This window comes from Mangifera indica, chromosome 14 (genome assembly GCF_011075055.1).
Source record: "Mangifera indica cultivar Alphonso chromosome 14, CATAS_Mindica_2.1, whole genome shotgun sequence".
Taxonomy (NCBI): Eukaryota; Viridiplantae; Streptophyta; class Magnoliopsida; order Sapindales; family Anacardiaceae; genus Mangifera; species Mangifera indica.
The window spans coordinates 13,806,341-13,878,429 of NC_058150.1; the positions used below are offsets into that span (position 1 = coordinate 13,806,341).

General features: G+C 31.3%; 6 protein-coding genes and 1 pseudogene across 8 annotated transcripts; 3 read left to right on the top strand and 4 right to left on the bottom strand.

The window, feature by feature from the left end:
- The first annotated feature begins 15,676 nt into the window (after positions 1–15,676).
- Positions 15,677–20,071, top strand: LOC123197074. Its single transcript, XM_044611258.1, has 8 exons — positions 15,677–16,394; positions 16,863–17,386; positions 17,979–18,029; positions 18,108–18,215; positions 19,060–19,155; positions 19,282–19,380; positions 19,641–19,700; positions 19,793–20,071. Exons 1-8 carry the CDS (start codon positions 15,791–15,793, stop codon positions 19,856–19,858), a joined length of 1,608 nt encoding a protein of 535 aa, XP_044467193.1. The 5' UTR covers positions 15,677–15,790; the 3' UTR covers positions 19,859–20,071.
- Positions 20,072–22,204: 2,133 nt separating this feature from the next.
- LOC123195957 lies at positions 22,205–23,025 on the bottom strand. Its single transcript, XM_044609834.1, has one exon. It carries the CDS (start codon positions 22,922–22,924, stop codon positions 22,388–22,390), a length of 537 nt encoding a protein of 178 aa, XP_044465769.1. The 5' UTR covers positions 22,925–23,025; the 3' UTR covers positions 22,205–22,387.
- Positions 23,026–24,529: 1,504 nt separating this feature from the next.
- On the bottom strand, positions 24,530–27,559 carry LOC123196933 (beta-hexosaminidase 2-like). 2 transcript variants are annotated; one of them, XM_044611082.1, is made up of 3 exons: positions 27,179–27,559; positions 26,137–26,629; positions 24,530–25,634 (listed from the first exon to the last, which is right to left on the bottom strand). In XM_044611082.1, exons 1-3 carry the CDS (start codon positions 27,479–27,481, stop codon positions 24,685–24,687), a joined length of 1,746 nt encoding a protein of 581 aa, XP_044467017.1. In that variant the 5' UTR covers positions 27,482–27,559; the 3' UTR covers positions 24,530–24,684. The 2 variants fall into 2 exon arrangements, with proteins under 2 accessions (XP_044467017.1, XP_044467019.1); XM_044611084.1 differs by having other exon boundaries at positions 26,137–26,648; positions 27,179–27,512.
- Positions 27,560–30,240: 2,681 nt separating this feature from the next.
- On the bottom strand, positions 30,241–35,343 carry LOC123196978 (annotated as a pseudogene).
- An 11,928-nt stretch (positions 35,344–47,271) lies between these two features.
- Positions 47,272–50,239, top strand: LOC123195411 (60S ribosomal protein L5-like). Its single transcript, XM_044609092.1, has 9 exons — positions 47,272–47,425; positions 47,943–48,012; positions 48,350–48,441; positions 48,599–48,725; positions 48,828–48,907; positions 49,018–49,134; positions 49,398–49,532; positions 49,622–49,791; positions 49,922–50,239. Exons 1-9 carry the CDS (start codon positions 47,423–47,425, stop codon positions 50,019–50,021), a joined length of 894 nt encoding a protein of 297 aa, XP_044465027.1. The 5' UTR covers positions 47,272–47,422; the 3' UTR covers positions 50,022–50,239.
- A 7,039-nt stretch (positions 50,240–57,278) lies between these two features.
- Positions 57,279–61,767, top strand: LOC123196905 (mitogen-activated protein kinase homolog NTF4-like). Its single transcript, XM_044611052.1, has 6 exons — positions 57,279–57,610; positions 58,261–58,390; positions 59,801–59,938; positions 60,073–60,405; positions 60,985–61,165; positions 61,301–61,767. The coding sequence occupies exons 1-6, from the start codon at positions 57,369–57,371 to the stop codon at positions 61,471–61,473; spliced, it is 1,197 nt and encodes a 398-aa protein (XP_044466987.1). The 5' UTR covers positions 57,279–57,368; the 3' UTR covers positions 61,474–61,767.
- A 1,096-nt stretch (positions 61,768–62,863) lies between these two features.
- On the bottom strand, positions 62,864–67,007 carry LOC123195568 (arginine/serine-rich coiled-coil protein 2-like). 2 transcript variants are annotated; one of them, XM_044609354.1, is made up of 5 exons: positions 66,757–67,007; positions 65,465–65,566; positions 64,805–64,925; positions 64,639–64,685; positions 62,864–63,324 (listed from the first exon to the last, which is right to left on the bottom strand). In XM_044609354.1, exons 1-5 carry the CDS (start codon positions 66,841–66,843, stop codon positions 63,106–63,108), a joined length of 576 nt encoding a protein of 191 aa, XP_044465289.1. In that variant the 5' UTR covers positions 66,844–67,007; the 3' UTR covers positions 62,864–63,105. The 2 variants fall into 2 exon arrangements, with proteins under 2 accessions (XP_044465289.1, XP_044465288.1); XM_044609353.1 differs by having other exon boundaries at positions 64,784–64,925; positions 66,757–67,005.
- Between the last annotated feature and the right edge of the window lie 5,082 nt (positions 67,008–72,089).

The window sequence follows — 72,089 nt, forward strand, 5'->3', positions numbered from 1 at the left end:
TATATATGATTAGGGTGTGCACGGTTGTGTGAAGACGTCATACTCTCATATGTGTATTGGCAAGGGCAAAATGATCTTTTCAATAATGTGCATGAAAAATGGCTAAGTTTGGATAAGATGCACACCTGTATGTGATGGATACATGCCCATGCATGGTCAACAAGTTTAAATTTCTAATCAATAGTTTTGCAGTGATTTCGCAAAACTTGTATTAATGGGTAACGACATGCACTCCCTTATATAGAGGACACATGGTCATTTATCGTGCGTAACTACTAAAAATAAAATGAGTTGCAGAAGTGTTTGGCTCATTTTTCATAGGGATTTTCAATATCAATAGAGAAAGTTGAGATAGATTTTTAGATTTTAAAGAGCTAAGAGGACCAAGGATCATAGAAGGATCATCAAAGCCACGAAAAGATTGTGCATTTGCTAGAAGTGAGGTAAGCATGGTGACCCTTACCTTTATTGAATTGTTTTATGAATTGTATTGAATTTGATACTATTTTTTTTATGTTCTAGATTGATTATGATGTTATCTATGATTATATGCAATTGATTGTCATAGTTAGTTAAAGCCAAGGGTTGATATGTTTTAATGTTAATGCTAAGTTGTGATAATTGACAACTAGAATCTGGAAATTTGGTATTAGTAAGTGGGTATCCATTATTTGATTTCAGACATATAATAATCGATATATCTTGGTTGATTGATTGAAGAATATGAAATCCTTGATATGGTTACATTAACATGTAAAACTTGCTTGTTGGTGTAATTGAGAGTTGAATCTATTTAGTTGATTGTAAATTCGATGTTTATTGATGTCGAGAAATCATACTGACGTGTTTAAGGATGCGTTTAGGTTGATTACTTTTGGTTAGAGTGCATGAAGATCGGCAGAAACATTAGAATTCAACATAGGTGATATTTTGTGAAAAGGATGTTATACGTTTATGTATGGTGGTATACACGGTCGTGTATATTGGGAATAAATAATTCTCATGTAAAAGAATTCATAGATATGTTGTTTTAGGAACAGTTACACGTCCGTGCAATATAAAACACACGATCGTGTATCTTACCCCGGGTTACATGCCCGTGTGTGTGGTTTGCATGTTCGTGTAGGTTCAACAATACACCCTTATGTATAAAGGATATACTCCTGTGTATATTTGAAAAAATTTGGAAATAAACATGCATGAAGTTAGCAATGTTTGTATAAAGTTGCAATACTCATATGTGGTTATAAAAAGAACTATTTTACCCCTGTGAGAGTGAATATAGGGAATGAGAATGATAAAGCCCTAATGAAGGCGAATCTAATCAATAAGGTCTAATGAAGGCGAATATGAACAATAAAGCCCTAACAATGGCGAATGTGAATAATAAGCCCTTAACAAAGGCATATAAGAATACACTGGCCCTAATGAAGGCATTATGAGATGGGAATTATTTGAGAGTGTCTGACAATGTATATGACAACACAAAGGTGAAAATTATATTGAAAATGTCTAACTGTATATTTGATGACATGATGGGGAGATTTAGGGGTGTTTAACTATATGGATGATAACACAGATCCCAACTAAAGCAATTTCAAATCAAAATTAGGAACGATGTATCATCTTACTTTGACTACCAAGTTATGTACAGTGTGATTATGAAGACATCATAGCTAGTTTGTGTGACCTTTATGCTTATTTGATTATTATGCATTGGTGTTTGATGTCTTAGCATCTAGGATACTCGTGCATACACTAAAGTTAGGTGTCTTATTATCTGCGATACTTGTGCTATATTGGGAAAGGCTTGGGGTCTTACTCCTCTTATGATCTGGTATCCAGAGCTCAAAGTATGGTTAACAAGTGTATTGGGTGTACTTTATCATTGACATATGAGACATCTCTTGTTTTTACCAAGTATCTAAGATATAGATATACATTGTTTGACACTAGTCATCTAGGATGACATTGCCACTAGAGATTAGGCATTAGGTGTCGAGATAGTTTAGATAGACATCTAAATGCTAGAAAAACATATGAAATACAACAAGGAAATTAAATAAAGGACACTTATTTAAATGTGATTATTTATGATGTCATGTGCAAGGTTTTGATTTTGGACCTTTGATGTTTTGTTTATGTTTATGATTAGTTATGCATTTTGGGGTTATATTTATGAATTTCAAACACTTTGTTATGAAATTAGATTACTGTGATATTGACATTTCTAATAAGTTCACTTTTTTAGATCACGAGAATTTATTATGTTACCATGCCATTAATAATTATTGTATGTGTTTAGAAGAAGTTTAACTTAACATGTCTTTTCATGTGCATATTCTCGATAAAGATATATATCTGGAAAGAGCTGTTACAAAAATCCAGTAAAAATGTTGTGAATTGAACCATTTCATTTGTTATTTTTCTTTTTCCTCTCCCGAACTCTTAAACAATTGTGTCTTATTTTGCTTCTTGTTTCTCCAATTTCCTAGTGTTTTCTAGTTTATGTGACATCAGAAAGAAAACAATATGCAAATCATTACTACAATAGCTTTGTTAACTGATCTTGTGATTTACCTATATATAGAACAACCAAAATAGGCCATGATCACACCCCTCACTTTCAAGCTAAGGTTATTGTCAACAATTACCCCTTCACCACTACCAATCTCTTTCGATCCTTTAAAGAGGTCCAAAATGATGTCACTTGACTTGTTTTAGGACGTTTCTATTTTTTTTGTCCTAATCCTTCTCCTTCTTGACTAGGCGCTTCATCCTTTAGTGGTATTATGATTAGTAATGATAAACTAAATTGAATGATTGTCTTACGAAGGATTTGTGTTTTAGTCTTTGTTTTATTGTCGAGATGTGTGTGTAAAGTTTTGTTTAACTGGACTTAACTTCATTTGTAAACTAATGATATGATTAATTGATTGTTATTTTTCAACTTGGGTTTCTGTTTGTATCTTTGTAATTGAAAGTTCTAATATCATTAATTATTATGATTTGAATAATTGGATATTACGATATCCAAATATAGCTGTTTTAATAAAGTTGATTGATTGATATTTTGTTGTCTATTTATTTATTTATTTATTTTATATTGTGAATTTATTACCTCCATGTAGCATATTATGACATATTATGTTGATATTTTAACATTTAAAAATTGGGTAAATTGACAGATGTTTTGGTAGTAATGAGTGTTGAAATTTTGTGAACTGGAGTGAAAGCAAATATGGTTGTTTTGCATTAGTTTTCCTGATTATCTTGTTTGCTTTTAATAGTTTACACTGTCTTTATGTTGAGTTGGAATAATTTCTACTTGATCTTCAAGTGCTAATTATTGTGTGACAGATATATCAAATTCCTTATATCAATACGACCACTTCAGTTGTCAAAGATAAGTACAAATTTAAACGTATTTATGTGTACCCACTTTAAAGGATACTAAAAGAGCATTATGAAAGGAGTGAGGTGTCTCCACAAAATTTCCTTTAGTAATGAATTAAGTTAAATGTTGGTTGCCTCCACGGAGAAAAGACTAGTTAGAAATTGACTGTGGTTGAAATGATTGCATCTAGTTTTGACTACTTCGGTTAAGTATCTCTCAATTGAAAATTGTGAAACACAATCACATAAGCACAATACAACACCTAGAAATTTAGTGAAAATGTTGTGAATTGAACCAGTTCATTTGTTACTCTTCTTCTTTCGCTCTCCAACTCTTAAACATTTGGGTCTTTTTTTTTTTCTTCATGTTTCTCCATTTTCCCAACGTTTTCTAATTTATGTGACATCAAAAAAGAAAACAATGTATAAATCACTACTCCAACAGATCTATCATGGTCGATCTTAAGATTTACCTTTATACGGAATTGCTAAAATAGACCCTAATCATAACCCTTGCTTTCGAGCTAAGGTTACTGTATCCTTTAAATTGGTATATTTATCCACAATAACATATTTGGTATGAATAATTAGGGCAATTCAAAATAATTTGTAGCATATTAAGATCAAACTTTTTGAGTAATCTAATGTAGTGATTATGGACTGATTACTGAATCTAAGGTTTTATCTATTTAGTAGTGATTATGAAACATACCACTAGATCTATGGTTTTTAGTAATTATGAGGATGATCATTATATCTAGGGTTTCATCTATTTAGTAGTGATTATAAGACTAGTTACTAAATATAAAGTTTTATTTATTTGATAATTATTATGATATTGAATACTAAATCTAAGGATTTATCTACTTAATCCATGATTTCATTTGCTTGATGAAATTCCCCCTTAACAAATAAATGTCTTGAAGTTTATAGCTAATGAAATATAAACGGACCTATGTTTTTTAAAAGGTATCAAACAACCTTACGAGGTTCCATTCATTTCACCCAAAGTCTAAACAATTTAGAAAAGTAAATGGTCATACTGTTTTTAACTTTTTTAACTTTTTGAAATTAGTATACAGATCTTAACAACGATAACCAACAATTTAGTGGTACCTAACAATTGAAATTACACCGAGAATGTTGATCTAATTGGAGTAGTGTTAGACCTTCTCATGATTATCATCGTACAAATTTTAAAGCGTCCAACTCTTTAATATTTAACTATTTGATATTTTTAAAAAAGTCTATATAAATAGTTAGAGTTTTTATTGACAAAAATATCTCTTAAATTTATATGTATGGATAATTAAAAAGTTATGAAATTTATTTGGTATGTGTAAATTATTGTGTTTGGTTTATAATCATAAAATAATACTAATATATATTTTTTTGTGAATTGTCCTTTTATATTAGATTGGCATACCTTAAATTAAAAGTCACTAACAATCTAATCGAATTCTACAATTAAAATTACAACGAGAAGGTTGATCTAATTGGATAACACCTTTCTTGGTATGATCCATCGATTTAAATAGATAGTTTTAATTTTTTTAATTTTAGAAGAAGAAATGAAGTCCATGTTATTCTATTTGGATGAGAGTTTATAGTGTAAGAACTAATTGGGTAAGAAAATGATTTTCTCAAACCTTGGTGGAAAATAGAAATTTACACTTATTTTATTTTATTTTTTTTCCTCGAATCAATTCAAGGTCGATGATGATAAAGAAACCACAACTCATACATAACCTAAATCAAAACTTCAAAATTTCCGACAAATTCAATAATACATACAACAAAAACATATAAGAAAAAAAATTCTCAGACAAATTCATAATCAGTTACAATCTAAGTCAAAATTTAGTGAAAATTTTGATGGCCGAAATAATAACTCATTCACAAAATCAATTCTAGAACAAATTAATTTCTTTTATATTTTCCAAATCTAACTCTAGAACCAACTTACATATGCAGTAAACTCTGCAACAACCAAATCAAAACTTTAATTGTACAAGGCTAAACAGAAATTGTTTTACTCTACTCTTCACTAGATACACCTCAATCAAAACCCAATCTAATGAATCTTCATACATGATTTTAAAAATTGGATCCAACTAGTTAGTTTGACTGGTTGAACCTTCACCCTCTAGTAAAATGGTTTTGATTCACTTGAAAATTATTTCCGAAGTTAAATTGAATTGAGTCAAACACTTTGAACAGTTGTATCAAATAAAAACTTGGTTTAACCCGATCAATATGAAAAATCAATTAAAAAAAAAACTGCATTATTAGGACATGAACTCAAGACCTCATTGTCCTCATCTATTGATTTTAAATATGTATATCATCAAACTAAGTTTGTTTTAATAGTAAAATAATGCAAATTATATATTTAATGATAAATTATACCATATTACTTTTAAGATTATTTATAAATAGTTAATCGATTCAACCGCTGGTTGGAGTAGATTACCCTTTCCACAAGGGCGACTTCCGATCTAGATCCAAAAATATTGCCTAAAAGAGTGTGTGAAAGACTTCACTTTGCGCCAATAAAAACCAAGTCAAGACATCGTGATTTGTTCGAGTCAATTGGGACATTCAACTATGGATAAGCGGGGAAAGGAAAGGGAATAGGAGAAAAATAGCACCAAGAGAAAATGTAGAGACTAGAGAGGGAGAAATTAAGAGAGAACATGGAAAAAAAGTTGTTTATTTAAAAATAATGTCATTTTTGCTTTAAAATTTGAATGAATAGAAATAATTCTCGCAATTAGGGTTGGGTAACTCATTTTTTTAATTGAAAACTATGTTATTTTTCTCTTAAGAGAAAAACGAGAAAAAGTAAAATAGTTTTAAAAATATTAAGATTATTATAATCTTTCCATATGTACAGGGAGGGTGGTGTTCAATTTTTAGTGTAATCTTAATTATTGAAATAGAACCAACCAGTGCTAGAATAGGAATAAGTTTCTGAGCCATATGCATCTTTGTCGTATAATTTTTTCTCCTACTTACAATAGAATATTTGCTTTTTAGGCCAAAGGACTATCTCTCACCCTAGTTTTTAGCTCAATCTAAAAAATATATACATCTTTTTAAAAACTCAAATACTTATTCATAGGTTAACTTTTATTAAAAGTGGGGATAAAATTGTTATTTTATCACTAAACTCTAAAAATTTATATCATTTTTCCCTTAGTTTAGAAAACTAACCATTTCCCCTATGATTAAACTTTGAAAAGCTGCATTCCCCCCGAGGGTTTCAATTATTCAGGTAGTTCAATGGAATTCGGTCGTCACTAAAAAGAAGCATAGAAGATCTGCAAGGTGTCATTAATCTACATGACACTTTGTCATTGAGAAGCGTCATCCTAATCTAGACAACGAAGTATAGTCTGGACAATAGACGACACTTCATTGTCTTTTCATTTGTCTGGCCACTATCTATTTCTCGGATTAGTTGGTTGGAAATGATTTTTAAACCCTAGAAGGGAAAATGGTAACTTTTTAATTAATCTTATGAGGAAATTGTTAATTTTTTAAACTAAGAGTGGTAATGATATAGATTTTTATAGTTTTAGGATTTAGTGATAAGATAATAATTTTATTCTTGTCTCTAACAGAAGTCACTTAAAGGGTAAGTGTTTAGGTTTTTGAATTGCCACAGGTATGATTTTAAAATTGGGCTAAAATTTGGCTTGTTTTTTATTATCGTTTATATTTTATGGAAAATTAATTAATTGATTTATGATATAATTAAGAAGAGCAATGTCATTTATATCCAATGTTGAATATTTAAATTATATGTTATTATATTATTTATTTCAATTAAGAATAAAAAAAAAGTTTTATTTCAATGATATGTTATTGTATTATTTAAATGAAAATGTAATTCACTTGAATAATAAATTCTAGCTTAAATGGAATCAATGATAGTAAATGATGATGCGTCATCATATAATTACCAATTCATCTCCAATCCTATTATGATTTTTTAGTAGGTATTTTCTTTTATTATATGGTAATATTTTTTAATAAATTTTAAGAATCTTTCTAAATCTAATTAATTTTTGTCAACTTGTCAATTTAAGTAATTATTTTAATATTTAACCATGTAATTTTTTTAATTTCCTTAACGCTTGACATCTTTCTGATATTACTTTGAAAGTGGCAAGCGTATTAATTTTTGTTTTAGTATAAATTGCATAATTCATCTCTAATTAATTCACAAAATATAAACCCCAAATAATTTTTTTCACCATGAATCACTTCATCTACTTCTTTTTCCCAACTATTTTTTACATTCTCAAGCCCCATCACTTGCATTCCATAAAATTGTCTCCTTCGAGTTCTAGATTATATAATTGACAACTTATCTAACAACAATTCAACGCGGATGAGCAATCACGGTTTAAATGGTATGATTAATAGTAAATGTAATCATTAATATGCATAATATAATAAATTATTTTTTATTTTTAATTTAAAATTATCTCATATTATGATAAATCAATTATTAGTATTAGTATTACTTAAAAGTCTTGATCAGACCATTCCATCAAATTTGTTAAATCTTCAAATAACATAATCCAATTGAAAACAGCGAAAGAGTTTTATAATTATTATTTTTATTTAAGAAAATAGTTTGTAATCAAGAATTCACATTTTCTTTTACTAAAACTTGATTTCTTAAATTTATTTATTTTTTAAAATGTAAAACAGTAAAATTTTTAATAGTTTATTAACATAAAATTCTTTATCTTAATAGGTTTTTGGATGATTAAGGCCTCAAATTTTCTTTTAATGACAAATTTGTAAAACTATATATATATATATATATATATATTTATTTATTTATTTATTATGACTTGTAATATTATTATTATCAATAACAATACCTCTGTAAACCACAATAGGTTATCATTGCTAAAAGGCCGAAAGAGTATTTCACATCCAAAAGTTCGTTGAAATTTATATTCTAAGTTTTAAAAAATCAAAATTTTATTGATTGTTTAATTATATTGGTAAGATCCATTAAGTGAAAAGGTAAAAAAGACATTTTGCATAATTTTTTTTATTTTTCTGTTTACTCCCTTATTTTTTCTATTTCCTCTTTCCCCTTTATTATTTTTAGTTTTTTTTCCTTTTTTTTTTCGAATGTTCTTTTTCAAAATTTTGGGGAATAAATTATAATTTTAAAAAATATTAGGGATGTTAATACAAATTTTATGGTTTTTTAATTCAAAAAAATTTAGGGGTTTTTAAATTTTGAAATTTTTAATATGTCAATCAATATTTTAAAAAATAACAATTACACCTCTAAGAAATTGATCAAAATATAATATTTTAAAATTTGTTAGAATTTTGATATTTTTATGAGTCTAAATAATTAAATTTTTAAACTAATAAAAATATATTAATAACTTAACATTTGTATTAAGTAATAATGATAGTATTGTAATTCTAATAAATAGTAAAACAATAATCTATAGGTAAACTCAAACAAATTTATTAATAGAAATGGATAATGGATAAAAAAATTGGGTTTTTAAAACTTAGGGGTGGTACTTTGCTGTTTCATCAAACCTTGGGTGGAAATTTGTCATTTGGCCATTTTATAAACTCTGAAGTTGAATCAAATTTCACATGTAATGCAAGTGTTGGAGCCTGAGAAATGTGGAAAATAATATATATGTTTCATCAATTAAATTATGGAGAATTTAATTTATAATTTAATTAAATTCTCCTCCTCCTCCATCATATAAAGCCGAAGTTATAAGGGAATTTTTATAATGCTTTTCAACCTATATATGTTGTGTGCTTTGAATGAATTTGTAACATCTAGCTAGAGAATTTTAATAGATAAATACTTCATAATTATTTTTTGCTTTTTACCTTTAATTTCTTTTTAGCCTAATGTTCTCAATCTGTCCTAATCCGGTCGTTATCCACAACCTTTTTGTTGTCAACGAATATTAATTTATATACTAACGATAACATTTCATTAGATGATTAGATAATTTTGAATTATGAATAAAGTAATACTCAATTATATAGTAAAATATTATTATTAATATACAAATTAATATTTATTATTAATGTTTATATAATGACTCATTATCATTAGTGCACAAATCAATATTCATTATTACTCTATAAAGTCTTGTTTTTTTGTTATCTTACCATTATGTTTAAATTTTAATGGCCAAAAGACTTATTCTCATCTAAGGTATAGTGAAATCACAAACTCTCACTCTTCAACTTTCAAAAATCCAAATACTTACCTATGATTTAGAAAACTAACAATTTTCTCTTAAAATTAAGTTAGAGCTAAGGGCAAAATTATCATTTAATAAAAATATTTAACTTTTACATCATTTTTTCCTAAACATCCACCCACAATGACGGTCCAAACAAGGTCGATCTCCTTGTCTGGACCATCATTGTGTCGTCTAAACGAAGTCAACTTGGTTTGGATGACGAAGATTCAAACAAAGAGTTTTGACTCTTCGTATGAATTTCATCTGGATTTTATCAAATTTGGACATCATCGATCTGATATTGAGCACCAGAGAGAGACGACATCGAGAGAGAGAGAGATTGGCCATTATTGGCCAAAAATTCCCTAGTGAAATTGAAAACCTAGATAAAAGGAAAATGTCACTTTTCAAAACTTAATTTTGAGAAAATTGTTAGTTTTTCAAATTAAAGGGATAAAATGATATAAACCTTAAATATTATTGTTAAATGATGATTTTATCTTTAACCCTAACTTAATTTTGAGGAGAAATTATTAGTTTTCTAAATTATAGGTAGGTGTTTAAGTTTTAAAAAATTAGAGAGTAGGAATTTGGAATTTCACTATACCTTGTATGGGAATAACTCTTTTGACTAATTTTAATCAATTCTCTAAATCATTATTACAGATAGACTCACTGTCAAATGTAAGGGACAGATCATGAAAACTTAGAATAAAAAAGTAAAAATTAAAATAATCTTTATACTATAAATAAAACTATATTAATTTTTAATAAATATTAATTTATATATTAGCGATGATTTATACAAATAATAATGAGTATTAATGTGTTAACTTAATTTGTATAAATAATATTATGTATATATATTTTGGATATATAATTGTATATATACTAATATGTTTCATTATATAACTGATATTATTTTATCTTTAAATCAAAATTATTTAATTATGTAATAATATATATAAATATGTATATATTTATATACTCAAAATAGATATACATAATTTTATTGATATTGTATAGATGACATTATTAACAATGACTTGATGTAGTTCTCATGGGATTTTGGGTAACCCAAATTACAAATTTTACTTACTGTATTAATTTAATAATTTTATGTTTTTTAACTCTTATACTAATATCAATTTGTAAATATTATTAATAATTTCTATTTGAAATTTCAACAACCATATGTTAAGTTATTTAGTTATATTTTCCTAATAGGGTTTCAGGTAAAAGTTCTTTTTTTTTTTTTCTTTTTTGATTTTATTACCTTTTATTTTAAAAATATTATTAATAAATTGGCGTATTATATTGAGTTATTTAATTATTTATTTTAATTTTAATTTAAAATTTTGATAATACCCAATATTTGTAAACCCCATCATTCATGGCCAAGAGTATATTTGTCATGTTTTCAAATTTGTATGAGATTAAAGAGGTGTTTTTTCATATTTTAAAAGTTACAGGGACAAACTCAAAATAAGTCTAAAATAAACTAAAAAATTTTTAATGAACCAAACTTGGACAAAAAATCTAAAGCCTAAATGGGGTCTGAAGCTCAAATTTGAAATTTTTTTACAAGTCCAAGCTTGAAAATGCTAAACTCGGTTTAATAGACTCGATCGATATACTTATTGCATATATTATTTTGGATAATTAATGCTACAAAGTTGGCTTTAATTGCTAAAATGTCCAAATTTGTAAAAATATTAATTTTAAAAAATCAACATAATATTAGTATTATTACTTTTTTTAAAAATTATAAATCCTAAGGATTTTGTTTCTATTTATACAACTTTTAATTTTAATTAAATTATGTGTACACAAGTTTAAATATATAATGTAATACACAAATGATAAATTTTCATATAATTAAGTGATTCTGAATTAAATATAAAGTAATATTTAATTACATAATGACATATCATTTATATATTATATTATATATTCAAAAGTTTATTTACATAATATTGTTTATTGATGTAAAATAAAAAATTAAAGAGTGAGCAATTAAAGTGGCTAAATGACTATTTCCAACTAAAGGTTTGATGAAACGGTAAATTCTCACCTTTTGAATAAAAAAAAAACTATTTTCTCACTCATTTCATTTGTCAAATTCACTTATTAATTTTAATGGTCAAGTCATATATCCAAATATTATATAAGAGAAGTGTAACTGATTGTTATTTTATCTTCAAATTTAAAAAATTACAATAATACTCTTGTCAAACTAAATTGTGAACATTGTTATGAGGTGTAAATGTTACTTTTTTAAATTATTGAGGCAAATAAAAATTTTCCTATCTTGTTTAAAGAATTATGATATTCACTTTTTAAAAATATTTCAAAGTTTTAATAGTACGTGTAATATGACATTTATACTCATAATATGTTGCATTGAAATTTTTTTAAAATATCAAAAGGCATATTGACATTTTAAAAACATCTTTAACTTTTTTCAAATTTCCTAAACCATTGATAAGAATTATTAACACCCTAATATTTTTAAAAATTACAATTCTTTCCAAACATAGTATCAGACGTAATTGACATCTTTATCTAAACTTGTTGTAGTAAAACTTTTTATTATTTTTAATTAAAATAAATATAAATTAAGAGTTTAAAAAATATAATAAAATTTTAAAATAAAACATTATTTAACTTGAAGACTTTTTTTTTTAATCTTTTCAATAATTTTGTACAAAAAGTTAATAACTTTTTTAAATTTTAATAAACAAGTGGAAAAATAACTTTCCGACACTTGAAAGGTGGTAGTGGGAATATGTACCTGGCCAATTAAAATGTATTAAAGAGGGAAAAGGACTCCTTCCCACCCATTTTTTAGCCCTATCTAAAATGCATACCCATACCTTGTGAAAAACTCAAACACCCACCCAAAGTTTAATCTGTTTGCACCCACCCACATATTTTTTGTTAAATTAAGTGGCAAATTCGTTATTTTATCAATAATATTAAATAATTAAAATTTTATCTCATTTCTCCCCCTTTAATTTGAAAAACTAACATTTGTCCTCTAAATTAAGTTTTAAAAAATCCACTTTTTCCCCTTGAAATACAACCACTTTTTCCGATGATGGCGGAAAAGTTTTAGTCCATAAATCGACCACCTCTGGATGATGATCGTCGTCCAAGAAGGACAACCATCATCCAGATCTAGAGGACGTTTCATCGTCCAGAGAATGGACGACGCTCTATCATCCGATGAAGCTCAACAAGTGTCGTCCAGATCTAGACGACACTCGTCACTCTCCCTCCAACCACGTAGTCGCCGGTGGCTGAAGGGAAAGTGAAAAAAAATGAGGATTTGGGGGAGTGAAAGGCACTTTTCAAAGTTTAGGGATGAAGATAAAAGTTAATTTTAAAATCGGGGGGAAAAATGCGATAAAACTATATAATTGGAATGTAAATAGTAAAATGATAGTTTTACTCCTCTATTTAACGGAAAACTTAACGACAGTTTAAAGGTGAGTGGGTATTTGAGTTTTTTATCATGCGTAAGTATGCTTTTGAGATAAGACTAAAAAATAGGTGGGCAATAGTCCTTTTCCCTATTAAAGACTACTGAACAACATTTTCCTGCCCAATTAAGACACTTCCTTACCTTTCAAGTTTAAGAAAAACATCTTCACACCCACATTAAAATTCAAAAAGTTAGTATTAAAGATCACATCTAAGATGGTGCAATCTTGTTAGAATTGCACTAAATATGGTAAGATTCAATTTCAATCTAAGTGAAAAGTCTAATTTTTTGGCTTTTGAAATAACTCTAATCGTAGGTTAGTGTTAGGTTTTAACTTCTTAACTTCTTAACATTAAAATATTAGTCAATGTAATGTAAAGTGAAAAGTTTCCAACTGGTTCTTTTGGTTTTAAAAAATTTTCTAAGTTCACTGATTTTGATTGATTTTAACTGACTTTTTAATGATAAAAAATTATATATAAATGGATGAAACTAACGATTGATTCTCAATTGAATCAATTGATTTAATCTTATTCTAATAACAAAAAATTTAACCAAATCACTATATTAGTAAAAAATATGAAAATTTATATATTTTAATAAAAAATTGAAAAATTTCTCTTTAATTAAAAGAAATAAAGTTGACTCTTTTTAATTAAAAAAAAAAAGTGATAGTTTAATGTCAAATATCTTCCCATATTGTTATTTCATACCTAAATAATAAATACTTAAATATTTTGTTGTTTATTTAAATAATTCATCGGTCAGATTATCGGCAGGATCCATGAAAACTTAGACCAACCCTAGGGAAGGTATGAAAACATTGAGTTTTAGTTTGGGGGGTGTGGTGTTTGTTCGGGTTAGGCCTGGAGTATGGGCTGGAGTATGGAATGTTCACATCTTTATTATTTGTTTATACCAATATATTTCTTTTTAGCTGCTACTAAATTTTGATTTATGCTTAATATCAATTTGACTCTTTGCAAATTTTTTGAAAATTGACATATCAGTGTTAGTTTATCCTTTCTTTTTTTTTCAGAATTGAAATACCTACCTATGATTTGAAAAACTAACAATTTTCTCTCAAAATTACGTTACGGCTAAAGGTAAAATTATCATTTAACAATAATATTTAAAGTTTATATCATTTTTTCCCAAACACCCACCCACAATGACAATCCAAACAAGGTCGATCTCCTTGTCTGGCCCATCATTGTGTCGTACAGACGAAGCTAACTTGGTTTGGACAATGAAGATTCAAACGAGAATTTTGACTATTCGTCTAAATTTCATTTGGATTTTATCAAATTCGGACATCATCGATCTGATATTGAACACCGGAGGGAGACGACATTGAGAGGGAGAGAGATCGGGCATTATTGGCCAAAAATTCCCTAACGAAATTGAAAACCCTAGGTTGAGGGAAAATGTCATTTTTCAAAACTTAATTTTGAGAAAATTGTTAGTTTTTTAAATTAAAAAGGTAAAATAATATAAATTTTAAATATTATTGTTAAATAATAATTTTACCTTTAACCCTAACTTAATTTTGAGGAAAAATTATTAAATTTCTAAATTATGGGTTAGTATTTAAGTTTTTAAGAATCAAAGAGTGAGAGTTTGAGATTTCACTATACCTTAAGTGGGAATAACTCTTTTGACTAATTTTAACCAATTTTCTTAATCATGATTACAGACAGACACACTGTCAAACGTAAGGGACAAATAATGAAAACTTAGAATAAAAAGATAAAAATTAAAATAATCTTCATACTATAAATAAAATTATATTAAATTTCAATAAGTATTAATTTATATATTAGCGAAGATTTATACAAACAATAATTAGTATTAATGTGTTAACTTAGTATTGTATAAATAATATTATGTATATATATTTTGGATATATAATTGTATATATATTAATATGTTTCATTATATAATTGAATATTACTTTAATCTTTAAATCAAAATTATTTAACTATGTATACATTTATATACTCAAAATAGATACACATAATTTTATTGATATTGTATAGATGACATTATTAAAATATTACTCAATATAATATAAAGTGAAGCTTGAGGTTTCACGGATCCTACCGATACTCTGACTGATGAATTATTTAAATAAACAACAAAATATTAAAGTATTTATTATTTAAGTATGAAATAACAACATGGGAAGGTATTTGATATTAAAAGAAGTTAATTTTATTTTATTTTTGTTAAAGAGAAATTTTTAAAATACATAAATTTTCATTATTCTCTACTGAAATAGTGATTTGGTTAGATTCATTGTTATTAGAACAAAATCAAATCAATTGATTTAATTGAGAATCAATTTATATATAATTTTTAATCATTAAAAAATCGGTAAAAATCAATCAAAATCAGTGAACTCAAGAAATTTTTTAAAACCAGAAGAGCTGGAAACGTTGAGGGGTTTCTTCGGGTTGGGCCTAGAGAATGGGCTATAGAGAAACCCATCCCGACCCGGCCCAAAACATCACCCCCTAAAAAGAGATGGCCGCCATGCTTCAAATCAGCCAGAACCTCTACTTCCATCAAAACTCTCACATTTTCTCATAAGATTTCTCACTAGTTGTCCCGCAAACTGAATGAATCAATAACTTCATCAGCAATGACCAACAAATCTCAGCCATATTCATGGACTCGACTGCTTCTCAACCAATCCCTCAAAAACCCTACTAAAGCCCCTCTTTTATCTTCCCGGAAAATCTCAACTTTCCCGCATTTTCCCACCAGCCAAACACCCCAAATCCCTATTCCACCAAATACCCAACTCCCAAATGCATCCCAACGAAACCCCACCAAACCCATTTTCTCATTTTCCCGGAAAGTCTCAACTTTTGGTCTCTTTCGCACAAACCAAACGCCAAGAAGCCATTTTTCCACTTATTCCAGAGCCGCTCAAGAGCTGCTTGCGGAGCTTGAGCGCGAGAAGCAGAGAGAGAGAGAGGCGCGGAAGAAGGCTGGATTGGATACCAAAGATATTGATGCAGAAGATGAGGAGGATTACATGGGTGTGGGGCCTTTGATAGAGAAGCTTGAGAAGGAGAAATCGAAGATCACTACGGACTTGAACTTGTATGAAGAGCCCACAGATTCGGATAGTGATGAAGATGATGAGAGGTTCTCAAGAGATGCAGTGAATAAGAGATTTCAGTTGTTTGAGAAAAAGTTTAAAAGGCATGAAGAGTTGCTTCATGGCTTCGCTGATGCTGGTATGTGATATAAATTGGTTAAGAAAGCATGGAAAGGTCTGAAAATTTTAATTAGCTACCCAGCATACGAAATGTTTGGTTTTGATACTTATTATTTCTTTTTGATTGATAATACTTGAGAATTTTTTAAATGAGGCTAGCTCTTTTTGATTAATAATACTTGATAATTATATAGACATTTCTTGAAAGGGAGGGCCTATGGGGGATGTTCATATCTTTATTATCTGTTTATACCAATTTATTTCTTTTTAGCTGCTGCTAAATTTTGATTTATGCTTAATATAAATTTGACTCTTTGCAATTTATTTGAGAATTGAAATATCAGTGTTAGTTTATCCTTTTTTTTTTTTCAGAATTGAAATCTTGCTGTGTTTTATCAATGACTTGTTGATTGATTTGTGCCTCTTCTATCATTTAGTGGTTTATCAAATATGCGAGCTCATATAATTCTCTCACATTTATTGACAGAGACACTTGATGAAGCTTTCAAGTGGATGAACAAAATTGACAAATTTGAGCAAAAGCATTTTGCTCTTCGCCCTGAATACAGGGTCATTGGTGACTTGATGAATCGTCTGAAAGTTGCTGAAGGCAAGGATAAATTCATCCTTCAACAAAAGCTTAATAGAGCTATGAGGTTGGTGGAATGGAAGGAAGCTTATGATCCAAATAATCCTGCCAATTATGGAGTAGTGCGTCACGAGCAGGTTGGTCCAGATGTTGAGGCCCTTAACGATTCTGGATTTGAACAACAGAAGAGAATGATACAAGGTGGGGTTGATGAAGATGAGATAGAGTTTGATGACATGAAAGAGAGAGACGATATGTTGCTAGAACAACTCAATGCTATTGACAAGAAACTTGAAGAGAAGCTAGCTGAGTTGGACCATACATTTGGAAAGAAAGGAAAGCTTCTAGAGGAAGAGATTAGAGATCTAGCAGAGGAGAGAAACTCTTTGACAGAGAAGAAAAGAAGACCTCTATATAGAAAAGTAAGTTCTTTAGCCATCCAGCTTGATTGTTTTGTTTCCACAGTAATTGGAATCACTGAACAAACTCAGCACATTGTGGGTTTTCATTTGTTTTCTTTCTCTTTCTTCTTTCCTTTCTCAGTAATCTACATCTTTTTTTACCCTTGGATTGGACTGATTCCTGGTCTCTTAAAGGTTTTGCATTGCCTGAATTCATTCTCTATCGTATGCCATGTGCCTGCCAGCATATTTTCTGGCAGTATTCATTAAGGAATTTGATTTAGATAAAAATATAATGAAAATGGAAAGTGTTGTTGGTTACAGTGTTTGAAATAAAGCTTTTGTTCCTACCTGGAATGTGAGGTTCTTATTGTGTGCATTGTATGAGGTGGTTTCCTTGTCCTTTAAGACTTACTAAGATTCTCCTGGTTTCTCAGTGGTTTGTATTTTTCCGATTGTAAAGCATGATAAAACTATCCTCTATGTAAAGTTTGTATTCAATATCAATACCTGATGTTTGTTTGGATGAAGCCTATGTTTCCATGCTCACAATTTTATCCTTTCAGTCTCACTTATTGTATTTTAATAGACATATTTTGTTTAATGATTACAGGGATTTGATGTTAAACTAATAGATGTTAATAGAACTTGTAAAGTTACCAAGGTATGTCTGCTCAGCTTTAATCTTTGATTTTAGAGCATTGTTTATATGGTTGTTGAATTTCAATCATTCGTCCTTCAGGGAGGGCAAGTGGTCAAATACACTGTTATGTTAGCTTGTGGGAACTATCATGGTGTTATTGGGTTTGCCAAAGCCAAAGGCCCAAAAGTTCCTGTTGCTCTTCAGAAGGTAACTTTTTAGTTAATGATTAATATCAAAATCGTATCAGCTTATGCTTTTTGGTCGTGTATTTTTTATGTCTGGCATTGTTTGATAAGTGCAATGCTTTGTGCATCCAGTTTTGAGTATCTAATTGGATACCCATATGATGTGTCATCATGTAATTGAATATTATTTTATTCATAATTCAAAATCATTCAATTATATGATAATATATTATCTAATACTTAATTGGGTATTCCAAACTAGGTGCACATAGTTTGATTGTGCTTGATAATTATCCTTTTAGCTAGAAGAGGGTATTTTAAGGGGAAAGAAGATGAAACGGAAAGTGGCAATCCATATTTTATTTTTGTTGATATAAGTTGTATCTATTTTTTATTATGGAGTATATTGTTTAAAATTTGCTATCTTTTCCACATCACTTGAGTTATGCATTGATATCTCATTCTCTGAAATTCTTATTTTCATCAGGTTCTTAAACCCAAAAACTAAAATAACGGTAATCTGTTTATGTATTAGCAGTTGATTGTTTGATTCTTTATCTTAATGCCTCTGAAACCAAGCCATTGAATGTTTGTTCCAAGTACCATTTAATTGTAAAGTAATGCTATTTGTACAATTTTGTGTACAAATTACGATATGTCATCATATGATTGGGTATTTGTACAATTTTGTGCACCCAATCACATTGTGACATATCATTATTTGTATACAAAGTTTTGCACATAATTTTATTATTTATTATATATTACCAGAGGTGTTGTTGTAAGTGTGCAATTGAATGCTTTTCATTTGTTTTATGCTTGGGTGGCATCTATAATTTTTTTTACATGCGATTAACAATGAACAGGCATATGAGAAATGCTTCCAAAATCTCCACTATGTGGAGCGACACGAGGATCATACAATTGCGCATGCGATACAGACAGAATACAAGAAAACTAAGGTTCTTAATCAAAATTTTGGTTTCTCTCTCTCCAATTCCCATCTTTAGTTCAATCCTTTGCTTATTTTGATCCATTATTTCTGTCATCTTTTCTCTCATTTTGTTTGCAACCTTGTGTTCTTGTAGGTGTATTTGTGGCCTGCGCCAACTACAACGGGTATGAAAGCCGGAAGAACTGTCCAAACAATTCTGAATTTAGCTGGATTCAAAAATGTGAAATCTAAGGTTGTAAGTCTGCCTAGGTCAATATCATTTACCATTTAGGTTCTTGCAATATGACCTATTTAGTAAATTACCAAATATAACACTCTGGTGGTCAAGTTGGTAATTTTCCTCGATCTCTCCACCCGCTAGAGCCCGGGTATCATATAAGGAACCTTGAACATTAAAAGAAAAGCACTTATACTGAACAAAATTAAGTGAATATCCAAAAGCGTGATAATTTTATTTCTATCTTTCTATTATAACCCTTGCTCTACTTTCAGGTTGTTGGCTCAAGGAATCCACATAATACTGTTAAGGCACTATTCAAAGCATTGAATGCTGTAAGTAGCCTAATAAACTTTAAGTCTGATGGAAAACTTTTCTTTTTGCTATCAAAAATTCTTATTAACACTTTCTTTTTCACGTTTTCCAGATTGAAACTCCAAAGGATGTGCAAGAGAAGTTTGGTCGGACTGTTGTGGAGAAGTACCTGCTATGATCATTGTGCTTGATACCTTTCCGTGTAATTTTCCAATAGAAATTATGAATTGGTTGAGAAAATGAAAAATTTTTGCCTCATTGTCAATTTTTCTTCCGGTAAACAAGGTAGGCGTTTTTGCTACAACTGTTACGGTCTCAAATTTGGTTCTGTTGACAGTTTTACCAATAAAATCAGTCACAAGGAAGCTTGTAGTTTAGGTTCTTCAGAAAATATGCAGTTTTTCCTTCATTCCATGATGAAATTTGGCTCACCTGTTTCTGGTTAGCGTCAGGGCATTTTATCAAGCCAAGCATTTATTGGTTAAGCATTACAAATTCTTCTCATTCAATTATATTGCCTTGGTATCTTGTTAAATAACCCTGTTTTTAAAACGAGACCGGATCAGCTGGTTCAAGCCCTGTTTTTAAAACTAAACCGAATCGGCTAGTTCAACCGATTGAATAGAGAATTAGCTTTAAGTCTGGTCTAGTTAATATGAAAAAGAGGTTTATTCATTGATTTAGTTAAATTTAATCGAAATCAGGTTTGATTGGATAAATTGGTCAAAATCAATAAAATTGGATTTAACTAAAATTTAGGATATTTTTTGAAATTTTAATTAATTTTTAGCAATTTGATTATTTTTTATTAAATTTGATGAATTTCTAAAAGTTTGTAAAGAAAAATAAGTTCAAAAATTAAAAAAAAGGTATTTCAAATCCATTAAAATATTTTTTATAGACAATAATTTATAGAGTTATGTTTTTTTTTATATCATGAAATTGAGACTTTTATTTTAATTGTTTATTCGAAATCCAATGAATTATTATTATTTTTTAAAAAGAATATGTTTTAATCTTTATAGATGTGAGTATCTTGATTTATTCTTTTTTTAACAAATTTTTAAGTAAACTCTATTCATTATAATTTGATAATAAGTTGAATCGGTCAATTCTCGGTTGAATTGGTCAAACTAGTTTACCCATAAACTAGTGAGACAACTAATTTGATCATCGGTTCAGTTTTAAAAACATTGTTAAATAGTTTGGTTTAAAATGTTTGTTTAGGAGTAATATATTATGTGCATTATAATAAGTATAAAAATAGGTATTAATATTAATGTATCATTATATGAGTAAGGTTTATTTTATCTGTAATTTAAAATCATTAAATTAAATAATGACATCTTAGCGTTTATGCTTGTGTTTGTATATATTTTTAGTATATAAAGTATTATTGTTTGTTTATTTTATGGCGGGTTAGGTTCGGGTCATAAAACTATGTTTACATATAATGATACTAATTGAGTTATTAATGGTTGTACATACCCATGTGATCTTAATTATCTAATCCTCTATCAAAAAGATTCATAAATTGCCATATTTTGCGTAAAAAATATGTTGCTTTAGAGCCTTCCCCTTTATGATATGGAACTATTGTCCAATTTGAAAATAAAGGGTGGATTCAAATCAAATCAATTTAGGTTCAATTCGTTATCTAATTTAAATAAGTTTAAGCTCAAATTGAAGATGTTTTATTTTATAGGGTTTGAGGTTTACATCTTGTCAATGATTTTTTCAATAATTTTTTTTTTCTTCTTTTTTATGACTCTTTTCTTTTTTTTAGTGTTATTATTTATCATTTTAAGCAAATTAAGCTCAAGTTAGAATTTGTTATTCTGGATTTAAATTAAGCTTGAGTTTTAGGCATTTGATTGGATTTGGCCCAAATCTATCCCTAATTTGAAACTGATAACTAGTAGGGTTAAAGTGGAATGAAATGTTCTGAAATATTGTTGTTTTACCAAACCTTTATCCCTGTTTTGGACATATTTGCGCCTTCATCAATGAACCAAAAACAAATCACAGCCGCTTGAAATCCAATCTAATAATAATCCGATAATTTGCCATGAAGTTGAAGTCGTTGACTGATATCTGTGTCCGTATTCAGCATGAAGATTCTGCATATGCTGGGAAGAAAGAAAATGCACCTTTCAAGATAAGATGTCCTGCCAACCAAAATTTGAGGTCCAAGCTGGACCAGCCAGTTCAAACGGTTGGTGGTCCAGTCCGGGTAAAGTTTTAAGGGCGTCTCATAGACCGCTTTGATTGCAGTTAACTGTACTGGTTGCTGAACTGTTCAACCTTCGGGTCAATCCCGGCCTGATGACTCTTGAAAAAAGTTCGGAAATTTGGGATCAAACCCAACTCATAGCAATTGGAAAGGCTGTCAATGCACTTTCAGGACACAATTCTATTTGATTATTATGTATTGGTGAGACTGTAAATCCGATCATGTCACTGGTAAGGACAAGGACGAGTTTGATACAGGTTTGAAAACATTATACCAAAAACAAAATATTGATTAGAAAAAAAGAAGAATTTCATTAGTGCAAAGAATAAACCACATTAACATACAGACTACAAAGCATAGCCAAATTGAATCATCAAGAAGCAAAATAATTTAACAACAATCAACCAAAACTTAAACCCCATCAAGATCATGATCTCCATCTCCATTAATATATGCTCTTACAACGATGAAAGATCAGGCGTAGTTAGAAGCGTACACCTTGGATTGCTCTTCATGCAGTCTGCTTCCATTGCTGCCTGCAACAAACTCCTTGTACCTCAACAGAAAAGCCAATGTCAACACCACCCATTCCAGGAAAAAGATCAACACAGAGAGAGCACCAGCAAGCTTAAGAATCACAACCCCATCTTCCTCCCTCACGTAGGACTTTAAGTACCCAAGAAACTCGGTGGTGTTGGTGAAGATTAACACAGACATTGAGCCTTCAAAGATGGCGGTCACCACAGTGACCACCATGTGGGCTGCATACCAGCGGTTAGAGGCAGAGGAGGCGACGTGGCAGGCGAAGATCGCCGCGCAGATGATGAGGACGTGGAGGAGGATGAGAAAGAAGCCGCAGAGCGAGGGGAAGAGGCGGAGGGAGAGAGTGAGGAAGGTGAAACTTGAGGCTGCTGCAAGGAGGATGTAGCTTAAAACAAGTAAAGCTTTGTGCTTTTTTGAAGGGGTTTGAGGGAGAGAAGAAGATGGGTTGATGTTGAAGGAGACACCCATTGGAGAGACTGACGAAGGAGAGGCGATTTTCGGGGACAAAGAGGAAAAAGATGGAGAAGTTTTTGAGATTTTGAGAAGGTTTTTGTCGCAAGAGTTGAAGGTTGAAGAAGGGATTTAAAGGGTGTTGGGGGAACAGGCAGGACCGCAGTAGTAACGGTTGAAAAATAATTCGAACGTTGGAGCGGTGCGGGGCAGAGGAGAAAGATGTACAACGGGCAAAAATGATTAAAAAAAATAATATAATTGAATAAGACAAAAGTGGGTGATTCCTTTGTAACCCGTAGAGATTTCTTTTATTTAATGCGGTACAAGCGGTGGACTTGAGCGGAGCACAAATAGGGCGACTCAAACTCAAATCCAACCTACAAAGTCAAGCTCAAACCAGTGATGAAGTCTTTGGAAAGCATAAAAAAGAAAAGAGTTGTTGGAGATGGCATCGAAAAAAAGAATTTATCAATAATTTTTTGACTACTCACTAAATTTGATTTAAATCGATTTGAATTTGAATTAAAATTACTCATAATTTATTGCATTTCAAGCTAAACATCAAGCCAATATAATTGAATGCAACCTTATTATTAGAGGTGGCAAAGGACACGACAGCTTGTAGGTTGGCATGCCCACCCTGGGCACAAGTTAAAATTTGTGGGTCATGTCAAGACTTGCATATCTATACAAATTTTATCGAACTAGTAATCAACTTGAACTAGTTCGATTCAGATCCACCGTTAAGTATACCCGATCCACCTAAAAAATGTAATTTTAGATAAAAATTTAAAAACTAATAATTTGAACTTTTTTTTATAAGTGTGTTTGCCAAGTTTAATAAGAATTGTCTTTTCAAAAAATAACATTTAGCCCAAAAAACAAGTCAAACTGTTTGTAAGCTACTTGTGCGGAGTCAAATTTGAGCTCACTATCACTCGGTTCAATTAGCTTGCAACTTATAATATTAATAAACTTTAAAAATTAAAAATATTGTATTTACACCACCAAAATATGTATCCTCTAAACTTATATTCGTTTTACTAAACTCTTATCTGTTAGATGAAAAATTTTATCTAGTCTTTTTATCTTTTTAAATTAGCACACATAACCCATTATCAAATTTTGAATATAGAGAGATAATTAATAATTATATAAATTACAAGATTTAACTATAATTTTTCAAGTTAAGCTCAAATCAATAGTTTTTATTTTAAACTTGACCTTTGTTTAAACCCAATTAAGTCAAACTCAAACCTAACAACACTTAAGCAGAGTGAACAGTATTACTGAAAAAGTAAACAACCAAGTTGTCAAGTTAAAATCCTAACTTGAATTCAATTTATTTGAATCGAATGTGGATTCCCACCCAAGCCAACACGGCTTGTTACCAACCTTAAATCAAACTATGAAAGATTGCAAACTTCAAATACAGACTGGAAAATAGCTGCCTGCAATCTGATAGCTTCTGAGCAATTGAGCTGATATATCAAACTTAGACACAGCAATTTGTAGGAGAAAATCTTCACAGAATTTTGTACATCAAAAATTGTGGAAGAAGTAAGAACTTGATTCTATTTGCATTCGACTTGAACCATAAACGATTCTGGATAACTGTAATGGTCAAAATAATGAATCTGGTGGATTTATCTATGCAAGAACACGAATGCAACCTGCATTTGCACAATAATAAGAGTTTTGGTTCGACAATTGAACTTGCATTTTCATACAAAATAAATGGAGTTCACAAACTTGAGTTCAGAATAAATCAGAAATTAAATCGGATGAACTGTGTTACACATTCCAGGACTTCTTATACACCAGAGAGGTTGAATTGGCTCAGCAGCGATCCCTCTTCTTACCATTCTGTACCGCCATTCGTTCAAACGATCCGTTGCCTCAGCATACCTGTTCTTGCCCTTCTCATCCTTGTTTCCAGACCACAGTGTCTCAGCCATTGCAGAAGACCTTGGCCAAAGCCTTGCATCCAGCACTGTTGGATCTGCCTGCTCCGACCACAATGCCACTTCTCCTCCCAGCACCAGCTTCGCCTCCTCCTTGCTCAACCCATATGTTATATCATAATTGTATATGGCTTGCCAAGTTTTAAATGGTCCACACCATGATCCCCCGTTGCCTTGGTCGCTACCAGGAGGCAAATTATACTGGCTATTGTTCCCAACAAAGACACCATGGCCACAATCCAGATAATAGTACTCTGAGGATGAAACAATGACTCTATAGCCAGCATTGACAAGCTTCTTTGTGTTGTTTGGGCCATTGTTCCATGTTTGTAAGATCGTATGCTCAGTTGGAAGACACGAGGGGTTCACTTTGATTGTTTTGTCCAACAAAACATCTTCCCAATACACCACCGTGCGGTTGAGGGACACAATGATAGGGAAGGTTGAGTTCACAAATTTTTCAAGGACTTGACTGAGTGTTCCACCATTTGAAAGGAAGGATCGGATGGTTGGATCAGCTTTCCAGCAACCAGGAGCAATCTCATCAGATCCACCATGGTAAAACTGTTCTGGAAATAGCTTGACCACATCAGCAATTACATTTTTCAGAACTTGGTAAGTCTTTGGATTCAATGGGTTTAGCTGGCCAGCTCCAGGTTCTGCAGCAAATCGGTCTGCCCAGTCACTTCCTGCAGGCCACCAAAACATGTTTGCACACGTAACAATTTCTGGGTAAGCTTCTGCCCATGATCCTGTATGACCTGAAATTACAGAACAATTCCATTGCCGTTTCATCAAACTCCTATAATACAAAATTCTCATATTCAGAACAATTTATCTACCATTTTACCGATATTTGTTTCAACACTGTATATCGAACATAACTTATACATTGCTAGTCCGATAACATTATCAGATCAGCTATCACATGAAAATTGTTATATTAATCAATCAGAAAAGTCGTATTCCAAAACGAATTTAACATGGATAAACACAAGGATTACCAAAGCCCAGCAGTAATGCTATAATAAACATTAAACTAGAACAAAAGACCAATGATATCGAATATGATGTCAACATTACTAGTCCAATAATCTTACCAGATCAGTTATAATGCGAAAATTATCATATTAATCAACCAAACAAGTCATATTTCCCCGCTAATTTAACGTGAAAAAGGACATGAATAATATCAAATCTAACCCATACTTGTCACTGATCCAATAGCATTATTCTTGTATCAAGTTCATAAAAAAAGCTCACCTGGGGAGTCGATTTCTGGGACAACCCTAACACCATGGGACATACCAAATTCAACAATCTCCTTCACATCATCAGGAGTATAAACCATTTCAGAACCATAAGCACCCTTGGCAGCAAGCTCAGGCTCAGAAGGAATCACCAAAGGGAATGAATGTGAGTCAGTGATATGCCAATGAAACACATTCATTTTATTTGCCGCCATCGCCCTGATAGTCCTCTTGATGTCCTCAACTCCATAATAGTTTCTTGAGGTGTCAAGCAACAGCCCTCTGTGTGGAAACAGTGGCATGTCCTGCAAGTACACTCCTGCAGCCACACGCAATGGGCTGCCCCACACCAGCTGTGAGAATGTCTCAAGTCCCCATATGGCTCCCCATGCTGTCTGCGCCACCAGCGTGGCAGTGCACCCAGTGGAAGGAATGGTGAGTGTGTAAGTCTCATTAACACCATGCTGCAGCGGTGTAACAAGGTCATATACAGTGATATACAGAGCCTGTAAATTGCCAGAAAAACTAAAAAATCAAAGAGGTTAAATATCAAACAATTAAACAGAAGTAAAAATTATAAACACCTGATCATATAATCTATTCAGTATATTCACAATTTTCTTGAACAGTCGCAATAAGAATCATAAATACTTCATCATCATAAATTTTTATCAGAAAAATCAAAAGTGGGCTGCTCTAGTTTTTCTATTCTATAATCATGAAAGATTGCAGTGGTGTATCAAGGCCAAATACAGTGATATGCAAAGCCTGTAAACTTTCAGAAAAACTTAAAAATCGAAGAGGGAAAATATCAAATAATAATAATAATTAAAATTTTCAACAAAAGTAAAATTATAAACACCTGATCATATAATTATTCACAATTTTATTGAATTCACAACAAGAATAATAACTTCATCATCTTAATTTTTTTATTAGAAAAAGCTAAAGTGGGGTGCTTTAGTTTTTCCTACTCTATAATTTTCAAAGAGAATAAAAAATCATAAATGCAAAATTCAGTTCAGGGACGCAGATGCCCCTCCTGGACACCATACCTGAAGAGGGGAAGAAGAGGAGGAAAAGTTGACAGAGGGGGGCACAAGCGGAACATGGTGTTCAGTCTGGATCAAGTTCAAGTAATAAGAAATGGCCTTGGAGAGATGGAAATGGCTTGGAAAAATGATTTGAAAAGTTGGAGATAGAGGATTGGCTTGAGGATTTGGCCATGAAAATATTCTTGGTTTTGGCCACACATTGAGGGGGCAACAGAAGCACAACTGGGAAAGTGTTAAAGTGAGGAGGAGAAGGGTGATCAGTTGTAGTAGGTTGAAATGAAAAGCACTTCTGGGCACTAACATTTGGGATTTCACCTTACCTTGGTTGGGAGCAAGTTTTTGGCCTTTTTTTTTTATTTTGTGGTTCAGGAAGAAGTCGTCATATAGTGCACAGTGCTGTCTAAACCAATAGCCATTGACTTGTTTATTGGGTCGTGGAAAATTTTATTTGACCCTTAGGTTATCTAAAGAGAAAATTAGGCCCCTTCTTGTTAGGGGTGAGTTTGAGTCTAACTAGCCCAAGCTTAACTTCTTGTTCAACTAAAGAAATTTCAATTCATTGAGTTCAAGTTTGACACGTGATGGACTTTGGCAATTCTTTTTCCTCTTATTTTCCTTTTGTGATTTTTTTTCTTTGATATTACTATTCACCAAATCAAACAACTTCAGTTAAAATTTAAACTCATTGTTTTAGATTTAATATTAGCTTCAACTAATATTTATTTGAATTTGATTTCAATTCAAATTCATCAAGTGATAATTTTATCTTTACTTAAGTGGGTGGGTAGAGTTAATGGCAAAAACTAACATAATAAGAAGTAGAGTATAATTATTTATTATATTTTAAATTTAAGATTATTTAATTAAATTAATATAGGTTAATTATTAATATTCATATTATTAGTACATAAAATAATATTAAATTTATATAATGGCAAAATGTCATCAAATTATTTTATAATAGAAGAATCCAAGCCAATTTGAGATCCAATTAGGGTTTCCCTTGGAAGGTATTGGGAACAAATTAGAATGGAATAATATCTATTCATTTACATGGATGTAGAGTAAAAAAATGGTTTTTTATTGATTAATAATATCTTAAGTAGACTATCTAATATGATTTAAACTAGATGAAGTTTCAATTTTAAAATTTGAATAGATAATTCAATCTAGCTAGGAACCAATGTCATACCTAATTCAGTTGATAGCTAAACTCATTTTAGCCATTGAATTCGATCGAGTAAATATAGTCAAACCAATGTTTCATCGTTAAGTTATATTTATCTAATTGCTATGATATATCATTTTGATAATGATATTTACTAGTTTTATATAGTTAAAACCTTCGTTAAATTTTTAATTATATTATATTAACAACAATAAAACTATGTGTACTTATTTTTGATACATAATTTATGTACACAGATGAGGTGTTATCATGTGATTAGATATTTCTTTATCATATGGTAATACATATTTTAAAATCACCTAATTATATAATGACACATCACTGTATACATGAATTGTGTATCAAAAATGGGTACACATAGTATTGCTCTATTAACAATAACATGATGTCACTAGTTTAACCAATCAATTAACTTGCTAACCAGTCCTTTGATTTGGTCAAAGTTTAAACCAATCTAAAACATCGGGTACCAAGTAAAACATTAAGTAACATTCTGTAAATATATTAGAACGGTCTCAATTTGTGTTCCATTTGGGTAGAGTGACCAAAGGTAACGTCAAATTTATTAATGATGGTATTACATTTGACAAAATAATCACATAATTAGATAAATAAAATTATATGCATTTGAACGAGTATCAATTTGGGTATTAATGAAGACACATAATTATTGATACCTAAAATAATATTCATTACCAATGAATTGCTAATAATTTTCGATTTTAGTTCAATCAAAAGAATAAAATTATATATACAAATAAATTTTATTAATTTATCAAAACAAACTAACGTAATAATATATGATTGAATAATATGATGAATAATGTTATGTAAACAAACTATGTTTATAATTTAGTACAAAAAAGATGACATGTCATCATGTAATTGAATAATTTTAAATTAGATGTAAGCCAAATGACGTATTCCTACACAAAATATGTTGTTTTTCTAAATTTCCACCACTTAATTTTAAAAATTTCAAACACTCATCCATAAGGGGTTAAGTCTATTAGTTTTAAAAGTAAAATCGTTATTTTATCTGTAATATTAAAAATAAACTAAAATTTAATTTCCTTCCTCCCCCCCCCCCCCCCAAACCCTAAAAACTAAAAATTTTCCCCTAGGTTCAATTTTAAAAAATGACATTTCCTCCCCTAGAATTTAGTTTTCAATCTCTGGCGTCATCGCCAACAATGAAGGGTCCCTGATGCATCGACGACAATGAAGAGTCCCTAACGCATCGCCATGCTCTGACGATCTCTCTCATTTCTTTTAGAACTCCAATCAATGAAGAGCTTCGTGGGGAAGACAAAGCTCTTCGCTGAAGCATGCTAATGTAAATGTATCAAAGACTTTTCGTAGTTGATGACGACATCGAATTTAATGTCAAAGATTGAAAACTAATCCCTAGGGAAGGGGGGATGACAATTTTTAAAACTTGACTTGAAAAGAAAATTTTTAGTTTTTAAAGTTTAAGAGAGGAAAAGAAGATCAAATTTAAAGGGTTAGAGTTTCGTTAACTTTAACCGCCCCTAGATGAGTGTTTGAGATTTTCAAAGTTTAGAAATAAAAACTTGAGAAAACATCATACTTTAAGTGGGAATAAATCATTTGCTTTAAAGATAAAATAACACTAAATCACATAATAATATACAATTGTTTGTGCACATAATTTTATTATAATGTGATTATTTTTTATCTCACTTCAGAATCATACAAGCACATGTTAATATTTATTTATACATGTAATATTATTTTTTAGTACTATAATGACATGAAAAGGTTCATCCATCCATAAAAGTTCCAACTGAATAGAACCACAACATCCTTGTTTTTATTTTTTTGAAAAGAAAAAGATGTGAGCCCGAATTCGTAAGTTCTGACCAAAATTCAAATATGAGGTAAATTTCAGCAGTATGCGTTACACAGTCTCTAAAGACTGTCAAATTCAGATCAGAAATTACATGAAAAGTACAAACTCTTGATGAGAGTGACTACAGTATGTAGAACAGATTTAGACCGGATGTTGTTAAATGCTACTTCAGATTTCTCCGACATAAATCTGTTTATCACTACTGCAAGATCCAATAACGGGTTCATTTGGATGGAAGACACACTCATTGACAGATCCAGTATGGCCAGGGAGCTTATACAAGATGCGCCGTGAAGTTGTATCCCATACGTAAACCATCCGATCTGAACTACCGGCTGTGACCTTACTTCCATCAGGAGACCAACCACATTTGAGCAAATTCTTTTCGAAGTTGTGTTGGTGCCCTTCTAAGATCTTCACACAGCGGTTTTGTGGTGCATATGGACGCATATCCCATATGCAAAGCTTGCAGTCCATGCCATTAGTGAGGAGATACGAACCATCAGGACTCTAACTCATGCCTGTTGTCATATCTTGATGGCCCTGAAGTGTCATGGTTACTTCACCTTTCCGCAAGTCCTAGACCTTGACATCATTGTCGATGCCACCAGTGAAGATCTTATCGGAAGCATCGGAGAAACTGACAGCTGTTATTTGGTATTTATCTGGAAATGTGTGGATGGCACCCCTCTGACGCATATCCCATAGTTTAGCAGTTCCATCCTAGATAGCACGGAAACGGAAACGTGAAAACGTGGAAACGTATTTCCTTAAAAAAGTAGGAAATGGAAATATGGGGAAACGTGTAAATATAAAAAATATAGGGTGTTTTTATAAATATGAAATTTTTATAAAAAATATAATAACCTATATTTTAATTAAAAAAATACAACAATTGATTTTTTCCAACCAATTTAAAATAACATATAACAAAATAATTTTGTACCAAAAATAAATTACAAATTCAAGTTCTTGAAACATATATGTATAAATTAAATCAACACTTATATATTCATCTTTTAAAATGGAAAATAAACATGTATATAAATCAATATATTTTATCACAATGTAAATAAATCAACCTACAAACTCAATAATATTTCATCAAAATAATAATTTCCAAGGGTCAATATCAAAGTCATCAAATAAAATATAATAAAAAATTTAAAAAATAGTAAAATATTTATTGTATTTTCTCTATTTGATCATTCTCCTTATCCATTATGTCATTTGCATCTTCATCGAAAAAAACAGACTCCAATTCTGATTCATCTAATGACAGGTTGGCTAATTGAAGAATTCCCACATCTTCCATACTCCCAAAGTCATCTCCACCAACAACACACATCTTCTCCTTACTATCATAATACTTAGAGTTAACCTTTGACAATAAACGAAGATTGTTATGAACAAAAACCAAATCTTCTACACGTTTTGAAATTAATTTATTCCTTCTAATTGAATGAATGAAAGAATAAGTACTCCAATTTCTTTCACAACAAGAGGAGGAACTAGGTTGTCCAAGTACTTTGAATGCTAACTTTTGAAGCAATGGAGCATTTGAACCAAAACATGCCCACCACTTCATCGGTTCTGTATTAAATCTAGCACCAATTGAATCAGGATCTTCAAACGGTCCACTTTTGAGAGAGAAGTTAGCATACTCATCCAATGCTTTAAAACGCTCATCTTCAGAAAAAATCTTTCTAAAACATTTATTCCTCTCAATAGATGCTTCCCCATCCATATGAGGAGGCACTCTACCTTCACCTCCTTCAAGCCATTGTTCACTATAAAACCTTCACAAATAATAAATATATCGAATAGTTAACAAATTAATACCCAATTTAATAAATAAATATATCAAATAAGTATGAAAGAAATATATAATTCAATTAAATATTTAACTTGGATTCAATGAATGAGCTAGACAATGGAGTGGAGTATTACTTTTTGCCCAACGATCATAAAGAATACTATAGATCACTGAATAGAAAGAAGAATCTTGGGTAGAAAACTTTCCTTCATGTTCATAAATAACTGATTTAACTTTTTCAATCATAGAATCCCAATTCTCATAAATCAAATGAAGACATGACTTATTTGTATCACACATTTGAATCATATCATAAATCGGTGCAGTAAAAGCAAGAATGTAATTGACCTTCGCCCACCAATTCTCATCTAACACCCTATCACGAACAAATCTTGCTTTGCCTTGATCATCTTCTCTATATTGTCCCCATTGTTCACTTACAATCATTGATTCTAGAGCACCCTTAATTAATTTAAATCTTTTGAGCATAACAACAATAGAAGCAAAACGAGTGTCTGCAACTGAAAGTAATTTCAAAGGACTAAATCGATTAAACATAGCCAATCGCATTGAATGGTTCATTATGAAGTTTTTAATTACCATAACATCACCATAAACATCAGTTATCCAATGACATTCATCATATGTCTCTTGATTAGATTCCACATTTTTAGCTGCACATATATTTTTCAAAGCTAGATTCAAAGTATGCACAACACATGGAGTCCAATAAATATGTGGAAACATACCTTCAATGATTTCTCCAGCACCTTTACAATTTTTAGCATTATCAGTTATTACTTGAACTACTTTTTGATGACCAACCTCATCAATTATCTCTTTCAATAAATTAGCAATGAAATATTTATCTTTAACTTCACCTGCACAATTAACAACTTTAATAAACATCGGGCCTGATTCATAAACTACTATGAAGTTAATTAAATGTCTTCTTTGTGGGTCACTCCATCCATTACTAACAATACTAACCCCTTTTTCCATCCAAGTGCTTTTAATAGGTTCCAATAACCTTTCCACATTTGTTTTCTCTTGCTGAAGTAGTGTAGTTCTTAATTTATTGTACCTAGGAGGCACATAACCACCCAATGAATGATTAGCTGCAAATGAAAAGGCACTAATATAGTTTGGATTCCTAGCAAAATTAAAAGGGAGACCACCAGTGTAAAACATTCTAGCAATTTTCTCATCTAATTGAGCTCTAGTTTGTATGTCAAAAGATTTAGCAATAGGAGAATCATCAACTTTTCTCTTCTTTAAAAAAAGATTTGACCCACTCGATAACGGTAAGGATAAAGACAATGATTGATTTACATTAGTAGTACTACTAGACAATGACACTTCCTTAGGTTGAGAATTATAAACCTTATTGGTAGCTTCATCATCTAATTTTCTCATTTCTACTAAATCTTCAAATTTCACTTTAGAACAAGCACCGATTCATTTCCCCGTAATTTTTAATAGGTGAGCTTTAACTCTAGTATAAATCCCTTGCCTTTCTTTCTGACAAAAATTACAAACCCATTTGCATGTACCCCCTGATTCTCCAAGTTTCTCAATTTTTGTGACATATTTCCATAATGGATTTTGGTCTTCATGATTATTCTTTTTTGCAGAACCCACACTACTACTACTACTTTTAGAATTTGAATTTTCCTTACCAGTAGTAGAATCCATTAATGATTAACTCAAATTCAGTATCACCAACAATTTGCTAGAATTTATCAAAAAAATCAACCAAATCACATAAATCACCGACTATTCTTCTTGGCAGCTTACTACACAACTGAAATAAAAGCACAAATTGGAAACATAAATAAATCAATTTAATTATAGGAAAACTTTTATCTATAAATAATATTCAAATTAAACAAGAATAACTAAATTACAAACTATAAAATTATTCGATTAAATTATATAAAATCAAATATTCAATAATTATTAATAAAATAAATTATGAATTATAATTATAAATTATATTCATGATATATATATATATATATATATATATATATATATATATATATATATATATATATATATATATATTAGGGGGAATAGAGCAAATAATTTAATGTTTTAAAATATATTTTATAATAAATTAGAATTCCAAGGTTGAGGTTGACACATCTGGAAGAAAGCATGCATTGACGGCAAAGGCTAATGGAGTCTAATTTACTTTGAGCAAAAGGCAGGCTAATGTAGAGTATATATAATAATTTAATATGTTTTATAATAAAATAAAAGTCCTGGGAAACTAACAAATCTTGGAAAGCTAACAAATCTGGAAGACGCAGCAGAATTATAATTTTGGCCCAGAGATGCATTAAATTCAAATCTATATAAATTAATTTATATCATAGCAGGGCAAAAAAACTCGTACTTTTTTCACAGAGATTTGTTTCTTCCAGCCAGTGTTTCAGAGAAGAAGAAGACGCCCAGGACAGCAAAGAAGAGAAGAAAACACCCAGCAGAAGAAGAAAACGCCCAGCAGATTGACAGCAAAGGAGATTGACAGCAAAGAAGAGAAGACGCCCAGAAGACTATTATATACATGAAACTATTTTTGTTATTTATTTTCAAAATCTTTTTAGAATCCATTTAGGATGCACTTTCAGAATCCTGGTATGTATAGGAAACTCTTTAGGTTAAGAAACGCGTTTCCCTTTTATTTAAAATTACCGAAACGGCCCCGAAACGTTTCGTACCAATTTCGAGCCGTTTCAGAAATCGAAACGTTTCGGATTCGTGGAAACGCACCGTGCTTCTTAGGTTCCATCATCAGATCCACTAACAACAAGAAGAGGTCCTCTCCGAGAGAGGCAACAAGAATTCACGAAAGAGATGTGTTCTGCCATCTTTTTAATTTGTTTCCCAATGTCAACATCCCATGCCCTGAGAGTTTTGTCAGGGCTGGCTGATATTATTTGAGATCCATCAGTTATCTAGTGAAGGTCCAGAATTGCATTCTTATGCCCTTTAAGAACCATAAAATTTTTGCTATCGCCATGCACATACCAAAGGAAGATGTCCCTGTCATGGGAACCAGAAGCAATGACTGTTCCTGTAGGATTGAACTTCATTGTGTATACAACACTCTGGTGGCCTGTCAACAACATAATTGGTGATTCCAGACTTGATGTCCGTTTTTTCCCATTTGGCCCCGGTGCTTGGGAAGGATTATAAGGAACAGTTGACCACTCCATTGGCCTCGGCCCAACTGCAAACAAAGCATTTTCATTCTCTCTTGGAAGTGTAACAACATCCATCTTTCCCTCCACTTGATGTATCAACAGTAAAGGCCCACTTCAATGACCTATAATACAGAAGAACAATTAAAGGAATTAGATAAAGTTACTTGAGAACAAAGAAGAGATTACACAGACCAAACATCTTTCAGTAAAGGCTTTGCAAAGCAGATTCATAAAAACATCCAAGAGTCCAGAATAATGCCTGCTTTTTCTCCTCTTTGAACTTAAAAAGTTGGTTTAATACAGTGAAAACATAATCCATGATTAAGGAAATATGAACTTAAACAACAAAAAAAGCATTCAAGAATCAAGCATTATGGAACCACCAACTACAGTCACCCATATCATCAACATGTGTATGGCTGAATTCAAGCCAAGACGGGGCCGAACATTGACTGACTTGAGTTTGGCTCGAATCCTAGATGGACAGCTCGAGTTTGAGCTTAAGGTTGTTTGAATTGGTTAGAGATGTTGTCGAAGGTCTCAAATGGGATGAATAGTATAACTGGAAGAGGATTCTTGAGCTACCAAACTAAAACTCGAGCTCGAATTGAGAATTCGAGTAAAATTAGCTCGGTTAGAATCCAGCCAAAACATATGTTAACTATAATTTTAAAAATTAAAACTACACAAATAACTCTAGGTAAAGGTGCTAAAATCCCAACTTCATCCCTTAAGCATTCTAGCTCTCCATAAATCTGGATGTGAATATTCACAGAACTTGTTTCATGTATGTATCATTTTCTTATTTCATTTTTGTGTCTTTTATTCGGTGGCGAAACATGCACATACAAACAAATATAACAATCATGATCAAGTATGCCATAAAAAACTTAATAAAATTCAGCTTCAGTATTAGAAGAAATCAATATAGAAAATCAAAAGCTAAATTGGAACATATGCAGTCATGAAATACAAAATGGACATCATATAATCTTTACTTAAAACAAGCTACAAAATTTTTTATAAATATGTGTAAAAAAGATACAGAAAACGAACAAATGGTACATTAAACTCAAACCAAAATCTATATTTGATTGCCCCAGTCATTGTTAACTAGTATACAATCAAAACCAACTGCTTTGATGACCCAATATCCTATAACATGATAAAGAAAACCAATCAAATTCTGATAGGCCTCTCAAAGTCAAGGGACACATAAGGGAGAAAAATGGTTGAGAAGCGAAACGGTTATGAAGGAGCAACACAGCAACAAAAAGGAAGAGGAGAGAGTGGAGTGATTTGGCAGTCATAATAGGTGCTGAGAAGGTTGTTCGGGAGGGAGAAAAAATATTGCTCTAGGTAGCTTATGCTAGGGAAGTTACTGGTGCCTTGAATGATCGGAGTTTCTACTTGGCTGATTAGGAAGAGTTAGTGTAATCTGACTTTAAGAGACAAAACTTTACTGTTTAATTCCCGCTCAGTGAGATAAATAAGAATCAGATTCTTCTTTTATTTGTTTTCTTCGGTGTGATTGGTTGTGGAATTAAATCTGTTTGTTGCTGTGTGTTATAGATTTATATTACCGAACCCTAAGATAATCCGATCCGAACAATATAAACGCGGAAAACAGGAAAAAATATAGCAACAAGATTTACTTGATTCGGATCTCGTAAACGAAATCCTACATCCAAGGCAGAGGTGTTCCTCTAGTCAAATCCACTAATATCAAGTTCGATTTACAATATACAAACACACGGATGTCTTACTGTACATCAAAACAATATACAAGCAAATACATGGCAATACAAAGTCAAAGAGCACCTGACTTCACCGTAGAGACACTGCCAATCGAACTCAGAAAGCAAACTCAGCCACACAACAGCCACAAGAAACCACAAGACGCATAAACCAGAGAAAGAAATACACAGCAGCTCACGCCTTACTTTCTCTCTATTCTCTGTTCTTTAGTCGGCCAAAATTATGTTTATATACTTAGGTTAACACAAGTGCATGCCCAACAAGTTTACCAAACTGCCCTTACTTATAAATGAAAAGACCCATGCATCCTTAAGCTCTAATTACGCTACTGCTCTTATAGTTTTTAAACAAATATTACAAACTCCACCTTGTTTGAAAACTACAAGACTCAAACATGAATTTAACTAGCCAAAAAACACCTCTGCAAGACAGACTCACAACTTTCCAATTTGCAACAAGTCTAAGGCACTCTTAAACTTATTTATTGGAACTACCTTTGTCAAAATATCAGTAGGATTCACCTCTGAAGCAATTTTCTCCAGAATTACCTGACCTCTAGACAAAATTTCTCTTATAAAATGCAACCTAACATCTACATGCTTTGTTCTCTCATGAAAAGCACTATTTTTAGACAGATGTATTGCACTTTGTGAGTCACAATAGATCACAGGAATACCACAATGCAACCCCAACTCTTCTGTTATACCTTTCAGCCACAAAGCTTCTTTTGTAGCCTCTGTCAATGCAACATATTCAGCTTATGTTGTAGACAAAGCAACAATATGTTGAAGACAACTTTTCCAGCTTATCACATTTTCACCAAATGTGAAAATATAGCCATTTAGAGACCTCCTCTTATCTAAATCTGCAGCATAATCTAAATCATAGTATCCTTTAACATGTAAACTGTTAGTATCAGATGTAGTATATACAAGACCAAAATCACATGAACCTTTCAAGTATCTCAACACCCATTTCACAACATTCCAGTGTGCTTTACAAGGTTTTCCCATAAACCTACTCACCAAACTAATTGCATAAGCAATATCAGGCATGGATCCTATCATAACATACATTAAGCTACCTACCACATTTGCATAAGGAATCTTTTTCATATATTCAGATTCATCAGTAGGTAAATCATGCAAAATAGACATCAATTTGAAATGAGCACCTATAGGAGTATTCACAGATTTAGCATCATGCATACCATACAATTCAAGAACCTTTTTAACATATTCAGATTGAGACAAAGTTAAAATACCTTTAATTCTATCTCTATTAATATCCATTCCTAAGATTCTTTTTGCATGTCTTAAATCTTTCATTTTAAATTCATCTTTTAACAATTTTTTCAACCTATTTAAATCACTTATTTTCTTTGAAACAATAAACATATCATCCACATATATCAACAAGTAAACATAGTTGTCTGTTTCAGTTTTATAAAAATAAACACAATTATCAAAGTTACTTCTAGAAAAGCCAATGGAGAGCATATAGTCATCAAACCTTTTATACCATTGTCTTAGTGACTGTTTTAGGCCTTATAATGACCTTTTTAGTAAGCAAACCATATCTTCAGATCCAGGTTTCTCAAAACCCTCTGGTTGCTCCATATAAATCTGCTCTTCTAGATTACCATGAAGGAAGGCAGTAGTAACATCTAGCTGTTCAAGTTCTAAATCAAATAACACCACAGCAGATAAAATAAGCCTTATTGATATATGTTTAACAACAGGTAAAAAAATTTCATAATAGTCAATTCCTTCTACTTGGGAAAAACCCTTTGCAACAACTCTAGCCTTAAACCTTCCATTTTCAAAGCCTGGAGCAACAGGTTTTCTTTTAAAAACCCATTTACAACCTATAATCCTTTTATTTTCAGGTCTTTTAACAAGAATCCATGTGTTATTTTTATGTAGAGAATCAATTTCAGTTTGCATGGCATTTAACCATTCCTTTTTGTGTTTACTCATATAGGCTTGTTTGAAATTTAAAGGATCATTCAATTCAATGCAATCACCTATATTAAATGCATATGATATAAGATCTGCATGAGCATATTTAGATGACATTTTAATAGCTCTTCTAATCCTATCTCTAACCAATTGATAATCAGAAAAATCACTGTCTAAACTACTTTGACTCTGACTCTGTGATGGTTGCTGGTTCAAACCCCTATTTTCATACTTTGAAGCATGAATTGGATCTGAGCCTAAACCAGGTCCGTCACTTGACTCAACACTAGCTGAATTTCTCAAGTCAGAATTCTCCACCTCAATATGAACCTATTTAGACTGAAATTGGTTAGAGATAAACAGATCTTTATAAAAAGCAAATTCATTAAACACAACATCCCTGCTAACCACACATTTTAATTCATCAATTAACCAAACCTTATAACCCTTAGTCCCTGTAGGGTATCCTAAGAAGGCAGCCTTTAAGGCTCTAGGGTTCAGTTTACCCTGTTTCACATGGATATAGGCAAGACATCCAAAAGGTCTCAAGTGATTTAAATTTGGTGGTTTACCAGACCACAATTCAATAGGAGTTTTAAAATTAATAGCAGAAGAGGGTGATCTATTAATCAAATAACAAGCAGTAGCAACTGCTTCAGCCCAGAATTTCTTACTCAATCTTGAGTCAGCTAACATGCATCTTACTTTATTCAGAATAGTCTTATTCATTCTCTCAGCAAGACCATTCTGCTGAGGAGTGTCTGCATAGGTTCTATGTCTCAAGATTCCAAATTGTTTACAAAAATCAGTAAACTGTTTGTTACAAAATTCAAGACCATTATCTGTTCTTAAAACTTTTAGTTTCTTATTTGTTTGATTTTCAACAAGAGTTTTCCATTCTTTAAAAAACTCAAAAGCTTGATCTTTAGTTTTTAAAAAATAAACCCATACTCTTCTTGAAAAATCATCCACAAAGGTTAGAAAATAATGAGCATTAGATAGAGAACTAGGTACCTGAGGAGAACCCTACAGATCTGAATGCACATAATCAAGAATGTTCTTGATCTATGAGTAGCAGCTGCAAACCTCAACCTTTGTGACTTCCCTAAAACACAATTCTCACAAAACTCTAATACATAAATTCTGTTAGAATTCATCAAGTTTTGTTTACCAAGTTCTTACAAACCCAAGAAACTAATGTGTCCTAGCCTTTTATGCCACAAAACAGTTTCATCCATCTTATCAGATTTAGAAGACATTGAGTCACTAACAGTTGTTCCCTCTAAAATGTATAACCCATTTATCAATTTTGCTCTCATTACTACTAAAGCTCCTTTCATTATTTTAAGCATACCTTTTTCAGATTTATAAGAATAACCATTGGAATCTAACAAACCTAAGGATATTAGGTTTTTTCTCAATTTAGGAACTAATCTAACATCATTGAGAATTTTAATAGAACCATCAGCAAGTTTCAATTTAATAGCACCTATACCAGTTACCTCACATGCATCATCATTACCCATTAAGACTTTTCCTCCATTTATCTGTTTTAGATCTAAAAACCAGTCTTTTCTAGGTGTCATGTGATAGGTGCATCCTGAATCTAAAACTCATTCTTCCCTAGACAACCCCTTAGTTAAAACCAAAACTTCAGCACTGTCATAGCCATCAAGTAGATTTACAGACTCATATTTCTCATTATTTGAAGGAAAATTTATTTTCTTTCTTTCAGGGCAATTTCTTTTCATATGGCCTTCTTTATGACAATTCCAACAAACTCTTTTTGGCCTAGATTTAGATCTATTAAATCTTTTATCTTTTTGTTGAAATTTTTTTTCTGTTCTGCCTCTTACTTGCAAGCCTTCACCTATGGTTTTCTTTTCTATCTTCATTTCTAAATCTTTTGACTTAAGAGCCCCTAAGACATCTTCTAAAGAAAGAGACTCTCTACCATATTTGATAGCAGCTTTTACATCTTTAAAAGTCTCAGGCAATGAGTTCAAAATAATAATAGCTTGATTTTCATTAGAAATTTTCTCTTCTATATTAGCCAAATTAATAGTAATTTTATTGAACTCATCTAAATTTTCTTCTAAAGACTTTCCTGGATCCATTTTAAAACCAAACAGTTGCTCTTTCAAATATATTTTATTAGTCAAAGATTTGGTCATATAAAGAGATTCAAGCTTCAACCATAATTTTGCAGCAGTACTAACATCATCAACTTGTCTTAAAACATTATCAGATAGATGTAAAATAAGCAAGCTATAAGTAGTTTCAAGTACCTCAGCCTTCTAAGATTCTGTCATATCATAAGGTAAAGAATCTATACCTTCCAAGGCCTTTGCACACCTTTGATGCACCAAAACAGCCCTCATCTTTTTCCTCCAAATATTAAAATCATTTTTTCCATTAAACTGTTCTATTTCCAGTCTTGTTGAGCCTATTATGTTCTTTTTCTTTTTTCTTTTAGTTTCTTTAATCCTATAAGTACCAAAAGAAAATACAGCAGTACCAAGAAAGCAAAGTACTCACAACAAAGAACATAATCTTTCCAAAATATATTCACATATATCAAGAGACACAACACATATATTTCACCAAAATATATTGCAAAGCATGAAGACCAAACACGCCTCAAGATATACACAAGCAGCCGAATATAAACAAAAAAGAAATGAAAATAGGTCACAAGATCACAGATCAGAAAAATCTTTTGTGGCTCTGATACCACTTGTTATAGATTTATATTACTGAACCCTAAGATAATCTGATCCGAACAATATAAACGCGAAAAACAGGAAAAAATATAGCAACAAGATTTACTTGGTTTGGATCTCGTAAACGAAATCCTACATCCAAGGCAGAGGTGTTCCTCTAGTCAAATCCACTAATATCAAGTTCGATTTACAATATACAAACACACGGATGTCTCACTGTACATCAAAACAATATACAAGCAAATACACGACAACACAAAGTCAAAGAGCACCTGACTTCACCGTAGAGACACCGCCGATCGAACTTAGAGAGCAAACTCAGCCACACAATAGCCACAAAAAGCCACAAGACGCATAAACCAGAGAAAGAAATACACAGCAACTCACGCCTCACTTTCTCTCTATTCTCTGTTCTTTAGTCAGCTAAAATTATGTTTATATACTTAGGTTAACACAAGTGCATGCCCAGCAAGTTTACCAAATTGCCCTCACTTATAAATGAAAAGACCCATGCATCCTTAAGCTCTAATTACGCTACTGCCCTTATAGTTTTTAAACAAATATTACACTGTGTTTGGTAAGAATTGCAGATTTATAGGAGGGAATCTATCAGATTCAAATTAGAACAAAACTAGAATTCAAGACAGAAAAGGGCTCCAACCAAGATCATTAGCATGGTCCCAGTCCTGGTCTAAAGATAGAAAGCAAGTGAATATCGACCCTACATGCCACTAACATCAAATGAATCCACCTTTTATGTTAGGCATAACAATGGGAAAAAACTCCAATTTCTCATATAATTCCTCTCCCAACCAAATGAGTAACTAAAACACATTAGTGGAAACCAAAATCAAGTCTTTCAATCAGAAAATATATAAACTAAGCTACTAGAAACTCTTGTACTAATCCACAATTCTCAATTAACCGCCCTACTTTCTTTTAAATAAAAAGACCATAATAGTCAAACAGTTTACTATATCGTATATTAAAAACCTAAATTTCTGCATTGTGTATCAAATATCATATATATACCTTCTAAAAAATAATATTAAAATAATAAACATTTTGATAGTCCTATCATTACTTAGAAAATATCAAAAACACCTCTAAACTTTTAAAATTTTTTATTACACTTTTATTACCCTCTCATTTCTCAAAAAATGTGTATCAATATAGATAAAATTATCGAAACGAACCAACACATATCATACACATTATGTGTTCACCGTATCGTATGAATTTTTAATATACCATAAAATATGTATCAATTTCCACCTTTGCTCACAAAGTAGAAATAAAAGCCCTAATTTCTAAGATAATTTCTTCACCAATCAAATGCGCACCTGAAAAGGTCTAAGAAAACATAACCAAAACATTCATATTGGAAGATTTACAAAAATAAGCTACAAGAATCTCTAAATCTCGCAAGTCAAAGTTAGCCTAGAAAATTTTCACTCTCTTTTTTGTTCATTCTTTGAGCTTTATTTTACTGAACTTAATGCAATTCAATCAATTCTTAAAGTGCAAAGAAGTAATGGAAGAGAAGAAGAACCTGGTTTTGGTAAACCCTATAGGGTTCTTTGTGAATGAGATTGACCGTGCCGACACGACACTGCCGAGTTTATATAAAAGACCCTCGTCTTGAATTATTTAAAGAATTGTATTAAAATGTGTAATTATTTATTGAAGCCAGTAAAAAATACATATATATATATATATATATATATATATATGAAAAATAGAGAAAAAGTTTAATGCATTAATATAATAAAAAAGTTATATGATTTTTTTCCAAGAAAGAAAAAGCTTTGAAATAAATTTAATAGAGTTTGACATGCCAAGCCAATTTAAGTTTGGATCGATACTCAAATTAGAGTCAATATGAGTATGAGTTATGACTCGAGATAACTTTAAAAAACAAGTTAAATTTGAATTGAATTTAAGTTAACTTATTTTTATAATCGAGTCTAAGTCACATCTTTTAATTCACTCTAAAATTATATAATTTTGAATTTAATTGGAATTTTGTATTTATAATCTACGCTCAAAATAGTTCATATCAATAGATGATTATATCTATATGAGCTTTTTGATGGGCCTATTCATAAAAATATAAATTTTTTGTTTTTTAGAGATTGTATCTTGTTAATCCATTGGCCTTCTCACGAGGCTTCGATATGACAACTTCATTCACAATACCACAAATTTGCAAAGCATGGAAAGGTTGGGCCATGTCAGTAGACAGGACGCACGAGTCACACACCATTAAGTCCAATATTTTATTTGATTTATTAGATAATAAAATATTTCGATAATCTTTTAATTAATTATAATAGTAATGTAACCAATAATATAAAGAATAATTTGATTATCATATTTGTTTAGGTATTAAAAATTGTTAAGATAATTTTTATTTTGTTTATAATTATATTTTAATAAAACTATATGTACTCATTTTAGATACATAAATATGTATACACTTATATGTGTCATTATGTGATTGAGTGAATTTGAATCAAAGATAAAATAATATTTAATTATGTGATGATACATATAAATGTGTATATATTTGTGTATTTAAAATAGGTATACATAATATTACTCGTTATTATTTTTTTTACTTATTATGCTTTTAAAACGAAAATAACTTTAATTTCAATTAATATTTTAGTAACATTAAGAATATTTTAAAATAATTTTATTTAAAGAGATTTGAGCAAAATAATACCTTTAAAATAATTAAACCAAACACTCCTTTAGCTCTAAATTTGACCAATTTCAGGATTAAAAAAGACAGTTCACAACAGCAAATATGTCACAAATATTTTGGTGAGATGTGGGTTAATGTCTTAGAGAAAACTTGTAATGCTTGAAGATCTTTTCTGTGCTAGTTCAGCCATCATCTTTTAGAATTTTCCAATCAGAGGAACAATTTTCCAATCCTCATTACTGTTACAGTAATGTAGTAGCTTTGGCAAATTACCATTATTCTCGAGGTTCTGCTATTGTAAACCATTATTTTTGGTTTCTTTTAAGGGGTAACCTCTGGTTAATAAATTTGGGACAGCAATAAAATTCACAGGGATGAGAGTTCATCCATGGGAAGGTGGGATGTCCAATCCCTGATTGCATATTCTCCGGATTTATATGAACCAGAAAAGTCAGTTAGAGACGATAAATTACCTAGGCATGTAAAATTTATTTGGATAACACTATGTCTTCATAGGCCTGGCTTGGCCTCCATTAACTTGGAGAAAGACTTTAATCTTCTTTCACTAGATGATAACGAAAACCCCTTTGCACTAACAAATCAACGAGCTTTTTCTGGAGGAGCAACAGAAAGTGAACCATCTTCATGTCAAAAGAATTTTACTGGTAGGTGAAAAAAATAGACGCAAAACAAATATATATCGAGAAAGGAAAAATCAAAGCATGCATTTACACAATGCAGAACAACAATAGATAGTTTGCTAGCATGACAAGACTCGTGGCATGGTTTAGGACCCTTTGGGTCTTACCTTCATAGGTTGGCTTGTGTGTTTTTGCAAGCCAAACCCTTTTTAATTTTATATTATTTTTAACAGATTATAATTACGACCTTGCCCCAAAACCTCTGACATGAACCTCATAGCTTGCAAACTTTGCCCTCACAAGTCATGCCAAAAATGAGGGGCCTGGGTGAGGTCGTAGATTGGCTTAACACCCTTGTCATGTCTAGACATGAATATACATGAGAAATTTTAAAACTTTAACAATGTTTATGATTTTTTTAATATAATGATTGGGTAATTCACATTTTTTTTATTATTTTAGTTTTTTAAAAAAAGTATCATATAATATGATACATGACATGTGATACAAAATTTAAAAACTTTGTTTTTTATATACAATATAATACATAATTGAACAATCTTACTGTAAAAAGTTATATATTATTACACAAATAAATTGATCTTTTAACAGAATAAAATTATATATACAAATAAATATTATTAACTTTTCTAATACAAACTCATGTAATATTACGTAATTAAATGATATAATTATCACATTAGTTTATATGAATAAGTTATTAAAATTTGTTTGTATAGTATTAATTTAAAATTTTCAAACTTACAAAAGTACATATAAGTACTTAAATTTCAAGTGTAAATAATCGAATAAATTACAAAATTACAAATACCATTTATTGATGGTAAAAACTTTTGGTATAAAAAACAATAAAATTATATGTACAATTTTTATGTATAAATAATGATATATTATCATATATTATTTTATATTTAATTTTGAAATATCAAATCATATAATGACACATCATTATTTTAAGTGGTTGGAAAAAAAATAGTGAAGAGATTGTCGGAAAATTGTTGTTAGAGTTAAAGAAAAAAATTGTTAAAAAATAAATTGGAGAAAAAGAAAAAATCATTGAAAAAGATGAAAAGTTATAAAAAAAGATAATATTGTTAGCGATTTATTTGATAATTTGTTGAATTCAAATTGGTTCGATTTGAACTCAAATTAAGGGTATTTCAATTCGAGCTTAACTTATTTTAAGTCAAACACTAAACCAAAATCCAATCAACTTAACTCAAATCCATATATAGAGAGAGAGAGAGGAATTTATACTTTAGATGCAAAATAAAAATTAAACATTCACTCAAAATTTCATATTATATATCAATTTATATTTTATTATAAATTTGTTATTAGTAAAATAATATTTCTCTTTATATCACTGGATCATAATGTAAAAAGCAAAAGAGTAGTGCCACTCTCTAAAATTTATATATTATATATTAAATCATATAAATATTAAGATCAAAATACGAGTATGGTAAAAAAATATGCCCAACAACAACAAATCAAAAGTTTTAATAGAATTATGAATGGATTTGAGTTGAGCCGAGTTAAAATAAAAATTAATTTGAGTTTAATTTAAATATAAAAAATTCGATTTGAATTTAATTTTTTTCAAATTAATAATACATCATTGAAAAAAGCTAAAAAAGAAAAAAGATAACGTCAAATACAAAAAAAAAAAAAAAAAATTCATAATGGAAGAAGCTATAAATATATTAGCGACTTATTTAACTCCCACTTAAATTGCGATTACTTCATCAAGAGTTTAACTCATTTCAATTGAATATCAAACTAAACTCAAACTAGTTTGGTTCAGATTCATCCCTAAAAAAGATAATTACAATTTCTTTCCCAAAGTTTTAGGAAAATAATAAAAAGGCATGCAAAGATTTGGAATAATAATAAACACATCCAAAAAATTGTATAATATAATATAAAGACTTTAATATCCTTTGTCTAATTATTTATAATTTTAATTTTAATTTAAATACATAAAAATTAAAAAGCTAAAAACTAATGAGTATAAAATTTTATTTCACAAAAATTTAATATTCTTTAATAAGGGGTTTTATGGTAAAATAATAAACTATATGGGTGCCATGTTACCGTCTGAAACTCCTGAGGAGGAACACTGAAAACACAAAGTTTAAGGAAATGCGAAAAGACAAAGAGGCCCTTAATCCAAAAAAACCCTAGTGACCACTAGGAAAATGAATCTGAGCCGTTTATCTGATCATCTCTTAGGTCACTCACAGTTCTAGGGTTTATATATCAGTCTCCCCCATCCCTGTAATTCAGTAGCCGTTTCTTCTTCTTCTTTCACTTCCTTCTCGCACCCCAGCTTCAGCAATGGTAAGATCTCTTCCTCCTCTCTTGGCCTTTTCCTTCTGTGATAGTTTCTCGAGAAAGTGCTGGAAAATATTGACAAAAACGATTTTTTTTTTTAATGTTCATTGGTTGGTTTTTGTTTTTTCCTTGGTGAGCTTGGGGGGAACGGTTCGTTTTTGCGTGCTAAGAAGTGGGTTCTGTTGTTATGTCTTGTATTTGGCTTGCTTTTTGTTTGGTTTCAGAGAGAGTGCGGGAAGATGCTAACTAAGAAAGATCTTTATTACTAATTGATTTTAGCTCTTGTTTGATTAAAACGATTTCTTGTTGGGTGTTAAGAAATGGGTATTTTTCGTCTTGCACTTGTTTCTGGGTTTCTGTTTGTTTTCCGAGAAAATGGGTACAAAAATTGTAGTGGACAATCGCTTATTTTTGGTTTTGTTAATTAAAAATATTCGTTTTTGTTCATAAGAGATGGGTTTTTGTAGAAGCTCAGTTTTTTAGGTTTTTTTTTTTGTAACGTTGTCGCTTTTTGTTTTGGCAGGCCTTTGTGAAGGCTCATAAGACCAGGGCTTACTTCAAGAGGTTCCAGGTCAAGTACAAGAGAAGAAGAGGTATCGTATTTTTTTTAGTATTGCTTTCACAGTATACTATGCTTTAAGGAACCTGTAGCTTGATGTGTAGGACTTATTTTTTAGAATGTTAAGCTTTTAATGTATGTTATGGAACTGTAAAACCTGTATAATATTAATATGATGCTTGTCTCATTACTAGAAAATAGAAAAGTTGATGAGATTCATGGTCTGGTATGTGAAGATATGGAGTGTAAAATTTGCAATTTGGTTATGCTGGACTTACAAGGTTGAAGCTTGGTAGTGTTTGCTATAGTCATTGTATGGTGTCTTTGTGGAATCATTTTTTTGTTTCTTTAATCATGTGGATTTTATGCAGAGGGGAAGACCGATTACAGGGCAAGGATTCGATTGATTAACCAGGATAAGAACAAGTACAACACTCCAAAGTATCGCTTTGTTGTGAGATTTGTATCCTACAATTGGCTTATTGCTGTTATGACGGTGTAATATTACCTCAATAATATCTTTTTTCATTTTTTTAGGAATTACTATTACGTAATAAAAGTAATGTAATAGTAAGTCAACCTAATTTTCTTTTAATGTTTCATCCTTTACGATGTATTAGACTAACAAGGATATCATTGCACAAATAGTATCAGCCAGTATTATCGGTGATTCAGTTCTTGCTTCAGCATATGCCCATGAGTTACCTATGTATGGGCTTGAAGTAGGTCTTACAAACTATGCTGCAGGTATTTTAAACTCTTGGTTTTTTCCTGTTATATTATGAAAAGTTCTCTGGCTCTCATCATAAAAGTTTGACCTTTAATATCTTTATTCTAAAACTTCATCAGCTTATTGCACTGGACTTCTCTTGGCCCGCCGTGTCTTGAAGAAGCTTGAGATGGATGATGAGTATGAAGGAAATGTGGAGGTACCTATATTATTTGTTTTGCATTCTGCATATCCAATTGTGTTGAATGACAAACCTGCTTAAAAGCTATAGTCATGATGAAATATCTCAAGGAATTATTCTCTTTTCAGGCTACTGGAGAGGATTACTCTGTTGAGCAAGGTGACGGCAGGAGGCCATTCCGTGCTTTTCTGGATGTTGGGCTGGTTAGAACTACAACTGGTAACCGTGTTTTTGGTGCTCTAAAGGTATATAAATTGTCAACATCTAATTTGTTGCTAAGTTTTATTTACTCATGGTTTTCACTCGTGGACCCTTGTAAACTCAGTTTTACATCTAATACTAGTCTCAGCCATTTGAAATTATTCTTTCAGATCCATAATTGTCATTCCTTGAATACCAATTTTTGCTTGCCGAATATAAATGTTCTGGGGAAATTCTTAAGTAGAACTGAGATTTACCTAGATAAGTAGTATGTGTTCACAGAGTTGCATATATATCATTAATGCAGGGAGCTTTGGATGGTGGGCTGGACATTCCTCACAGCGACAAAAGGTTTGCTGGCTTCTCAAAGGACAGTAAACAGCTTGATGCTGAGCTGCACCGAAAGTATATCTATGGTGGTCATGTTGCTTCATACATGAGAGTATGGCTGAAATTTGATGGATTATCTATAGTTAATTAGATTCTCTTTGTTTGGTGATTTATTAATTTCTGACATTTGTCATCATGTAGACTTTGATGGAAGATGAACCAGAGAAGTATCAGTCTCACTTTAGTGAATACATCAAGAAAGGAATTGATGCAGATGGCCTGGAGGCACTGTACAAGAAGGTACATGCTGCTATCCGTGCAGATCCTACTGCCAAGAAATCAGCAAAGCAGCCTCCCAAGGAGCACAAGAGGTAAAAGACCAACATAAAATGACTTCCTTTGTAAATCTGTTAGGCCTCTTATAGATTGTTGAAAAGCACATTCGGTATCGTCTGGACATTTCAGTAATGGGTTGCTGAGTTTTTTCTTTGTGTAACACAGGTATAACTTGAAAAAACTCACATACGAGGAGAGGAAGGCAAAATTGATAGAAAGATTGCAAGCCCTCAACTCTGCTGTTGATGAGGACGATGATGAGTGAAAAGTGTAGGCCTGTTTAAGCTAAAATATTGTGAATCACTTATATTAAGTATTACACATTTTGCTTTCATGCAGTTAGAACCAAATTGTTTTCTCAAGTTATTTTTGTCCTTATTTCGCATTTTGCAGCTTGGAGATTTCATGTTAGATTATAACGGTGTTTTGAATATTCTTTAGCTTGGTATGAAATGAAGTTTCAGTTTTGTTTAGTATCAAAAATCTTTTTTCTTTCATTATTTTGAAATCCTTAAAAAGTTTTTTTATGTGGGTTGGTGAATTTAAGCATTTGTTGCTATAAATGAAGTTAGATGAAAGCTAGCACACAAATGTGATATCAGTTTACTGCAGTAATTCTTTAGGTGATTATTTTGTGTGAATCAATAAAAATTTTACTGAGCAATTAATTAGTTTATTAGATTATTGTTAATCCTTAGGTGTGACTTAGGTATAACAATTTATTCTTCTTGTAATCTTTCTTGTTTATATTGTCAGATTGTCTAACCATGTTGAATACAAATAATCTTGACTTGATACTTGGCATTCAGATTGGATGTTCTTCCATCAATGGAATTCTCTTATATAGGGTGGGTTTGATCTGAGTTCCCTAGTTTGAAATACTGCTTGGCCTGACTCAAACCCTTTTGCCTTGTCAATGTCACTGCATGGGAGCTTGTTTTTCTAAAGATTTTATTTCTTTTATATTGATTCTCCTTCTTTAGCTTCTTAGGCGATTCATTTTCATTTCTGGCTTTTTTTATCGTTAATTCTCTTGGATTTGAAGGATTTTCGTTGGACTATCTCTTCTATTTAACAATTTGAATGAAGTTTAATCTGAAGTTTGTTGTTCAAGGTTCAAGTTGAGTTTGAGATTGATCTTGCCATGGTTTACACGAGCAATAAATAGACTTTTTATTGAAAATTTGCCCTAATCTGGATAAATCTTTTGTGGAGCTAGTAATTACTCTAAACCTCTTAATCTCGGCTCCTTTTAAGTTCTTTAATTCACGAGTTTTAATCCAATGAAAGTAAATATGCCCTTGTAGAAGCCCAATAAATAGTACATTTTTTTTCTGTTTTTGTAAGTATCATTATGAGAGAGGAAATCGGGGGTATGTTGTAGTTAGGTTGATAAGTTTGCTACAAATACAAGACACCCACCACCACCACCACGCAACAACAAAACACCCATCTCAACCAAATCCAAGGGGCCAATTTGGAACTTTCCATCTTTAGGGTTTAAAAGATTTTGGGCTTGCCATGGACATTCTATACAAGTTTTGGATGGCTATCCCCATTCTAGAAGGTATGGTTTGTGTTATGTGTAATTGAACTAGTCAAAACTCTTGAAAAGAAAATAAATTGAATATGGATAATGTATCGATTTTCTATAATGTTATGTCGATTATTGAGAGAATAGTTAAGTTATTGAGATAAATTATCTGTCACATTTGTTTACACTGTTTTGTTATGGTTGAGAGTTTAGATTTTAGATTGTTTTATAGTTAAATTTGAAAGATAATGCTTATTGTCACACATTGTAATGTAGCCTTGTTTATTTTATCTATGATGTAGAAATGTTATATATTAGGCTTGGTAAGGGAAACATTCAAGTTAAGTTTTGATGGCCAGAAAGTGTCCACTACCAGTTGGAGGCCATTGCAACCTCTCACAATAAAGAAGAAAGATCCCGAATGTGAGTGGTGTTTTGGCAGAAGTAGTAGCTAGCAAGAAGAGGAAAGAGGCCATGAAACATTCTATTGCCAAACTAAGAGATAAAAGGAAGGGCTCTAAGTGGGCTTGTAAAAGAAATAGTAAACGAGTCTTATGAATAATAGTGTTCCTTAACCCAAGCAAGGAAAAGTTTGACCTCGAGCAACAAGAGAAAGCAAAAAGTATCTGCTTGAGACAGGAATGAAGGTCACATTGTACTTGAAGATTTTTACTCAATAAATTAGAACAATCTCCCAAGATTCAACAAACCCTTCTAAAAAAATTCAAAAACAGAAATATATATTTTTAATATATTTATGATAAAATTGATACAAAGAACCTAACTCTTGAAGAAGAAGGGAAGAAAGGGTAGGCGAGGCCGGCCTAAGTGAGACCCACCAAATATAAAATTGATACAAAGAACCTAACTCCTGAAAAAGAAGGGAAGAAAGCGTAGGCAAGGCCGACCTAAGTGAGACCCACTTTGACCAGGTATACTGGAGTTGATTTATTGCTTCTTTTTTCTTCTCTCTCTTAGCATTTATTAATTTTTGTTTAAATGCTAAGAGAGAGAGAAGAAACAATGAAGCAACTTTGGGCAGGACTCGCCTACCCTTTCTTCTTCTATAATCGCATTTTTTACATCAATTTTATCATAAACACATTATAAATATGTGTTAGTTGTAATCTAATCAATTTTTTCTATTGAATTATCAATATTCTAATTAATTTAACTTATTAAAAAAAAAAATTTTTAAACAAAATCACAAAGTTTGATACTTAAAATTTTAGAGTTTTCAATTGTGTAATAAAAATATATAAGCTTATGAGGGATTTAGATTATCATTTACTTCTATTAATATGAGTTTTATATAAGATTTTAGTAAAAGAATTTATTAATTTGTAGTTAAAAGTTGATTGAGTCTTTTCTTTTCAAGGTTGAGGACAAGGGTAATATTGGTATTATGCTGACTTTGTGGTATAAATATTCAGTGAATAAAATAAGTAGTCATTTTATATAAACAAATTATTTTAGTGGTAAAAATTTCAATGTCCCTAAAAACAATAACAATTGATCTTTAAAATATTATTTAATGTTTACTATTAAGGATGACAAAAGAGAGAGGCAGGAGGGGATCTCAATCCCAGTCAGAGACGTCAATGGGCCGAGCCGGGTTGACTCCAGCTCAGCCCGTTGGGCTAATGGCCCAGGCCGGGCCCGAGGCCCAAACAGTAACGGGCCTTCGGGTCGGGGTCGGCCCTTTAAAATATCAAGGCCCAAAGCTCAGCCCATATACTAACGGGCTTTAAATGGGCCAGGCCAGGCTTTATTAAATGGGCCGGGCCGGGCTTTATTAAATGGGTCGGGCCGGGCCTTATTAAATGGGCCGGGTCGGGCCTTATTAAATATTTAAAAAAAGTTTTAATTAAAATTTTTAAACACAAATTATTTTTTAATTATTAAAATCGAGGACAATGCCCCGAATATTTTATTTATAATCTCTCACTTATGACGGAGGAATACCGTGGTTACATGATAAAAAATATTATAAATTTCATGAAAAGGAAAGCCTAACCATGCTGTTAATTTTTGTCTGAACAATGTTACGTATACGTAATTTTGGATATATAAATAATATTATTATATAATTAAATATTATTTTATTATTAATTTAAAATTATTAACTTATATAATAATACATTATCTTTAACCTTATTTGCATACTTTTATATATATATAGAGTTTTATTAATCTTATAAATTTTCGCATTCATAAATTGAATCTAGATGTATTATCTAGAAGCATACATGCATTCTGTGCAAAATCATTTTCTCTCTTATTTTAGCATGTGAAATCAACAATCTGAATTTAGACTGATTATTGGAACACATACATCTTCAATCAATCATCAATAATTTCAACAAAACAGCCTACCAAAACCGGACATCTTTGTATAAATCTTAATTCTTTTTTTCTTTTTCAAAATAAAAAAAAAATATATATATTTTTTATATCTATATATCAAAAGGGCCAAAGCCAATAAAAATGCAATTCAAAGTTATGCAACAGAATCGTAAATACATATGGAGAATTTGCAGCCTCAAACATTTTCTTATTTTCACCTTCTGCCATTTCACCTTCTGCCATTTCTGCCGCAAGGCAGCAGCTTCTGCTGCCTTGCGGCAGAATACTGGAAAAAATTAAAATATATATATATATAAACAGTATCGTGCCGGGCCGAGCCTCCGTTGGGTTTAATATTAAAGCCCAAGGCCTGGCCTAGTAAGCCCATGGGCCTGGCCCGGCCTGCTACAGTACCGGGCAGGGCTTTGTCGTGCCTGAGCTTTTTCTCGTGCTTCGGGCCGGATCTCCATTCGATCCGGCCCAATTGACATGTCTAATCCCAGTCCCCATCTTTATAGGGGATATCAATCCTCATCTTCGACATGTCTTTGTTACAAGGATAAAAATGATTCTCTGTTCTCATAAGAAAAAATCTTCTTCTTGTACCTTTAAGGAAAAATATTCTTTTTATACCCTATAAACATAATATAAATATATCAAATAAAAAAATTAAGTAAAATTAAAACTAATCCACTATTTCAAATGTTACAAATATAATATATTGTCACTTTAATATATACAACAAAAACTTAAATAAATTTGAAAAATATAAATAATTTAAAATTATAAAGATATATTAGTATTTTAAATAAATATATTAATATAAAAGGACGGAAACGGGGACAAAAACATAGACAAAGGTAGGGTAGGGTAAGGTAGGATAGGGAAGGGATACATATATTCTTCTTTTCAATTACAAAGTTTTTTTAATTTTTATTCTCATCTTTTTTTCTATTTTTAACAGAAAATCTCTTTTCTGATAGGGTTAAAAAAAAGTCGAGATCCTTAAAATTAAATAAAAATTACCATATCTATATACTATAGCATTTCAACAAGCTGAAAACCAAATGTTGTAGGTAAGCTTTTATTTAGTAATAAAGCCAAATGATTAATAAAACAAACGACGATGTGTAAAAACAAACTAGACTTTATCTATCTCCTGTTCGGTTGGGAATTCACCAAAAATCCACCAATGGAAAAAATTCACTAATTTACTCATGAATCAAGTATTCGCATGATTCTTAAAGGCATAACATCTTTTTTTTTTTTTTTAAATAAAATTATATGTATCTATCTTAAATATATAATTATATATTATTATGTGATTGAATAATTTTAAATTAATAATAAATTAATAACTAATTATATGATAATAAATAAATAAATAAATAAATATATATATATATATATATATATATATATATATATATATATATATATATATATATATATATATAGCCATATGAAATTACGCTTCTAAGCAATTAATAGGGAATAGGACTACTTCCCACCCAAATTTTAGTCTAATCTCAAAGTCACACCTACGAGAGATGAAAAACTCAAACTCCCACCTATGACCAAACTGTCGTCTAAATTTTCAGGTAAAATCGTCATTTTACCCATAAAATTTAAAACTTCAAATTTTTTATCATTTTCCCCCTTCAGGTTTTAAAAACTACACTTCAACCTATTCTCAAAGTTTGAAAAATTTAGATTTCACCCCAAATGTTTGCTTCCTTCTCCGGTTACCACCGATGGCCAACTCTTTCAATCGATCTCCCTTCTCAGGCTACAAAAAACAACAAAAAACAAACCTTTGTTGTCTAGATCTAAACGACGAAGGATGATCCTTCATCATCTAGATCTGGACAACGAAACGTCGTCTAGATCTAGAATAATAGACGAAGGATGATACTTCGTCGTCGCATCATCCAGATGCGACAAGCGATGAAGGACGACGAAATATCGTCCTTTATCATTTGGGTTGTGCGACGAGGGGATAGAGATGGAGACGACATTAGAGATGATGCCGAAAGATGAAGTTGAAGAGTAGAGGTGAAATCGTCGTTTTTGAAAGTTATAAGGGGCGGTTGAGCTTTGAAAAATATAGAAACCCTAGGTTTGGGAGTAAAAATATTATTTTTCAAAGTTTAAAAACTTTAGGTAAAGATAAAATGTTAGTTTCTAAAAACTTGGGGGTGGAAAGTAATAAATTTTATAACTTTTAATATAAACAATAAAATAACTATTTTACCCCTCATTTTAACAAATAAAATTAACAAAAATTTGGTTATAAGTGGAAATTTGAGTTTTTTATCTCTCGTAGGTGTGAATTTAAAATTAGGCTAAAATTTAGATGGAAAAATAGTCCTTTTTCCGCAATTAATATATACAGCAATGTAATAGGGAATAACAGAGCATTCGGTTTGTTGGAGTTTGTCACATATAATTTTGGCTTGGATATTTTGACTATTATAAATGATGCCAATCTTTTTTTTTTTTTTTAACTTCCCTTTATTGGTGACTGTAAGTTTGAGTACAAATTGAGTTGGACCAAAGCACCTTTTTATTTGAATTTGGTTAGAATAAAAAGGCCAAATGACTATTCCTACCCTAGGTTTGGTGCAAACACCCTTTTCTATTTGGTAATTTTTGAAAATATAAATATCAATCTTTTTATTAAATTTCATTATTATTATCAGGGATAAAATCATTATTTAATATTTTTTTTAAAAACTATAAATTCATCTTATTTTATCTCATCAGGTATAAAAACTAATAATTTTACCCTATCTTCTCTAACTAAAAGTTTGAAAAATCAAAATTTCTCCCTTAAGGTTTTTGCAGTAGCAGCTACTAGCCACTGGAGATGACAGTAATGGTGACATTCTCCCTCCCTTCTGGCTTTCCTCTCAGTCACTGTCTATTTTCCACCATCATTGCCCAACGTACGAAGAGACCAAGATCTAGCCCAGAGGGAGGGAGAATGTCGTTGTTGCTATCGCCATCGTCTTCGGTTGTCAACAACTATTGCAAAAACCATAGAGGAAAATTTTAATTTTTCAATCCTCGGATGGGAAAATGTGGGGTAAAATTGTTTTTTTTTAATCTTAGTGCAATACAATGTTAGTTTTTAAATTGATGGAGTAAAATATGATGTATTTATAATTTTTTTAAATATTTTTATTAAATAATAATTTTACTCTTTACAATAATAATGAAATTTAATAAAAAAGTAGATATTTAAATTTTCAAAAGTTATCAGATGAGAAAGTGAGTTTGCACCAAGCTTTGGGTGAAAAATAGTCTTTTGATTGAATAAAAAATATGACAATTTGAGTCTATAACTCGGATTTATAACTTGAATTTATAAGTCACCTAATAATAATTAAAATAATTTTATTTTAATAATTATTTAACATAACTTAAACTAAGTCTTTAACCAAACTATATTTTAACCTAGTTTCAGAAATTCAAATTGAAGTGAATTAAGTCCAAAAGAATATTCAAACCCAAACCAACTGTTCAAGCCTAGGTGACAACTGCTGTAGTCATGGTCAAGGGCAAAACAGGAGGGTAGGGACAAAACGCAGCGTTTGGTTCCAGAAACATTAATTATTTAGGATCATAAATAAGCCAGATGGCTATACGAAAACGCAAAGCTCACGACAACAAAAAAAACAAAAACAAAAAATAAAACAGAAAGAAAACATCACCGCCACCAACCACAAAATGGAGGGAGACGGAGGAGGTGGCATGGCCCAGCAGGCGGACACGGAGATGGTGCAGGCGCCATCTGACCCTCAGCGGCCACCGGCGGCTCCTCAGGCGATTGGGATCGAAAACATCCCGGCGACGCTGAGCCATGGCGGACGCTTTATTCAGTACAACATATTTGGGAACATATTTGAGGTTACGGCTAAGTATAGGCCGCCTATTATGCCTATTGGGAAGGGTGCATACGGCATCGTTTGGTACTTTCTTACTTACCTTTCCCAGTCTCACTGTGGTTGAGAGTCTTCTTTTCGCACGTTACGTTGTGTGATTTATTTGAATTTTGAAGATTTGTGAAGTTACGTTATGGGGTTTTTATTTTGTATTGAAAGTTCATTTTTTTATGATAGTGCCTTAGTAGGTATAGATTTTTTATTTTGTTATTTGGAGGTTTTACATGTTGAAGAAAATTTAAATGTGTGGCAATTTATTTAAATATAAGCTAAGAAGAAGAAAATTATAGTTTTTAAAAGGAAAAAGTCTTCGAAATGGAGTTTTTATGTAGTATCTTTTAGAAACTAGTTTGGTGGAAGTTACTCTTCTATTTATAGGAATTTGTGGCCATTTCTTTGAAGAAAAGCGAAAAATGTAGATGTGAAAATTGATTTTTTTTTTTTGTACAGTTGGTCAAGGAGTTCTGCCACCTAGAATTCAAAATGGTTTGGTTAAAGCTATGCTGGGTTTAAGTGTGTATGTGTGTGTGTATGCAAGTGGTTTTGCTTGTATGATAGTTTTTTTCCTTGTTCTTTGGTGGGTTTGAGATTTATATGTGCAGAGGAAGTTTGGAGTGTTTTCTTTTTCTTTTTGTTGGGAAATGTATTGAGTAAGATCTCTGTTGGACATTTATTAGTTCGGCTTTGAATTCGGAGACAAATGAACATGTGGCAATAAAGAAGATAGCAAATGCATTTGATAATAGGATTGATGCAAAGAGGACTCTTCGGGAGATCAAGCTGCTTCGACACATGGATCATGAAAACGTCAGTGAGTGATTATTGATGATTTTGTTTGTGGTTGCAGTTATAGCCAGCAATGTATTGGATGAATGGTATTTTGATTTGTTTTTTTGGTTATGAATTAAATACATCAGTTGAATTGTTTTTGTTTCAAGAATAGCATATTGTAAAAGCTGTTGTCTTCATTATGGGTTTCGCTTTTTCCAATTGCTTGTGTAGTTATTATGAGTTTCTCATTTTGATAGATTAGTTAGATGTGATAGTGTAGGCTATTGCATTGACTGCTGTTCTATATCAGTCTATTTTACTTTCATGGGTGGCAATCTTTCAAGAATGAGCCAATAAATTGCTACTTTGGATCTTTCTTGGCCGGGGCTATATGTGCTCTATAGATGGGAAAAAGAATGATTGATCATTTGCTTCATCAGTCGTATGACATGTTGAGATATTTGATGTTGATTTTCTCCTTGGTTGGGGTGGTTTATTTGACGGTTAGATTAGTGAAGAGTTCTTTAGGAGTTGGATAAGAAGTATCTCAGAGTAAATAGACTGTTCAGATGTTTTTTATTGGCTCTTTCTTGCTTTACGTAGAGTCCACAGAAGACAGGAATAAAGGGGCTATTAAATGTGAAAATCATCCACTCATTGTATTAAGATTTCTTTCTGTAAGATCATTGTAGTGGCTTTGGCTTCACCTCCCTGGGGAGACTTCACTTCTGTGGATTGCCAATAATTCATGTTTTTGTTCTTGATGATTTTCTAATGTTGCTTTTAGCTCTTTTCTAGCTATATTTTTTAGTGGTGTAGACCTTGTTTGGTTCAGGACCCTAGTGTACTTGTTTGCAATCATCATGCACTTTTACTATTTCTCAATAAAAGAATAAAAATTCATTATCTGAAATGTTTCCGTTTCCAAAATGCCCCAAAACTAATACAAAGTGTTTCAAGGGCGTTTAGGAGATATAAAAAAATTCAAAGTGCATTTCAGGAAAAGAAATGCGTTTCTTTTCCTTATTTTTTAATCGATTTCATACTTCTCTCTCTTTTACAATTTTGAACCCTAACTTTGACTTTGTCTCCTCTCTAGCATGATAAACTTTATCTTTGGCTTCTCCAATTGGTAGCAAATGCTCGAAAAATCGATTTCGTCAGATTTGATATACATTGTTTATTTGTTTGTTGATTAATAGACCAAGTTGGTTGAGTGCACAAATTATTGAAGCTAAAAAGTTGTATTTTACTATATTTTAAAGGAATACAGGTTGTATATTTTTTTTAATTTGATATTTATAAAAAACCCCTATATTTTTCATGTTTATACATTTTCCCATGCTTCCGTTTCCTATATTTTTGAGAAAATACGTTTTAGGGTTTTCGCATTTCCATTTCTGTGTACGTAGTTTATAACCAAAGTAACTTGCATTTTTTATTCAGGTTGTTGCAATAAGGGATATAGTGCCACCACCCCAAAGGGAATCATTTAATGATGTTTATATCGCTTATGAGCTCATGGACACAGACTTGCATCAGATAATTAGGTCTAATCAAGCATTATCCGAGGAGCACTGCCAGGTACATAAATTTAGTGTATTGAATGTGCTTCCTTTTGCTTCTGTGTGTTTCTTTTTTAATGTTTATTTCTTCCCCTAAGCTTATTATTCATCGGCTTCAGTTTAGAAATAACCACTTCATTTTTCTCTGTGCAGTATTTCTTGTATCAGATCCTTCGTGGGCTTAAATACATACATTCTGCAAATGTTCTGCACAGGGACTTAAAACCTAGCAATCTCCTCTTGAATGCCAACTGTGACTTAAAAATATGTGATTTTGGACTAGCACGTGTCACCTCTGAAACAGATTTTATGACAGAGTATGTTGTTACAAGATGGTATCGAGCACCAGAGCTGCTCTTAAACTCTTCAGATTACACTGCAGCTATTGATGTATGGTCAGTGGGTTGTATTTTTATGGAATTGATGGATCGGAAGCCTTTATTTCCTGGAAGAGATCACGTGCATCAGCTTCGCTTGCTTATTGAGGTAAATTATAATCAATATTTTTCTTGTTATATTCATTAAATATAGTATTGTTATAGTTGGATACGCCGAATGAGCATATCATTCAATAAGACGTTAATATCCTCGGGAAAATGGACTATGAAAATTTGTAGTAAGATTTTGGGAACTTACAAAGAAAGTTTAAGAAATATTATGTTATGCCTTTATAGCTTCAAATTATTTTTTTAGTATTTAGGTCCATTTAATCTTCTGAGATTTGTTACTTGTTATTCACTAATCTCGAAGGAAATCTTCGTATATAGTAGGTGATCGGTCCGCATATGAATCATGAGTGTGTTCAAATTCAATGATTAGTTTCAGTGCATGATGGGCTTGTAAAAGAACAAATCCATTGGTTAAGAGGAGTATTTTCTAATTATGGTTTCACCTTTTAGATTAACGCTATCATTACAATTTGGCTCTTGAATTTTCTCAAGTTGTTGCATGCATGAATTCATGCTTATAGGTACAGGCCGGCATTTTTGAAGTCCTTGCTAAGTAATTTATGTATTTGGTGTAGATTTCTGTCTTCATATGATTAATCAACATTACACATTGCAGCTAATAGGTACTCCATCAGAGGTTGACATAGAGTTCTTGAATGAAAATGCCAAGAGATACATTCAGCAACTTCCTCGTTATGAACGACAGTCATTCACCCAAAAGTTTGCCAGTGTCCACCCTTTGGCTATTGATCTTGTTGAGAAGATGTTAACATTTGATCCGAGACGTCGGATTACAGGTTTGTTAATTTTGCATGCTATAGAATCCGACCTGGTCATGTTAGTAGGCCAATACAATGGTTTTCGGAATACCATGCTGCTATTCCTTTTCCTTCATTCATTCATCACTTTGATTTCTATTTCATTTGTTGCAGTCGAGAATGCACTTGCGCATCCTTACCTTGCCTCGCTGCATGACACAAGCGATGAGCCTGTCTGCATGAATCCCTTCAGCTTTGACTTTGAGCAGCATGCTCTGACCGAGGGGCAGATGAAGGAGCTGATTTATCAGGAGGCTCTTGCATTCAACCCCGAATATCGGCACTAGTGAACAGTGTGAATCTCACACTGGTTATTTATTGTTGTTCTGATCGATGTTGTTTCCTTGTTTTTTTTTTTTTTTTAATGAATTTGCTTAATTGAGTTCTTGTAAATATGTCCCATCCGAACCCGGATGGCTATTGAGTTGAAATATCTGTAATGGTGTTTGTATCAGCTGTCTTGCTTTTCAATCTTATTGTTGTCCTACTGAATTGAGTCCACTTCCCAATTTCATCAGACTTCACTTCTGTTTATACTGTTCTTACTGCAAAATAACATCGAATAAATCTTATTTATTCCACCTGTCTCAGTAAATTTCATTGAGCACACGTAGAAATGCCATTATACGATTCCTTATGTTGCCCATCTGGGATGAGAACGGTGTGCAACGAGGAATTCATTTTAACTGCGGTTAGAATGATGCTATTGAGACTGGAGACAGGAGACAGATTACAATCTGAAATGTAAATGGATTCCAACTGAACTGATTAGAGTTCAGCTTGCCATTTGGTTGGATTGAGCTGCACTCTAGCTGATGCAATTTCAGTCTGTTAAGTTTGAGCTTAGCTCACTATTGAGGTAGGCATTGACTCCCATCGTGTAAGTGATTTTTTTTTCTTTTGACAATTCTTTTTCTCAACGATACTTCTTTTTTCTAATATTATAGTTTACTTTCTCTGGCTCTTCGATGTATCTGTTCACCTGTTTGGACAAGTCTTTTGATTTTAACCAAATTCAAATTAATTTTTTTTAAGTTTAACTAACATCGAATCTATCCATAAGTGACAAACATATCGTATGAAATGTATTACATTTATAATAACGAAGTTGTATTGATTTAAGAATTAAATATATTATAAATGCAAAGTTTTCATGTTTTTTCAATCATTTAACGAAATTCCCATTCAAGAGAGGATATCAAGTATAACTATAATTATGCATACTATACTATATATACAATCAATAAAATAGTATATATCTTAGGTTGTATTGAAAATTGAATAATATACTGAGCATATTAATGATGCACTATGTATTGGGCCTCTATCAATAAAATCAATACACAAAAAAGTGATAGCACAACAATAGTGTATTTGAAAATTTTCAGAACTATAAGTGTTTATGATATTTTTTTAGATGATGAAGCAATAATTATATATATATCTTACAATGTCATTTATATCACAGAAAATTTAGTTTTTAATACACTATATGGCCTGTGAAAGAGAGTTGTGCCTTCTGTTCCTGAAAACTCAAAAAAGTAACTTCCACAACTTGGCACACAAACAGATATGATACAGTTCGTTATTAGTGATTCTGGTAAAAGGCTAAATAAATATTATGCAATGCTATATATATCCAGTTTCAAGTATCCAATAAAGTATTCAGTTAATATGTCATTGCATGATTTAATATTATTTTATTCTTAATTGAAAATCACTCAATCAAATGATGACATATTATTTAAGTATTCAAATTTGATACTAAAAACTAGATGCATATAGTTTTAACATCAACACTGGATGGTGGAGGAACAATTATTCTCAAATTCACTAGGCAACTCAATGAAAGAACCCATTCATCTTCTGTAGAAAGGAAGTTGTATGAAGTACATAACCATCTTTGAAAAATCATGCTGTCAACTCTTCAGACTTCCAAAGAATCTTGAAAGTGGTACAGGACCGCCAGCTTCTTCATCATCACTGCTGGAGTGCTTGGTTCTTGATTTGCGCTTCTTTTCTTTCTTTGATCTCTTGGACCTGGACTTTGATCTACTTGATTCTCTTTCCTCATCATCACTAGATGAATCCGACGGTGAACTTGAACAACCTGACTCAGAAGATCTCCGTCTTGAATGCTAAAAGACAAAATTTTACAAGAGAAGTTAACACTCTTAAAACAGCCGTATGTGTGCACACACGTATGCATGTATATGTTCTTGTATTTCATATAAAAGAAAGAGAATAACAATCAAAAATGAAATCACATATAATGACTGTCCACCACCAAAACCAGTGAAATTTGCATACTGGCACAAGTGACTCGAACAGGAGCTAAAAAACTATAAAGCGCAAATATAATTAGAAATAGTTCCACATTGAGTCTCTGTCGATCACCTCTATCGTCATAACAGATCATCATTTCTCAACATATGCGAAATAACATGCTGCTTTGTTCACACCCAAATTCAAATCAACAAAACTATATATACCTACTTTTGAATACATAAATAGGTATATACATAATATGTCATCACGTGATTAGGTAATTTTGAATTGATAATAAAGTAATACTCAATCACACGAGACATCATGTATATACCTATTTGTGTGCTCAAAAATGGGTCCGCATAACATTGTTATTCAAATTCTTTGCTAAGTGGTTATAGCAACCAAAACAGCATTTAAACTTTCCATAAATTCAGTTACCTGTTCAAACCATGTCATAAGGCCCATGATAAGAAATGCAATTCAAAGTCCAAAGTTTATAAACTAGCATGCAGTTCCTCATGCATGAACTACCTCTGGTTGTTGCATATAAGAAATATTCCAACAATGAGAATTCAGGGGATATTCCTTACAGCTAATACTCATACAGAAAGCATCAAACTGGGTGCTCCAGGTACTATTCTATTTGTGGTTTGATCTCTGTGCTTACTTTTACATGGCTGAATTATTTCAGCACAAGAATAAATTTTAGTGTATTTTAACCATGAAAGACATTCAGATTCATATGGCTGCCAAACCAATATGATATCAGCATAATACAAACGTGAGGAAAGAGAAGTGCCTTCCTAATATAAAGGAAAAGGATTTCACAATCAAAATATAATTTAATTGTCTGAAATAGGCTTTAAGTCCTGGACTACACCTTTGATGATAAATATCACTAAAGTGACTGAAAACATTTAATCTTCTTAAATCTAGAAGCCATTTTTGAGTACTACATGTGACAGAGGTTCAATGTAACAACACTAATTTAGGCTAGAGATTGTGACTTCAGTTTCTACATTTAAAAAGCATCCATGCAAGAGTTAAAGGATTTTCTTCATTGGTAAAAAAGAAAATTAAAGTTTAATTCAGTACCATCTCTTTCATGTCACATTCATTTTATAATTAAATGCACAGGCAACTCCCATCTAAGCAAAAGGTTTGATTCAAATAATATGCACCTTTCTCCTTTTGCTGCTGTGTTTTTTCAAATCTCTATCCTTCCTATCTACAAGAACACTTATCACCATTAGACAGCCAGAAATAACGGCCAGTAATCATAAAACAATGAGACAAGATGTTCTTTTTTTATGCTTGCAAGCATACCCTTTTTATGACTAGATTTACCGCTAGAATGGTTTCTTCCATGGGCCAGCTTGTGGGCCCTTTCAGCATCTAATTGAGCTCTGTACTGTCGCATCATTCTATCAGTATCTGCTTCTAGTTCACCCTTTCTTATTTCATCTTCCTAGTACATCAAGTAGAAAAATATGTCACAAACTTGTAATTTCATAAATATACAAAAATTAAAGCAAGCACCAACATTGGTAACCTGCAAATAATCAGAAGACAAGTTTTTGCCCTTGGTATAACTTAAAACCCAAAAGTGCAGAAATCAAAATACTCAATTATGTTTTCCAATCACATACTTGTAGAAGCAGAAAAGCAAATAATAACAGTAACAAGAGGCATAAGATTGGTTAAATATTCTCATTATAAAAGCAAAATATTGAGCCCTTATTTAATTAATGCAAGTGCTTGTGAACTTAATACAAGTTTAATTGAATTCCAGGACCAATGTTGCAGGTGCTCTACTAAGCTAAAGTAAGGGTTCCAGAACTGAACGATAAGCTTCATTGTTATTCTTCTACTAAATTCTCACATTTGTCCATTGTCTTGCTTCTTGGTAGACACATTATATCAGCATGCAGTTAATATTGCAAGTTTGGGCCAAAGTAAAGTCACAATGAGTAGAAAGAACACTCGTGGCTATGTGCAACAGCTCACCTTTTGCTTCTTTTTGAATTCTTCCCAGGTAATTGTATGAGAAGTTTTAAGACTGGCCAAACGAGCAGCATGCCACTCTGGTGAATGAAAAGACCCATCCACCTGCGAGGGCCCCATCAGAAATATTCAAGGAAAAATAATAATCCGTTACAATTAAAGAAAGGAATGGAATTTTCAAAAACATGCCAAGAAACCTTGAAAGTGCATACCCCTTTATGTGATGATTTAAAATTTACATCTGCATAAAACTATCCTATCTAATTATTTACTTAATCTGTTCAACCAATCAACCTATATAAAATTCTCACCGCCAACAGATTGTTTCGTCACAATTTTCCAAACATAGCTCAAACCTCACTGGCAAGGTTTAAGTTCTCCCAAGACATGAGTACACTAATCCTAAAAAGGTAAATCCTCATCCACTAATATCTCAAAATTAACAATCACAAATTGTTTAAACCTTAAAAATTGCATCATTTCCTTCTAATTAGCATAAAGTTCTCCTTTCCCCCTCGTACTACAAACTTTAAGAAGCATATTGGATCTAAAACAACACCCATCATGCGTTGAATATCACTAAAATACAAGACCAAAACAATATTACTTACAAACTCACAATTCCTCACCAACTTTAACAAAGTTGTTATAAATATGATGCTGTATGTTACCTACGATGCAAATAACAATACCAGGATTCCCCTTCCAAAAGTATATCAATTTATATACACAATCCAAACACCCTTTTAAAAGTTCAGATGAATTAACAATTATATCACTAAGAAGGCACATAATGCCGTTAGTCATAATAAACTGAACAAAAAAACATAATACCATTATGTTTTATAAACTTATCATTGTTACTGTAGCCTAACTTGCGCAAAGCTCGGAATTGCGTACTTAAGTTGGTAACAAGAAATCTCATCTGCGTAAACTAACAACGCTAAACAGAAGCAAATAAATAATTCCGAAGGCCCTTCTGAAAGCTCATCAATTTGGTAATTTAATTACTTAAAAACACATAATAATTAAAAAATTAACAAAACAATATAAATAAACTAATAACACTACTCGTAAAGCAGCTAAATTATTCCAATAACCTTTTAAGTGAATATCAATTTATAAACACGAAAAGTTCATCTATATAGCAATTTTCTTTATTAATTTGTTTTTAAAACTAAAAAAATGAAAGTAACACCACTAAGCAAAGCAACTAAATAATTCTATAAATATAATAACAATAATGAAAAAAAAATAAAATTGGATATCAAAGAGTAGTATGAAAAGGTACAAACCATGCCGTCCTCGATCTCTTCCGGCGCAGCTGAGCTGGAGCCGAGGCGAGCTCGCTGCATGGACTTGTAAGCTTGGTTTTTGCCCATTCTGAGAGAGACCCAAATTGGAAAATGCGAGAAATTTTGCAGGAAAGTTGGAAGCCCAGATAGAAAATGAAGGAAAATTTACGAATTAAGGTGTTAACGGTCGAAATCCTATGAAAGTTATCAAGGAATATAGGGATTGTAATGCTTCGACGAAAAAAAAAATTTAGGGATTGAAATAAAAATTAAAATAAATTTTGAATGGACCGGGTCGGGTTGACCCCATTTTTTGGGTTTGGTTTTGATATATTTTAATTTTTTAAGAGAATCAATAAATATATTATTTAAAAAGATTAAAAAAACAAAATGTATTACAACTAAAATTATGTTTTTTTATTTTTTATTTTTTTATGAATATTTAGATTCGATCTAAATTATTCAAGATTGAATCAAATAAATTAAATTTAAATTAAAAATTGAACTTATTTTTATAAAACAAATTGAATTTTAGTTAATTTATGTTGAAAATAATTAAACATGCTAGAATCAGGTTCTGTGAATTATATAAACAAGGATTTTGCATACCCGTTTCAATTTTCGATGAAACGTCTTCGTATACTACACGAGATGTTAACGTTAGTTTATTTTCACGACGTCATTTGCCTATGTACTGATTTCCAATTAGGAAGACAGGATCTGTGCATTGATTTGTATGAGAGGAGAGGGGAGAGCCTTCTTTTCTCTAATGAAAAAGAATGTATATGCATAGGGAGGCAGTTTGGATAATTTATATATGTCCAACTGTCTTTAACTATCTCTTATAATTGCCTTTGGCAGTTATATTAGATCAGATCGGATCAACCAATCATGAGTGAACCCAAATCGAATAATTTAAATATTAAATTTAAATTGATTCGAATTAAATCCAACATATTTTTTTTAAGATGTTTTAACCTCACTTTGTTAATCAGAATCGACTCTTATTAAGAACACTTGCTTAATATATAAACATAATCTTTCAAAATTAAAAAAAAAAGGTTGAATTATTCTTGAACTTGGGCTGGAAATTGCTAGCCCATCAAAACAACCCACAAATGTATCAGATTGGAAACTTCATATCAAAGATACCATTTATTGTTATAAGCATTAATTTGAGTTGTAATAATAATATCATTATATAAATTGAGTTCAGTACGAATCCACCCCAACATACACTTACTAAGACAATATATACATTAATAAAATTATATGTACTCACGTTAGATACACAAATATATACACATTTATATGATTTAAGGAATTAATTAGGAATCTTATTATTATAATTAAGGAATTAAACATTATATCGTTGGTTTCACTTCTCTATTGGGAACACAGAGTATAGGTGTTGTAAACCATGTATTCAATAATCACTTTAGGTTGTACCCTTTGTTTAAGTTTAAGTTAACTCAAATCTAATAAGTCGCCATAATTCATTGGTAAATATATCTTTTCATATGATTTTTCATCTTGTTTGATGACTTTCTCTATTTCTTTGAATTTTTTCTTGCAAGTCTTTTTCTTTTTTTTTAGCTCCAACAATCCTTCTTCTTTTTTAGTGTTTTTTTGACAATTTCTCTAACAACTTTGTCACTACCTCGAATACTCAATTTCATGTGGATCAAACTTGAGCTAGAGAGTGTTTGATTGGATTCAGTTTGTAAACAAATCATTCGACTTAAATCGATTTGAACTTGACTTATAACTCTAATCAAATCAAATAATTGTCAAAACGATGTCATTTTGATTATTATAAAAGCAACGTTATTTTCAAAATAAGAAAAACGATATCATTATACAACTTAACAAACTTGAGTTAAGTTCAAGTGTTTTATTATTAATTCAAACCAAACTCAAGCTAACATATATTCAGGCTCACTTGGCTAGGCTTATTATAACCAAGTCTAAATTTGGGTTCTCAAGAACATGCATGCTGAGAAGATGCCTTATCTGTGTTCTTCAAGGCTTCTTGATACTGTCAAAGAAATTAAATTATTCAAACTAGCCAAACATGCACGGGTGGAAACTAACAAGAAACAATTCCAAGGTAGATAACATATAGTAAATTGTTCACCATGCATTTCCCAAGAAATGAATTTAGAATTTGGATGAGGCAAAGGTGGAAGACAGTACAACAAAACATTCTTGATACACTCATAAATATTATACTCTACATGTATCACTTGCTCATGTGTTTACTTGCAAAATTCAAAGTAGGGTAAATTTTATTTAATTATTGGTAATATTTTCATGCATGCCATTGCCAACCCCTCACATTTTCAATCATTCTTCATGGATGCATGCACATGTTTCTTGGCACTCTCTCTTTCTTTCTCTTTATATTTTATTTTGTATTAAGATTCCCGTGAGGCGTAATTCTAAGATCAAATAACTATTTCCCATCTAAGATTAGGTGCAATGACAAATTCTTATTATTTAAGTTTCAAAAAGATAAATTTTCATCATCACCCACTTATGTTAGTAATCAAACCACTAAGGGACGTAAATTATAAGGAGAGATATGGTTTTTTGAAACTGGAAATGAGAATTTGTCATTTCAACAAAGCTTAGGTGGAACATAGTCTTTTGGCCTAACTTCAAACTAGTAAATTGAAGTAAGTGAAATTTTTAAAATTCCTCATTAAAAAGTACTAAGCTTTCAAATTTTTCATTAAAAAAATAATAAATTTTTACTATTTCTAATTAAAGGTATTAAATTAATTATATTATTTTCAAAACAAAATAAAACAAATAATTTTCGAGTTTTAACAATACAATATTTATGATAGAATCACCAATCCACAGTTGTAAATTTGGATGTTTGTGCCAGATTCAATCCAATTGAATCTGCAAGGGAAGTTTTTTACTTTACGCACAAGATAATTTGTTAGCTGGCAGATTCATCCATGGCGTTGGTTTCAATCCAAGATGCTCAACTTCGAATTCAAGTTTAGATTAACCAAGCAGAATTTGAATCCAAGGATTAGGCGGACTTTTCAGAATGAGCCAACTTTAAGTGTCAGTTTATCAATCTAGAGTTAGTCACAAGTTGACTCTTTAATATTTGAGCTGGGTTTGATTCGGATTGAATATAATTATATTTATCATCTACTGTCAATTATAAATCTAGGTGTAATAAACTAATGAATAAAGAGTTGTCTCTTTGTAAATGTAAATATATTGCCACTATGAATACAGAGTTGTCTCTCTCTGTGCGTATATATATATATTATATATATAAAATAATTAATTCATTTAATTATGGGATAACTACACCTAAAAAAACCAAATTATCACAGTTTTTTTAATTAAAGTGGCCAAATTTTGTTTTTTTCTATTTAAACTATAGAACCCTCAAATTTTCCAATTAAAAAGACTTAACTTTTATGTTAACCTATTGGATGGGCCAAATTTTCAATATTTTTAGTTTGAACTCGGCTTATTCAAGCCACATAGACACATTTGAATTAGGGTTAGATTTGAAGCAAACTTGTTTGAGTTCGAAATGAGTTTTACTCGAACGAGCCCAAGCTTGAGCTTGCCTTGAACGAGCCCGAATACGAATGCGAGCTTGAATTTTAAGCAAAAAATGAATACGAATCGGAATTCGAACATAAGCCCAAATCCAAACACCAGTTAAGTGAGCCGAGCTCAGCTCGCGAGCCATTCACTCAAATGAAAAAACATTTAACTTGGAACAAACGATACCGTTTGTTCCTTGAAATACAAGGCTAAAACCAATCTGTCAAGCCTAAAATGCGAGCCCAAAGCGAACCCGAGCTCAAACACACGAACCCGAGCTAAGTGTGAGCTGAGCCTGAACACTAAAATTATGAAATGAACCGAACACAAACATATGTTTAGCGAGCTCGTCGTGCCCAAGCTTGGGCTCACTGAAAACGAGTTAGGCCCTATTCAGGCTCGGCTCAGCTCGTATCCAACCCTAATTTGAATCGTCAAAGATTCTTCTTATTCTTTTCCAACTATTTACTCTTTTTTGGCAATTTTTTTTATTCTTTGGTTATTCTTCTTCTTTTCTAACAATTTTTTTTTTTGACAATTCAAATGAGTCTAGCTCAATCTCAAGTTAACTGTTTTATATTTAAACTAAATTTAAATTAACCTTAATTTGCATTTAGCTCGACTCAAATTCATCTTGACATAAAAGTAGTGAGACAATATATATACATATGCAAAAGAATTAAAAGGACTGGCATAGAGTTCAAAGAATGAGTTTCCTTTGTACCTTTTCCATATAGGCAAAGATTAATGCGATTTTTGCATAGATTTACACACAAAAAATTGGCCATTTCAGTTAGATTTTTGGTGATTTCCACGTCAGAAAACCACCAGAGAGGGGAGAGATGTCATCGGAGAGGAACATTGGAAAGAACAGTTGTCAGAAAGATGAAATGAAGTTTTTAAGGTATAAGCGCAATGTTTTAAAGTTTTAGGGGGGGCAATTGTTTATTATAAAATATAAAACCATAAAATCCATATATGGTGGGGGTGAAAGATAATTTTTTAAAATTAAGCTAGGGGAATGGTTAATTTTTTAAACTAAGGGGGAACAAAGAAACAACTTTTTTTTGTTTAAATAAAAATTTTAAATGATGATTTTATCCTTAACTATTATAGTTAAAACTAACAAATGAGTAAATATTTGGGTTTTTGAAAATTAATAGGGGGTCACGGGCTTTTACTAAACCTTGGGTGGGGATAAGTCTTTTGGCCAAATGAATTTAGAATTTGGATGATGCACAGGTGGAAGACAATACAACAAAACATTCTTGATACACTCATAAATATTATACCATATATAATCATTTGCTCATGTGTTAACTTGCAAATTCAAAGTAGGGTAAATTTTATTCAATCATTGGTAATATTTTCATGCATGCCATTGCTACCCCCTCACATTTTCAAACAGTCTCCATGTTTTCATGTTTCTTGGCACTCTCTCTTTCTTTCTCTTTCTATTTTATTTTGTATTAGGATTCCCTGAGGTATAATTTTAAGGTCAAATGACTATTTCCCACCTAAGGTTTGATGAAATGACAAGTTTTTGTCATTTAAATTTCAAAAAAATAAATTCTCATTCATCATCCACTTATGTTAGTAATGAATTCACTCATGAAAACAGATTATGTGGTGAGATCCGATTTTTTGAAAGAATTTGTTATTTTAGCAAAGCTTAAGTGGGATATAGTCTTCTGTGTTTGTTCTATATATTTGATAGAAACATAATTTAAATTATGAAATTACTTGAA

Bases quoted from the DNA above. Each gene is read 5' to 3' on its own strand.
- LOC123196905 (XM_044611052.1), top strand. From the start codon at position 57,369: ATGGAGGGAGACGGAGGAGGTGGCATGGCCCAGCAGGCGGACACGGAG. The intron at 59,939-60,072 runs GTACATAAATTT...TTCTCTGTGCAG, and splicing joins TATCCGAGGAGCACTGCCAG to TATTTCTTGTATCAGATCCT. The intron at 60,406-60,984 runs GTAAATTATAAT...TACACATTGCAG, and splicing joins AGCTTCGCTTGCTTATTGAG to CTAATAGGTACTCCATCAGA.
- LOC123195957 (XM_044609834.1), bottom strand. From the start codon at position 22,924: ATGGGTGTCTCCTTCAACATCAACCCATCTTCTTCTCTCCCTCAAACC.
- LOC123196933 (XM_044611082.1), bottom strand. From the start codon at position 27,481: ATGTTAGTGCCCAGAAGTGCTTTTCATTTCAACCTACTACAACTGATC. The intron at 26,630-27,178 runs GTATGGTGTCCA...GGCAATTTACAG, and splicing joins CCTCTTCTTCCCCTCTTCAG to GCTCTGTATATCACTGTATA. The intron at 25,635-26,136 runs GTGAGCTTTTTT...CTGTAATTTCAG, and splicing joins CCCAGAAATCGACTCCCCAG to GTCATACAGGATCATGGGCA.
- LOC123197074 (XM_044611258.1), top strand. From the start codon at position 15,791: ATGACCAACAAATCTCAGCCATATTCATGGACTCGACTGCTTCTCAAC. The intron at 19,381-19,640 runs GTTGTAAGTCTG...CTCTACTTTCAG, and splicing joins TCAAAAATGTGAAATCTAAG to GTTGTTGGCTCAAGGAATCC. The intron at 19,701-19,792 runs GTAAGTAGCCTA...CACGTTTTCCAG, and splicing joins TATTCAAAGCATTGAATGCT to ATTGAAACTCCAAAGGATGT.
- LOC123195568 (XM_044609353.1), bottom strand. From the start codon at position 66,843: ATGGGCAAAAACCAAGCTTACAAGTCCATGCAGCGAGCTCGCCTCGGC. The intron at 64,926-65,464 runs GTGAGCTGTTGC...TTGATGTACTAG, and splicing joins AATTCAAAAAGAAGCAAAAG to GAAGATGAAATAAGAAAGGG. The intron at 63,325-64,638 runs GTGCATATTATT...TTTGTCTTTTAG, and splicing joins ACAGCAGCAAAAGGAGAAAG to CATTCAAGACGGAGATCTTC.
- LOC123195411 (XM_044609092.1), top strand. The intron at 48,013-48,349 runs GTATCGTATTTT...GATTTTATGCAG, and splicing joins CAAGTACAAGAGAAGAAGAG to AGGGGAAGACCGATTACAGG. The intron at 49,135-49,397 runs GTATATAAATTG...TCATTAATGCAG, and splicing joins GTGTTTTTGGTGCTCTAAAG to GGAGCTTTGGATGGTGGGCT.